Consider the following 60,948-nt stretch of genomic DNA (forward strand, 5'->3'; position numbering starts at 1 on the left):
GTTAGGCATTGCGAGCTCCAACCCACGGCACGAGGAGCAACTTGGAGAGCGCAGAGGACGGTGCAGGCGAGCGGTCTCGAAACCTAGTGCAATCTCATCAGCAATGCCTGTCAGGTCGAGTCCTTTATCAGATGATCTACAGACTTAAGGGAAGCGATAAAATTATCTGACATTATGAGTGTACTCTGCGACCATGTTTTACCGAGTCTGGTATTGCTGCTTCATAGGGCGGTTGGCCCAGGGTCTGAGCAGCCCTTTGGCTCTGTCCTTGCAAGAAAAGCACTGCAGAAACCTGCCCGCATGCTTCATCTGAGAGGAACATGCTATGTTAGCAGGGAATGCAGCAGCATGTCATATTAGGAAATGTGTGGCATGCTGATGAGTCAACTTTTATCGAGGCTTGTCACACTTCTCTGTGGGTTTTGGCACTTTCTGCACTTTAAACAAAAGAATAACTTTCTTTTGACAGGCCAAAGTTTGCTGTTCCAGAGTTAAAAGTACCTTTGTAATCTAAACTGTAATCCACCTGGAGATCCGCAGCAAACCTCACCAAAAGCTAATCAAATAAACAGTGGGTGAAGAGAACTTATACTGGAAGTTATATCAATAACAGCATTAGGAAAGCAGGCCACATGCAAGGGTGCTGAGAATTCATCAGAAATTGTTCTGATGATCCTCAAATAACAAAGACTTACTCTTCTTTGCTTTTGTAGCACGCGCAATTGTGAATTTTTCAGTGACGTCCTTGAAGCTTGCCAAGAATGGAAAAAAGAGAAAGGAAAATTAAGGAAAGAGAGGAGAATGTATCGAAAATACAGGATGACAGAGGGTAGAGAAACGTCTAATCGGCTTTGATGTGGAGCAGATGTACCCCTGCATTCCACAGGCAAAAACAATGCTGAGGCCTTGGAGAAAACAAGGAGGAGAGAAAAAATATCTCCTGTCTCCCTTTAGCTTTAATACAGAATCATTTCAGAAACTAGGGTATGTGGCAAAAACATTTCTAATAAAACCGGTAAACTTTTCCCATATTTTCTCTGTCTCCTAGAGATAAAGCTAGAGAGTTACATTTAATATATCGTATGAAAGTGTCCAATTAACATAGTATGCAAATAAGCAAATGTATCTATTTTTGATATATTGAAATAGCAGAAAAATACAAGCCAAAGGCACAAGGCAACAGCAAATGATATTATTTTTCTTTTTTTCCCCCCATAAAAACAATATAGATGATCCTTTCAAGCTGCTAACTCATAACAGTATTCAGAAAGGGATAGAGGGCACAGATTACTTAGTGTTAATACTGAATCCAAACCAACCCTGAAAAGCCTGCGATGTTAACATTTCCATTAATTCAGTCTGTGCAGAGACTTGGAGTGCAATTCTGGCCTTACAAGAAATTAATGGCAGAAGCAACACTGACTGCAACAGAACTGGCATTTAACCCTTTGTACAGTTTTGCTTTATTAGAAGCACATGTCAAAGACACGAAGAGCTGACAGGGAGATGAGTGGGTATCCCCTGTGGCTTTGCATCTAGAAACATGTTGAAATATATACACATATACACAGGCGTCTTACAACATAGGCACTTGTTGGTTATAAACCTGTGAGTATTTGTGCATATGCACATATAGTATAGGTAAAGATTTGATGCTTTCTGAGATGCATTTTTTTGTGCAAGTCAGAATGAGTGTATTAAAAACCTTTCAAAATTTATTAAAAATGGGAAAAAATCCCACTGAATTAAATGAATAGAACAACTGAGCAAGAATCTCGAACTGTGCAGCATCAGATAGATTAAAAACAAAGTGACCCTTTCAGAGAATGCCATCTATCACACATTATTCATCTTCTTCCATTTATATGGTTGAAAGTTTGAGGTGTTCATAATCTTTTAAATGAAAACATTTTTCCCTTACTTTAGCCTAGTAAGTCTGTCCAAGTTACATGTTTCAGCAGTTATCTCTTAGTTAGTAATCTTATACAGATTCCCCTCCAAGTCATTTAATCATGTCTATTAGATGTGTTAAGTGATATCTAAAATAAAATAAAAATCAAAACATAAGAAAATAGTAAGAACGAGAGTAGTTCCTGAAGGCACATGTGGACGCGGGAAACGCTGCCTGCAGCATTGGGCTCCAGGTGAATGGCATACCATGCCGTCGCCTTTCCTGGCATTGAGGAGTCATATAGGACCAGAGGTTTTGAAAGCAGAAAGAGCACATGGAGGTGCTCTGGGTTTCCACTGTCCGCGTTGGCCAACATTTCACATGCAGGAGCCCATGGGGGAGGCCGGATTAGGCCTGGAAACATCAATTAAGTTTTAAACTAAAATCACACCTACCTTGTGACAGCAAGAAGAGCCTGATGTTTTATCTCTTGCGGGCCATGGTGTGCGCAGCAATGAGTTCTTCAAGGTCCCAAGCACTTGAATGAAGCTGACTGTGAAGTACGAAAAAAAGGCCAGGTATAAAACCCCTGGAAGCAAGGTAATTGCTTCCAGATGTTTGAAAATTGCTTTCAGAAATGAATGATCCAATCCTTCACCAGGACACAACAGCAGAGGCAAGGGCAGTCACAAATATTTATGAAGAGCGCAGGGGCGGGCACCTCTTGTTTCAGCAGGGGCATAAGGGGCTTGGCAGCCAACGGCATCCAAAATCTGCGTTTTGGATCAGAGCTTACTCTAGACTTTCAGACTGGCAGCCAGTCAAGCAGAAAGGATTGACATGCTAATTACAAGTGAACACAGTCACGACAACTGCTGTTGGCTGCAAGTTTTTCAGACCTTAATTAAATGTGATAAGAGATACAAAGACGAGGTTTATCAAAGTGACTGCATGGGGCCCCGCCTGTCACTCGTCTTTGCATGTGGCCTCATAATAAACAGAAAGGTAAACGTAGAGATTTTTCTTCCTCTCCCTCTTTTGACTGATTTACATGGAATAGTTGGGGTCATTTAATTTTATTTTAAAATAAGGATTTTCTTATCAGGTCAGTCTCTGTATGTGTGTGTGTGGGTTTTTTAACTCCAGAAAGGATACATCAGCATAGTACCTTTATGCGCAAGACACACTGTACTTGAATATGGGTCAAGGTAGGAATCTGGAGCCAATAACCCCTCGTCACCCTCCTGCCCCTCCGTGGGAAGCTGAACATGGATCCCAGCCTTGGACCCAAGGCCTAACGTGGAGTTACAGCGCTCCACTAGGAATAAATCTCTGATTCAAACTAGTACCTTCCTTTCTGTCCTAGTAGTTGCCAAAAACGTCACAGTGAGCGTGTTACATTGTGCTTTGCGGTATCACACCTAGCAAAAAGGCCATGAAACTGGTTGGAGGCAGAACAGCAAATTATTCATCGCGTTTATGGCCCAAGGAGCGAGAACAGGCTATTATGATTATAGAGCTTGACTCCATAACATTTTTGGCACCTCCACTCATTTTTAACTGTTTTTAAATAGCTATAAGGAGTCACATTTCAGATAACCTTTGAGAAAACCAGGAATCTCATTCATTGAAGGTGTTTTCCTGGGTCACACAATCAGTATGAAGAACTGAAAACCCAACAGCGTGTATGCAGATATCCTAGAATCCTAAATATGATTTCTGAGGAACAGTGCCTCTCCTCATGGCGTACTAGCGCCTGCACTGAGTACAAAATACTGTCTTCATATCCCTTGTCCAAGAACAGTTTAGTGGGACGCCTTTTTGAGCGAGAGCCACCCAATGTTAATGAGCAGTTTAAAACAAAAATCATATCCATAGCAGCAAAGCTTCTGATACAGTTACATGCAGTATGTGAATAACCGCATGGAGTTGCGGAGGAAGGGAGTGAAAAGATTTGGCCACAGGAAAAATAGCAAGTGCAGGTTTTTTATTTTTATTTTTTAAAAGTCTGATTGTAAACACTACATTGCATCTATGTATTCTGCTGATTCAAATGCAGAAAATAGGAGACAACACAACTGAAAGTGGTTCTTTTACGAGGAGCGATATGGTTGAACTACAGCCAGCGTTTCCTTGCCAAAGTGGGGCTGGAAAGGTAATGTCTCTCCCTCTGGGATAGATGTTTGTAATTAAGATAACCATTCTTCAGCAGCCCCTAGTAAAAACAAGAGGTGCCTTTGTTCTGTGTGCTTTTTTCCCCCCTCCTCTTTTCAACAGGCAGCTGAAAAAAGGATTTGAGAGAATAAATTGAGCTGAAGTGCCAGAGTAATCATCTCTGAGGATGGACCCTACACTCACCTTGGAGCTAAGTAACAGGTTACTCATTGGCAGTAGAGTCCGGGCATTATTAGCAGCCAGGATGCTTAGGAGCCCTCCGAACAGGGCGTACCTGCATTTCCCACACCTGTGCGAGTAAGGGCAGAGTGGGCAACATTCACACTGTTATTGCTAAAGTGCCATGGGACTTTGTTGTGTCCAAGCAGATGCGCTTTGTGTTCGCTGAACTCTTTTCCTATAACTTCACGTTGACATTGGGGTGAGGCTCTATTTCCTGTTGTTGCATGTATGTGCTGACATGATACAGCAACACCTTTGGAAAGAAATGAAACAGCAGATATGGAGGGAAGAGCAAAATGGAAAAAGAGGGGCTGTGCCAAGCACTTATTTCCTGAACTCATAGGTCCAGTTCTCTCCCGCTCCGTCTGTTTTAGGGTCATTTCTAAGTATGCAGATTAAATGCAAGATATTCCAGTTATGGTTTTGTAGCATCTCTTTTATAATGACTTGAATAACTAACTAACTATCACAAATGACAAAGTTAAAAAGGTAGAGCCTGATTCTGTTAGACAATATTGCTACAAAAGTTAAGAAATGACTCGTTCCACCTGCTAATTCAGCCTTCAGTCTCTTTAGTAAAGAGATTTTCTGTTTCTTGGAGGAAAGAAAAAACATCACCTTACTAAACCAAGCTTGTGTCTGGGAACTAGATTTAAGTAATTTGTCTTCCTGTAAAGTCCTTTAAGCACAAAAAAGGTAATGATTTCTTCATGATTTCTTCAAAATGTCTTGTTGGCAAAGCAACTATTTTAATAAAAGCTGAGATCGCGGACTTGTTTCTCTCCTGAAAGTTACAAAAATATTAAAATAGGTTATGTTGGGGACTAAATTTTTTGATGCCTGTATCACTTTATAAAGGATACTCATGAATGTATCTGACACGTGAAGGTACGTTCAGAACATGCCCATCACACCATAAGCACAAGCGTACCGTGGGTGCACACCTAGCGTGAAGTGCATTTGTTTTGTAGAAGCAAGAAGCAACTGAGCTCTGCAGAACTGGCCCTGAGGGTGGGCAAGTGGCATACCTGGTGCTCTACCAGAGCAAAGACTTTAGTCTTCCAGGGAAGAGGTCCCGGATGGCAAAAGGGCTGCTGGGGCAGAGCAGAGGTGGCTGTGCTTGGCGTTAGCAAGTAAGGCAGCCCAGGAGGTGCACGTGCCTGGCCTGGGTGATCACCATTGCGCAAAGGGAGAGAGGAGCAGGGAATCGGCCCCCTTCTCCTGAGGGAGAAGGCTGCTGGTCCAGGGACGCTTATGCTAAACAAAGAAGTAAAACCTCGCGGTTTAGCAGAATATCCAGCATAAACAAACAAGAAGTCTCAAAAGGTGAAAGGACGCCAGCTTCCTTGAGGAACCGAGGCTGATTCCAGATTTATCCTTGAACATCACCTTCCAACAGTCAGTCATCACCTTCCGACAGGCCTGAGAATAACCAAAGCAAGGTCAGTCCTATAATGATCTGCTCTGAGGCTGGTACAGGGGTACCCTAAATGGTTGACAACCTCCGTGTGTTTCTGTTCACCCCCCAATTTGTATTAATATGCCTGTGACTGTCATGTATTTCCCTGCTGAGCTTCTGCTAAATCAAAATAAACCGTGCCAGAAGCAGCCACTTCAGTGGCCTTTGCCTCCTTGTTACGCTGCAGGCAGTAAGCCTGGAAGCCGCCTCTCCAGAGGCGGAGGCTTTCACCTTCTCCCCAAAATGGCTGGGATTAAAGCATTTGTCACTCTCCATACTGCAGCAGGCTCTACAGGAAAAGTTGCCAGGAGAAGTACGCATTTATACACTGGGAGGAAAACAGGAATGAAAACCTCCTGTAACTGAGCTTGCTAATGCTTCTTGGTCGAGTGACTTAATCTTTCTGACACAAATCCTCCTTCTCATAAAGGAAACTTTTGCTTTAGCAGCTCTAGCTACACTGTTAAAAGAAGCACAGAGCAAGCTATAACATCCATCACATTAAGGGGCATTTTAAGGCAGAGGCCCTGGATACACACATTGACTTTCCCTGACTTGTTCAGAGCTTATTTATTTCATGGATCACATATGCTTTATAGTCTCTCACCTTCACAGACACTTCGGGCAGCAAGGACCGCTAGCAAAAACACAGGCAGAACGTAACGGCACTACAACGCACATAATAAATTCTTCCCTCTCCCTGCCTGAAGAACTCCACTACATCCACGGGGTAGGGAATCAGAGCACAGTTAAAGCTCAAACGTGTGCAGGACCTGGGCCGCAGCGGAGAAGCAGGTTGTTTCACCTACAAGGCAGTATTTGCGTTAGCCTTTCAGGGAAGGCAGGCAGAACTGAGTAGTGGGTCAATACAAGACAAAGTTTTTCTGCAGTGAGACCCAAGCCATTATCAGCACAGAATTAACTGATAAAGTGATAAAGATCATAGTGATTTTCTGGACTCAGAATTGACTGTATTTCTACTCATCTGGCACTGTGCACTGTCTTTCGACAGGTTAGAGGGAAGATGTCTGAGCAAACGAATACATTGATAAAATGAAGATGGCCAAGGCATGACATTTTCCTTCCAAAAAGGAGAATTCATTCTTTCCCTTCATGGGCCATTTTCCGGTCCCTCAGGTACAGAGGACCGTCTGCTTTTATTGCAAACTGGGTTTATTCTGCCCTCCCGGCCCTCCTGTTCCAGTGCCTACTTCTTTTCCAGTTTCTGCAAAGGATAGAAAGAATTTCCATCAGCATTGTTTGATCAAAATGCTTTTGGAACATAAACAACTGACAAACAAGATTCACGGGGAAATTTGTAGAAAAGAATTGAACAGATTTGCTTCCCACAGGGATATTTCCACTGCTTGGAATCTGTCAGACTGGCCCAGCCTCTGGTGCAAACATAGTTGCTCTGCCACTAGTGCTATAAGCAAAATGGTCAACCACCGCAATGAGATATGGACAATGCAAGGTCTAATTGTACTGTTCAGTGCCTTTACCAAACTCAGAGAGTTCTGCTAAAGACCAGAAAGATTTTTCATAAAACTTTCCTCCTAAGCTTTGCCATCTAATTAGCCCTTCAAGCAAAGATAACCAGTGCTGTTTCCCAAGTTTTTCATATGATGTAGCTCAGAAAACCTGATGGCCACCAGCTACTTTAATTGGCTGTTAATTATCAGCAATTGCATCCAGACCATTCTGATAGCAAGTCTCCTAACTCGCAAGATGTCTGTTGTCCAATTAGCCCATTCCGAGCTTCATCCCTTCTAGGCCGGTAGAAACCCTACTTTTGTAGGATCAGCTCTCATTGACATCCTTCGCATTTTTCATTATTACGGTATCTAAACCCGTTCTTCTCAAATGCTTTCCTGTTGTATCCTAGTGGAGGCTGGTTTAATGACAGAAAATGTAACAAACCAAAGGTCAAATCTTTGGTTACAAAACCCACAAGGGAATGGAAGCTTCCTGGATTTATATGGTTTTAAGAGTCTAGGAATTCTTTGCCTGAACCTTGGCTGATTTACCATATGGAGAGACCAAACAGTTTCAGATCCATTTTGGCCTAAGGTAGAAATCATACTCAGAATGAAACTCAGGGCATTTGAACCTGAATGACCTAAAACAAATGGAAAGGTTTGTGCAAATCTTCACAAGAGCTTCACAGAGGCCCACAAAAACTTGTACCATTCTGGACAAATAATACTTACTTGCATATTATTTGTTTCCTGGTAGCAACTATATATATATATTTTTTTAACTGGATGAACTGTTCTTTGTGCTATGAAATGCACCGGTTTTAGCATACACAGAGTAAGAACATGAGAATCAAATAGCACAAATATAATCTTATCAGCAGCTGGGATACTGCATACAAGGCATGATTTAAGAGAAACCCCTAGGCTAAGATACCAGCTGGCAAAGGCTGAGTTCAGTCAACCTCGATCTTACATACCAAGCAGAGCTGCAGAGCCCGCGTGCCACTAGAAGCCTGATTAGGCATCTCCTTTGCGTATGTTCCAGCAGGAACCTTATCTCTAGGCTGCAGGTAAGAAATCTAAATAAAAAGTTGAGTGACTCCTAGGCTAGTCATATTCAACCGATATTCCCCCAGTGTGTTTGCCAGCCTCGTGAAAGGACTTGTTTGGCAAGCAGCGCGCTCCAGGCTGCTCTCCTTTCCATGAGCTCCTCGCGACCAGGCCGTATTTCAGAGCTGTTGTCCTGGTGGCAGCAGCAGCAATCCTATCTCCAGCTTTTGCTAAGGAACCTCTGTCTCATTACAGAATGGATGCAGGTTTGAAAATGGTGTAGAAGAGAAGTACATCTACGATGCAGTCAGGATCGATCTAGCCAAATCATTGTGGCAGAGGCAGCCTGATCTGTACTGCCACTTTTCCTGAGCTGTCTTTGAACAAGCATGGGGAAGAGGGTCCAACTATGTCTGTGTAATCAGTCTAGCAAGCCTAGATTATTACTTCCTTTAATGCTCATATCTAGTTTAAAATCTTGGTCTTATAAAGGGGTACTGGATGTTTCTTCACCCAGTGGTCATGAGTTAACTACACTTAAGTATGCCAGTTAAACATGCACATTGGCATGATGTTAACAACAGCATTAACATCCAACCGTATTTGTAGGTATGCCTCATTAAGAATAAGCAAATAACTATTTCCAGGATGGTGTGTTACCATCATTACATACTGCTTGTGTTAATGCTACCATAGAGAAAGAGATCACATGAACCAGAGACAGGAGTTGTCTAGAAACTACACTGTGAGTCTGAGTAGTGTAACTAGGTTACACAGCAAGCTTACACTTATCAGCAGGCAGCAAGCTTAAACTTATCAGTTTGCTTCTGCTTAGGTGCCAGGGCAAACAAAGGCTTTGCATGCATCTGCCTCATTTGCTGCAATAAGCTTTCCTTGTTTGCCAAGTGAATTTTGCCATATGTATGCTGCTCTTGATGGCTGCCCTGCAGAGGAGCATCGAAATAGCTCTGAAGGAAAATTGTCGTTTAAATGTCATTTTCTCACTGCTCTGCCTTGAGAGGACTCAGCTAGCTGAACTACAATAGTAAGTAAGTGACAGCGTGGTTAAGTGATGCAGGATGTTTGCCTTGAGTGCCTGGTTACTGAGGAGGAGCTCACAGTGAAAAAAAACAGTGCTGGTTTGCATAGCCTTGTCTGTGAATTCATAGGCAAGCGTGTGCACAAGGCCCAGTGGATGAGTGCCATGGATGACAAAGAAGTCTAGGTGGATCTATGTAATTAGGAGCTGAGCTATGGACCGTACCGAAACCTCCTACTACAGGTTTTCATCTTACCAGCATACTGACTTTTTGCTATTAACTCTATAGGTAGCCTCAGTCTGGTTGTGCGAGAACAGATGATTTGACTAGCTTATCACTCTCTTGACTTATGCCATAGCCAGGACATCAGAGTGAGGCATTTCTTGCAGATGACCTTGAACATAGCCCTCTGCCAAGCCATGTGATGGAACCTGAATTTCCCTATATGCCTTCACCCTTATTTTTGTGCCTCTGAAGAAGTTACCGATGGCAAGACAACTTTGCGGTGCAGCTTAACTCAGAGGTCTGAACAACTGAAATCTGAGATACTTCTGGCTTCTCAGCTAACACCACTTAGCAGCAAGAGCATCTTAGCTTCTCTAAGAAGGTCAAAAAGGCACATTTGTGAATCCCAAAACTGATTAAAAATAACACCATGGAAATGAGTAATAAATTATTTCACAGCATTACCACAACCTGCTATTTAAGATAGGGTACTACCATTATGAAATATTATAAAAGACTAGTTCACATTAGCTAAAAGTCTGCCTTAAGACCAGGACAAAAGCGAGCTCCATAAATTAGGAAAGTTCTAATTGCTATTAACATCTGACACATCTTCCTCCTCTGAGCTTTCTGCCCAGCGTGGTTCTTCTGGAGGGAAGACAGCAATTTTGTCCATTAAATTTTGGCACTGTGGGCCAGCTGCTCACCAGTCACAAAGCATCTTGGCATGGGGTGTTTTCTGGGGGCTGTTTTGAGGAAGAACATTCTTGACTACCTACCTCTCTTCTTCTACTATATAGTCTCGGCAGGAGGTGGCATTTCACGGCTACTTCTCCAGGCATCTCTCTGCAGGGATTTAATTTTGCAGCTGTGCATGATCAGCAAGGAATTACCCCTACCGTTACCCTATAAGGATTAACAACAGGCAAGTGATACTCAAAGTCAGTGGCAGATCTGTGGCCTTTGGAAACCTCTAAGCATGGGGAGGTCTCAGATAAAGTGGTACTGATTTTATCTGTCATTTTCTATATGGCTTACTGGACGTGCCCTCATATCAGAAATCATCACAGTACAAGGGGAAGGAAGTAACTCAACTGGTTTGCACCAGCCATATCACCAGATAATAGACCAGTCTGCAGATGCTGTAGAAATTATGCCTGCCTAATTCCTCAGTGAGTCTTCTCGCCAATTCAGGAATGACAGACTTCCATAATATTGTGAAAAAGGATCTTGGTGCATTAATGCATTTGTTAGTGTAAAGGAGAGCAGCAAATACATGGAGTAAACAAAGAGTAAAAAAAAAAAAAAAGACATTTACTCTGCAGAGAAAAGTGCTCTGTGGTTAATGGAACAGAGGATACTTTCACTGGCTAAGTGAATTTTCTCTTTACTTTTTATGCAGAGTAACTGCATCTTAATGAATTAAATTTCAGACAAATGTCATGACTTTGAGAAGGGAAAAAAAAATGTCAAGAAATAGAGCAGTTTCTAAAATTCATCAGAAGTCCTATAATAAAACTGATTGTCACCAAGAGCAGTTTGACGTAGTCCTCTATAACATCTGGTGTTTTGTTTTCAGAAGTACAGTTATGTAAGTCTGCTAGGCTTATTTCCAGTCGCCGTCTTTCCACCAGTTGTTTCTTCTATTATGTTGTGGCTGAAGCTGTCAAACGGCGCTGCCACAGTTTAATCGCTTATCCCTGGGACCTGTCTTTTCACTCCAGCAGACAAGAGTCTCGATAGTGCTTTAGTCACACTTTTTGTTTATGCCCTTGAAAGGTGTTTACTTGATCTACTTGGCTGTGGCTTTGGTTGGGCTGAGGAAAGTTTTAAAGCAGCAGACAATGCACAACGAGCTATATGTGGCTGAAAGGGAGTTTCTACCTTCTCATAGCTGTTCTTGATTTTTTTTTTCCCTCGTGGGCAGCTGGATACTAACAGTACCTACCACAGTCATCTTCAGTCTCCAAAAGCCATCTGAAGGTTTGAGAAGGAGGTTAACAGAAAAAGAGCCCAAGTCCTCCCAGATGAGCATTTTTCTCAGTGCACATACAGTACCTGGCATTGTAGTGACCCTGACGTGATTCGGGATCTCTAGGGCAATACCTTTTAAATTAAATTAAATTTGATAATAATGATGTTGATGTTTAATGGGCAAATGATCCTCGGCAAAATATCATAGTAGATTTTATAAACTAAGGAAAAGCTTTAAGGAAACAAACAGGACATCAGAGTGGAAAGTAAATGGATTATCTGATCAAGGAGGCCTGCAAAATGACCTCACAATGACATATTTTGAGGATTTATACTGGGACCCCATCTATAAGGCTAGCGTCAGAAGGTTTTCACCTCAAGAGGATTTGCCTTTTTATAATCTTGATCTGAAATACAGGACTCTAAAGAGGATATCCTGATCTCCGAAGGAAAGGGTCCCCTGTTTGCCCTGCAAAAGCTCAGCAGTGCAGAAGACAATGTAGCACGGAGACCACTCCAGCCTCCCCAGAATGAACGATCCCAACTGGGTGTACCCCCTCAGGCTGACTACCTGCGCCCTTACATGTCACACCCTCACCATTGTGGAAGACAGTTTAGCCCCTCTTAGCCAGTCTTCAATATCTTCAACGACTGCTGAAGAAAAAGCTAGTGCATATCCTGGTGGTGGTAGAATACTTCTTTACTTAAAAGAAAAGAAAATCTCTCCTCAGAGAAGTAAACGCAGTGTGTGAAAGCTGCCAGAGGGACAGCACTGGAGCGTAGACTCCTCTGCTTATCCAGCAAAGTGCTGCAGTTTGCATCTGTGGGTACCATTTGTATCAGCAATGAGGGAGAGTTTGGTGTCTTGGCTTTCACCACAGACATCTGAGTTATGTCAATTTTAGTGATGATTTCTGCAATGAGAAAGCCTATCCAGACAGAAATGAATTGAAATCATTTTCTTATTTTACACTGTGCACAGTAATGATTACATGAAGATAACTTTGAATCAGCAGTACTCTGGGCTAATTCTGCCATGTAATCCAAAAACAAAGTCGCTAATTGCCAGTCTCCATCATGTGTCCTTAATCGACCCAAAGACTTCACAGGAAGAATTGCAATTAGGCTGAGTACAATAAGAGGATGTTTTACTTCTCTGTATCTTAACATACTATAGCAATATTTTGCATTTAGTTAATGCTCTACACACCTTATTTCAAAGTGTTAGACATGCAAATTCCTATCTGGGGACAGTGAAGCAGGCTGGCTCAGGAATCTGGCTGGCAGGGAGCACGCAGCAGCCCAGAACTGAGCTGAAAGTTTTCACGCAAGGTTGCTTTGGGAGTCCGTGGATGCCAGCACATCGTTAGCATGGTTTCCGCAAAGAGAAACCACAAGTATCATTTCAGCTGCTCAGCAAAACATCCCTGTCCCATCTTCTCTCCGAAAATTTGTCCGTAAGGTTTTTTGCAAACTTCCCCTCTGCCAGCTCACCTGCGTGAGTCATAGTCCCCGAGGGCTGAGGGGCATGTGGGGCTTGGAAGCACTTATTACAGAATTTCCTCTAAAGTATAAATCTGAAATAGCGTTTTGTGTTTTTCTGACCACATCCTGTGAGTAGTCACCCATCAAGAGTACAAGAACTTGAGGCAGAGACATTTTTCTTCACGCGTAATTGTTCAGGACCTGGCACAACAAGGTTTTCAAGCCTAATTTAATAATTACTAGTTACTAGTAATTATCATCTGTGCACCAATAATTATGTATGATAGCTTTAACAGCTGCTTCAGTCAAAAAAGGTACTGTTAATGCCAGGCACTCTGTTTACTCAGTGACTCTACCCTTCTTCCGAAAATCAGCTGCCAACATTGCAGCGCTCCCAGGCCACGCGGACGGCAGATGCACGCTGCCTAGTCCTGCAGCTGGAGAGGAGGCATGTCAAAGCCTTTCATTCCCTGGCAACAGCTAAAACCGGCTGTTTGACTGGGCTGGACTAGACTTCGTGGCAGCCAGCATTTCCAAGCACTGCCGTGGCCCTGTGATTCCAAACCAGTGGAACTAAACGTTGGTCTGACAGAGTTGCTTACACCAGAAACGCTAAATTACAGTGTAAAACAAACCTTCAGAGGACTTGAATAGCTCAGAGAGTAATTTTACTATGCCTGCAAGCATCCTTAGTATGGTTAAATAATGGTTCTACCAATAAGACGTCCTCCTTGCTTTTTGGTTGATTGAAGAGTACACGAACCCTCAAAATTGCAAATTACAAACACGCACGCACATTTAGGCATTTAACCTGCGCCTATGCATTCATATAGTTACATATACACATCCACTCTAAGCGCAAACATGTGGCGATGTGTGACCCACGCAAGCTGCCCCCAGAATTTGGGGGCTGTCTCGCTCAAGTGGCAACCGAACTTTGGCTGCCTGCCAAAGAGTCCCTATTGCACACCCCAGGAGCTACCGGCACTGCTTTCGCAGAGCTTCAGAAGCTGTCGGCAGGCTTTGTTAGCCCAAATTGCACCCACTATGAAACGTTACCGAGCCAAGAAAAACCAGCAGACCTGCAGATTGTGGCTCGCTACTCACGCAGATGTAAGCAGAAGTATTAATTTGTTCTTAGCAAAACAGGCTAAACAAGATAGATAAGGAAGCAGGAAAAAATTTGGAACGCATGATTTATTTTGATGTCAGGGAAGAGTAAAACGTGTCTTTCATTACTCCTAAATATCAGCCTTTAAGAAAGTCTCCTGACTTTTCCACACATGCGTTTAGACTACAAATTAAGAGCTCGCTCACACTGATCCGCAAATGTTTTCTCCTGTAAAATATTTGCTCCAAGTTGGATCAGTTCTGAGAGACTGAAAGTTATTAACATGGCACTTGCAACATTAAATGAAGACTCTAGCCCTAGCCCAGAAGCACAGCTTCAGACCTGTGCCGCTGAGCTGTGATGTCTGGACAGAAGAATAAAAAGGGTTTTTACTTTTGTTCTGCCAAATGGTGGCTGAGCATCCTCAGAGCAGCCAATACTGCACGAACGCTGCCGTAGCGCCGGGTTGCTTCCCTGCCACCTGCCATGGCCACGACACCCAGCGCCAGTCCCTTCCCTGCAGGGCAAGGGCCGTTCGGGAGCCCCCCCACCCCTGGCCCTGGGAAGAACTTGTGGAGAGTAGGGAAAAGCCTCTTAAATGCCTATAGATAATCTTTGCTAATTCTGTGCAAGCTCTTCTGCCAATTAACGCCTAATTTAACATCCCTTCCCAGTATTCACAGCAAGGTGACTAAAGGAGCTAAAGCAAGGTGACTGAAGGAACTAAAGCACTGTGATTAAGAACAAAATGTCGTTATTCCTCACCCGTTATAATTACCTTAACTAGTGTCCTGGTTTTTACTCTTACTTGCTCTCCGGTTATGGAGAAAGCAGCCTGCAGTGTGCCCGTCATTATGACTGCTCAGCCTGTTTACAGCTGCCACAAATGTAAGCCTGGCTTTATATCCATCAGCATCACTTACAGGCGAAGGAACCAAACTACCTGTTCCTAGAGGAGAGAAGCACAGCACGAGACAGAGACTGACTGATCGCCTCTTGGCAAATGAGACTCAGGACAGGGAGGGCAAATTCCCTCTCGGGGGGGGGGGGGGGGGGAGACCGGCACGCTGGACCGGCACGAGGGAAGAGTTTGGGTTGGTAGAGGGTAGGTCTTGAGAGATGCAGCCCTTGCCGGCCCGGTGCCGCTAGGGGAGGTTGTACAGCCTGCCTGACGGCGGAGGCGCAAGCGGCAGCTTCTGCTTCAGTCAAAACGATATGAACACGTTGCTCCTGGCTCTGCCATCTTGCACAGAAATCTTCCTAGCCTGCTAGGAGCAAGCAAGCACATAGCTTGTGAAATTAAAGCTGACTCCAGCCTGAGCTGACACTTTAAAAGGTGTTATTGGCCGTACCCCAGCTGGAGAAAGCTGCACTCAGACTCATGTAGCTCTAGGTGGCTGAATGCTGCATGATAAAGCAGAGTTTTTGTGTTTAAACTGAAAGCCAGAAAAACCTACAAAAAGCTGCATGAGCCCCACAGGCTGGTGTAGAAGCCTGACTATAGCATGTGGTGATCTAAATATACCCCATTAACTTTAATTGCAGGTCGTAAAGGGATGACTGTGCAGCCACTACAAGCACAGCAATGTATTCTGGCCAGGAGCAAATATTCCACTCTCTGCCCTCCCTTGCTGGGGCTTTTTGGGCACCCAGCACCAAATTCAGCAGGTGACATTTTCAACACGTCTACCTAACTGTCACTCCGTACGTTCCCCTTTGCAAAATCTCATATTTGTGCATGAAATGGACATTTCCTTGAGTGCCATCAGGCGATCACATCTGATTTTCTAATTTGTAGCATGGGGTTGAACATGCAAACTGATGCTGCTAGACATCCGGAGTTTGTGATTTAAAAGGTCCTGACAAAATAATACACCTCACGAAAGAACTTTGAAAAAAATAAAGCTTGAGAAAAATAGCATGACCTTTAAGTGAGAACATTACCAATAGTTCTATATTTCTTCTAAAGGGAAGGAAATGGGGAGTCATTTAATTTAAGTTGATTCTCAAATATAATGTAGTCCATTTAAAGTTAACTTCATTTAATGTTAATTTTAATTAGTTCACATCTGTTACAGAGAGTCATAGCCAATTTAACCTGTGAACATCAACTGCTTTTTCTGGCAGTCCTTTATATCAATTACAAACTCCCACTACAGCAAAACACTAGAAATCAAATTGCTCCCATGGGAAAGGAGGAGAGAGAGGATGAACTATGCGTGACAGACCTTACTTGCCTTGCTAAATGTGCATTCAGCTACAAGGCATTCAGGTTCACCACTGACGAGAAGGGAACATTTCCTATTTGCACCCGAACAGGACCTACTCAGACCTACAGCTTGTCTAAATATTGGTCCATCCACAACTATAGGGAGAAATGGAAGTGGAAATACTTCCAGGCGTATTGGATGAGACTTAAAAGAGCTTTGGCCGCTTGCCTCAGTTGTTTCTTTTCCTATATGGCTGACTGAAGTCTGCTTTTATCACTTGCTTGTGATAAGTGGATTTTAAGATTATGAAGTAGTTCACACTGGAAAATTGCACCACGAACTTGAATAAGCCTGATGAAGTTGCGAATAGATTTTGCAAAACTAGTGTTAACTAGCATTATGATGATTTTATATGTATGTTATATTGTATTTTACAGCAGTGTTAGAGGAATGGAAATCTAGATGCCCTATGCACCCTCAACGTAACTCTAAAATGAAATGTGCAGCAGTTTTAGATAACCGATCACTATTTTTCCTCTTTCAAAGAACTCCCTTTACTGTAATAATACTTCAGAAAAATGCCTGCACACGTGATTGTTTATTTAGTAGCAAGGCCTAGAAGCCTCAAACAGGACTGTTAAACTAGAGAAGAACAAATGAATGGTGCAGTTATACCCAAGATGGGCTTCATTACCTGTGTGAATTTGACAGGAGGGAATTAAACGTAAGCTCTGCACCCAAGCACTGCATTTTATCGTGCACTCATTTTTTTGAGGGGGATGCCTACAGCAGGCTTACATGGCCCTTAAAGGAAAGGCTTTGACATTTTATAAATTTCTATTTCTTTCTAGACTGAAATCTAAGCCTAACAGACTCAAGGGCCAAATTAATTCCTTAAGCCCTCTGCCCAATTATAAGACTTATCTGGAGCAGGCAATGGAAACACAAAGTGAGCTTCACCAAGGTGATCAGAGATCACCAGGAAAGTGCTGAAGCAATCAGCGTGAATGATAGGCTCCCACACACGGAAAAAGCGGGTATCTTAATTGCCTAAATTATCTACTACCAATTACTGTAAGAGGTCTTTTATGCCCTGGAGACGGAGAGACCTATCAATGTCCATTAAGATAAGCAGACATTCCTATTATTTTTCTGTGGACATCAAGTTAGGAGCTTAGCTCTGGCAGTGATTCAGATATAGAGATGGATAAGCCTCCCAAAGCGTGGAGCTGAGTGTTGTTATGTGGGCCCTTCCTTACTAAAACTCAAAAGAAATAAACTCTGTGGTAAGAGACCACTCCTTATAGAGCTGGCTCTTCAATTACAAAAAGGAAAAAAGACAAACTCCTGAAGGAGAAGACCCTATACTGCACTTTAACATGCTAATATGCTATTATTGAGTGGAAAATAACACACACACACACACACACACACACACACACACACACACACACACACACACACACACACACACACACACACACACACACACACACACCCCCGCACGCTAACACAAGCCATTTCTTTTTGTTATTTTGCCAGTATGGTATGAAATATTTTTGTCACCAACTAATCCATCACTCTTCACATACACTTCTACCCACACATGACATGATTTTACAGTCTCCTGCTTCCCTATATTTTTGTCAAACTGTTAATCGCTGCACAGGAAAAAAATGACAACCAAAAATGACAACCTTGTACATACACTTTGGGCTCCTCAAAGCCAAGTGTTGCACCTATGTTGCTAGCTGGCCTTTAAAATGCTCAAGACAGGAGTTTCTAGTCCAAGCTACTGTATTTATGGGGCCACTTGCAGATTTGAGGCTGGATTTCTCCTCAAGTGACTTGAATGGGCTTGCATGGGTTGAAATAAGGACAGAATTCAACCTGTGAAATTTATCTGGAGCAACAGTCTGAAAGGGCGAATGTGAGCACCTGTAAATCCATCAGCTTACTTATAGTGTTGGCCATAGATGAACTTGAGATATTTCTGTGGAAAAGGCCCCTGCTTGACTGCTGCTGTTCTTGGCAGGGATCATCTGCTGCATTTCATACGAAGCAAATATGCACAGAGTGTCTCACTATGTGAAACAGTCTGTACAGAACTGGTGTTTCTAGAAATGGCACGATGTTCTGCTCCCAAATTATTTCCTGAACCAAACTACATTTTCCGGGATGCTACTGTAGGCCAGCTGTAGCTGGCAGGAGCAACAGTTAGCATGGGTAACCGATGACTGAACCCTAAATCCTTCAGAGAGAGTAGTTGTCATGGAGTGGTTTAAGGCTCCTTAAGCAGAGTAGTAAGACATAGGGAAAGCTGAGGAAAGAGTTTTTGGAAAGCTCAAGAAAGGAATCATACAGCCGAAGCAGGAAGAGCAACAGCTGAGGTAACCGGGGGTATTGCCAAGCACCGGCATAGAGCTAGTGACATGATAAAAAACCACCACAACAATGAAGCTGCTCACCTGCAAACGCTTCTGGACTCGTGAGCACTTGAATGTAAAGGAGCTGAACCCACCTAGGTGTCTGAATTACTGTGTCTCCAAGTCCCCCTCACCCCTTGGATGTCCAGCCAATGGAGTGGAGACTCCTGGGAGTGGAGGCTACAAATCACAGCCCTGCCTCACAGTTGTGTGCATTCGCTACAGCTTGTCTGTAAGATTATGGACTTGGCCTTCGCTGCTGCTTGCTTCCCAAATTTATCACTTCAGCAAGATTTCTATTATTTGTTCTATAGCCTTCTATATATTCTATGCTTAAGTGGTACGCATTTCTATGTGTTTATTATGGCATCACAGCTGAGTTTTAACTTTTTTTATTTATTAAAAGCTGATGAAATGGCAAAAATCAGTGTCAAAGAATAGGCCCATTCTGAATGAATCTTTATAATATTGTTAAGGGAAAAAAATGAATTGCAGAAGAAAGCTTAAAGTTTGAGAGTGTGAAAAATCACCTCATTTGTGCGAACAGATACCTGGAGTGTCTCACCTTCCTGGGCACCCTTTTTGATTCTGAGAACATCAGTCACGTATTGGTAGCGTTTGACTTTAAGGCGCTTGGTAACTTAAATCAAAAATAATGGAAAATGGATTAGGGAAAAGCTGTAGGGGAGACATCATGGATATTTAGACACCTTGGCTACCTACTCCCAGGGCCAGGAGCACTGTGATCAGCTGCTGGCCCCAGCTCGCAAAGTGAGCTCATGCCATGAGCCCGAGAGGTTTGCGCCGTAAGCCGGCACGTTCTTTGTTCTGGTGGGGGCGGGGGGGTCTGCGGCAGCGGAGAAAGCTCAGCAAAGAGGTTTCTCTCCACTTGAGCCCAAGCAGAGGCCACCCCTGGCTCTAGAGGGCTACACATGAGGCTTGTGAGGACTCTCTTAAAGACTAGGAAAGTAGCCAAGAAAAGCTGTGTTTAAGGTTACAAAAGAGGACAACCCCAGCAGCAGAAACCACAGGGGGGACAACAGAAAGAAGAGTTTGAGGGAAAGTCTCAGACACCTCTTGTGGCCTTGTCCTACCACAGGCCGTGCCATACTCCATTCTTCACGGCCTCAGCCCACATGCACTAAAGTGCAGTGTATATCCCTGCTTCATTGAGCTTGAGATCCAATGCAGCTTCGTTAGATTTTGACCATCACCCCAGCAGCTATAAAAAGAGACATCTCCCAACAGAGCTACACTGTTGGGAGAATGAACAGAGGTGCGAATGTGTGAATATAGGCAAGAATGCATGTTTGCTGATGGCATGGCATATACTGCTATCTTGGGTTGACTACCTTTTCTTTCTTCTTTCTATTACCTACCTGCATTTTTATTTCTTATGGAGTAGCAAGTTAAGGAAGACTTCGGCCAATATGAACAAGCTGGACTTGACTTCTGCAGCAGTTTGACAGGAGGCTGGCAAATATAGCATGTGTTGCCACTTCTTCCCATTTTCTCATCAGGCTCATGACGTGTGGACTTGCCCCTAGAGCCCTGCCACAGAAACAGAGACTGCGGGAGAAGCCCAGTTTCCTGTTCAAATTATAACAGCACTAAGCAGATCTTGTGCTTTGCATTGCAGAGCAAAGCTTGTGAATGTGGCAGAAGTACAGCCTAGGGACTTTGAACCAAGAAGGCAAGAAAAAAAAATCCTACAGGACCCTTTAAAAAGGAAAAGAAAAGGAAGGCAAAGGAAAAGAAGGAGATGGAGAGGAAAAGAGATTTTTTGGGTTTTAAAGACAGCTGCTTGATCTTGTGTGGCCTGATTCATAACTTTTGCATGCCTGGTGTTGGTGATAGCATTTCTGAATCCTACCAGCAGAAGAAGAGCGGAAATGGTGGCCAGGGAAAGTGCATGTTAAATTTCATAGTAAGCAAGCAGAGAGGAGGCAGAAAATGTGCTGTAAGTGACTGGAACCTAAAAATAACACCTACAAGGGAGTTTAAGTCAGGCAATGTTTAGCTCTTAAAAATTAAAACTGAATATCAGTAATGGCAAGTCAATAGGATCTTCTATTCTTTAGATGTAAAAATAAATCCTTACCCCTAAAATGCTATCTCTGTATTATAGGTTATCTCTGTATTATAGGTAGATAGTTAAAGAAATTCTAGAATGAGCCTCTAAATACCATCATGTCATTACATCTGTCACTTAAGGTCCTTGTCATATACCATGCTTCAGGCTTATTACCATTGTATGGCTTACGATACAAATGGAAGTGTCTATTGATTTGTTTCTAATCTTCTAAATAGCCAAAACCCAAGCAGCCTAATGACCAGGAAATGTCCAGGACTCATACCCATGCTCCTGTGCACGTTTATTCATCAACAAACAGAAAGCAGTTGCCTTTAACTAACTTATTAATTAGCTCTTAGGCCAACAATCAAGTTACTACAGCATCTGAGCAAGTGCTGCACGTCATCTGAGCCATTGTGTGCACACGCTTTGCTTGCTCGAAGATGTAAAAATGGGTTAGCCTGAACTTCCTGTGTGTATGCGTGTTTGCAAATGATCCCGCCAGCGTGTCTGAAGAAGTCACTACTCTTCCCCTAAACCACAGCGACTGGCTGCCTGCGCGCTGTCCCTCCCTTCAGCTGAAGCATGGCTTACTTTACTTAACATCCCCCGGGGCAGGCAGGGACCTCATCTTCTTGGATGCACTAACTTGTTTCCCTGTGAACGCACCCGGAGCTCGAAGCTAACTGGCCACGCTGCACTTGCTTTGCAGTAACCATCGGTCTCCGGCAATATAGTTGTGCACTGAAGCCTCACACAGAAATGCAAAAACTAAGCAAATGGTATGTGGGGCTCTTTTTTTTTTCAGTATCTGGACCCACATTTTAGTAAGAACAAAGGCAAAGCGTTTGGTTCTTGATCTGACTGCAGTCAACTCCTCCTCCTCCGCACCTCACTGCTTTCATCCAGGCGCTCTGGTCCAGCTCCCTCTTAGATCTCTTCTTATAAACAAGATTTCTGTAGCCACTGTTGGCACAGAAAACCCAGGCAGTCAGCTAGCTCCTTGTTTATATCCTCCAGAGAAATGAGCCCATTTCCTCAGGATTAACAACGGTAAATAAAAACTGTGTTTGGCCACACCATCAAAGTCAGACACATGCTAGCCAAACTGACAGATGACAACAATCTGTGCAAACAGCAGCCCCGACGGCACGTCTGAATACATCTCGCCTCCTCTAGCTTTCTCTTTACGGGGCGCTGGGAATAATGTCGTACACAAGACTTTGCAGGGAATCCAAAACCTGAGAACAAATTATCCTGCACAACTGCAAGAAGCCCTTTGACAACTTGGTTACAATCCTTCGGTCACGTAAAACAGACGTAGGCCTCCCAACAGCCTCCCTCCGTGTCAGAGGCATTCGGCTAGGGCGTCGATTTGAGTGAATCTCGATGCCGCTGTTTTTTTAGCGCCGGCGTGACCTAACTTAGAAACCCGCACGCTTTAACGTGAATCTCAGGGCAGAGCAGGCAGCTGTACCACCGGCAGTACGTGTCACTGGGGCTGCTACAATAAGCAGGAAGCGTGAAGACCGTTAGCCAAATCTGTTGCTGCCTTGAGCCGGCATAGCCCCGCTGAAGTCAGCAGAGCTTTGCCAGTTTACGCCGGTCGAGGGCAGAGTCCTGTAAGCCTTGGCAGCCGTGTGTAATTTCTCTCTCCGCAGCAGAATTAAAACCATACTGCTACCCAAATGAGTAATGCGGAGAGGTTGATTTCTTTGGACTCTGTTAGCTGTGACCCATTTCTCCCTCTGTATGCTCTGATGTTGATTATTTTACAAAGCAGAACAACGGAGAGTTGGCATAAATATTATTGTTTAGTCATGCAGGCCTCATCTGAATTTAAAAAGGAATTTAGGGGCTAAATTCCCCATATCCCCTGATAACTTCTTTAATTACTGCTGCCCACCCATAGCTGCCTCAAGTTCCTCCCTCCGGCTTTATTACTGTAGCTCTGGTGCTGAAGGAAGTCAGAAAGACAACCAGATTCACCCTAAAACGCAGCCCTGGCAGCTCCGTGCTGCCCTGATAAGCTCCTCAGTGATCGGTTCTCACGCTGGATGTCACCAGTCATGAAAAAGGCAGCTTTAGCTTTCCTCTGTTTGGAAACTTTATGTCGATTTTAAATATCCCCCTTGAAAGTACACTTCCAAACCAAGGCAGCTGATTTTCAGCGTGTGGTTCTGTGCTCTCCTCATCCACAACAGAAATCCGTTTCTGGTAAAATTCAACAGGTCGAAATCGTTGGAGCAGCACAGCCACGATGCCAGGCGGGGCAGGGCACCCAAACCAGGTCTCAGAGCTGAGGGCAGACGCATACTCTCCAGGCCGCAAGGCCTATTAATAATAGCCTTCACTGGCCAAAACTAGGTCTGTGGTGACTCCATCAAATCCAATAGAATTCATTTTTTCCTGAAACAGATCATTTAAATGAATGCCAGATTAAAGAAAAGAGCAAATCCTACTTCTGGCTTGTTTTTTCCTTTCTTCTAGCCACCGCTGGCACAGAGACCAGCTGGTGACTGGTGAGCTCGTTGGTTATATTCAGCAGGGAACAGACCCCTGCCTAAGGATTAGAGATTTGGTGATACTGCAGGTGGCACCACAGATTACTGTATCTGCCATTAGCAGAGAAACTTTCTTGTCTACAGGACATTTGACAGCATTTTGTGTGTCATGGTGCCAACCATTTTGCTGTGCAGCGACATTTCTCCCATTGCCTGTGCTAAGCTTCCAGCAAGATAGAGAAAACTTCTTTTAAAGTACAGCGAATGTGAAGGAACAAACCCAAGAAGAGGCGCGATACCTGAAAGCCATGTCAAGGCTGAGCAGAAGGGCACCGTGCATCCCTTCCGGCTCCCGAGCTGTGCACACGTCTCCAGCTCTGGCTGTGCGGGACTTGTCACCGGGGAGGGAGAGCTAGTTAATGAAAACTGGTGGAGCCTGGCTAATGGGCAATGGGGAGAAGAGGCAATTAGTTATTGCCAGAAAACAAAGAGAGGGAAATGGCGATTGTTATCTCTGCGACCCGGTGGAAGCCACCTGTAAATGTCTCCTGCCATTAGGCAAATTGTTCCCTTGATAAGGGTCATAGCTGGCAATCTTTCCCCCCTCCTTTTCCCAAGTGCAAATGTTCCTTAAAATGAGATGTAATTCCCTGTGGAATTACTGAAAATACAGGTGGCAGCTAACAGCCAGAAAATGAGAACTTGTCATTATCCGTCAGTGTAGCCCTTGTACAAAAATGACTTTTATAGTTACTTTACCCCATGTAATTACACAGCAAAGCCCCATTTAACGTTTCACTACATAACAGCAACTTTCTGTTTCAAATCAGATTAATGTAGGAGTTACCCAACCATTTTAAGAGATAATAGCTGTAATTAAGGTGTTTCTCATGATGGGTTACTATTATAAAGTGGCAGATGATTCTATGATATTCTCGTTGGCTGCATTAGTCACAATTGTTTTCATTAATAGTGACACTGTTTTCTTGCCATACAAATAGAAAAGCAGACTAATCAAAATATTGTGTTGAATTCTTATCCTCTGAGCTCTTCTTTTGGGCTCATGTTCAGTTCATAGCTTTCAGCAGGAATAAAAAGCAGTTTTCATAAGACATGCAGGCAGCTTCACCCATGTTATTTAAAGCCAGATTGTGAGAACAAAGAGAGAGAATTCTTTTGCCGAAAATCTGAAAATAAAGCACCAATGAAGCTTAAATGTTATGCCTCTGTAAACACCTCATCTGGTTCCAGGTTTGGGCAGACTATGAAAGCGTGGCTAGCGTAGGGAATGAGCTGAGCATGTACATTGGGGTTCATTATCCTGGGAAAAGTTGCATAGACCCAGGGACAGGATGGCATGTGAGCCATTTTGAGTCTTGTTCAGGAAGTTGTGCGTCTCCAATGACAGGTCTCCATGCTGATGGCTTGGGCAAGAAAGCAGCATGCTGCAGTTCAAAAATGATGGGGGAAAAGACTGTATCTCTACAACATCATTTCCAGTGAAAGCAGTGGAGTTTCAAGGGATGGAAACAAGGGATGGATTTGAATTAAAAAGCCCTATAAAGGTTCATTTTTCACTGGTATCAGTTCTACTCGAGCTGTCACAGGCAGAGTCTCCTAAACAAAGTTTTCATCGACGTCATCCAGAACGAAACTACATCAAGGGCTGAAAATGAGAAGGGTTGAGATGAGCAGAGAGCACCACAGGAGGCCAGGGCATGATCTCCAATAACTCATAGCAAAAAGGAATGCAAAGGAAAAGCATTGCATTGAGGAAATTCGTACAGTGATTTCCAGATCCAGCAATTTGTCTATTAAAGAAACAAAGAGAAAAAGCCTGTTAAAATGACACCTTTGGAGAGACTGTGCATATTGGCCACTACACTTGTGGTAGCTAAATATCTTTTGGAAATGTACCTGTTCATATGGTAATATGAGACATTTAAACTTAATTTCAGTAAAATTGCATACTATGAACAGACAGACAACTGTGAATCTCTTAATCCCAGTTTTCTAGAGAAAAATATGAGTATACCAAGGAAGATATCCTGACAAATATTTTCATTCATTTCTTTTTGCCATCAAATTCTACTTACCAAGATGTGGGCTCCTAGATATTGTGATACCAGCCGAATTTCATTAGTTCAGGATAATCAAACAGGCCAACACCTTACTTGGATATCTTCAGTATATTTACAGTAGTGAAGGCATCATGGTATGTAAATGCTTTTGTTTTCATCAGTAAGAAGTTTTCACATAACTCATATATCACAGGCGTTTTTGTATAACTATTCAAATGTGAAATAGCATCTCATATTTCTGTATGTAAGGGAATTCGCATTTCCTGTAAAAGTACCTCTTGAATTTGCAAATATCTATATATCCACAGCACCTCAAAGGGATGAAATCACCAGAGTTACTGCTAGCAAATCTGATACCAAGGGGCCTAATAGATCATTCATTATTGAAGTGAAAATAATAATTAAAAAAAAAAAATCTCTGCAAGCCAGGAACATGGCTTCTCCATAGGAAGTCTAAAAATGCCTGCCTGCTGTGCTAGCATTGACTTTTAGAGGCTAGAGGGTTATAAGCCCTGGGCTCACTAATGATTGCCTTGCTAACCTTTGTAACATGGGCTCAAATCCCGCTGCCTCTACTGACGTTTCATTTGCTTAAAGGGGAGCTGCATGTCACTAGGCCTGGAGTCCCGCAGGGACCACGGCTCTCCCTTACAGCCCCTGCGAAAGGGCAGCGTGCATGCCTGTTTTCCTGATCCCTCCTCACAACTCCAGAACATTTCCCTTTGCCATTAACCACCTTCTCGCAGCCCAACCTTTAGCTTCCCAAAACCGCGTTCCCAATGCCCGTGAGGCAACGTTATCCAGCCCTGTCTGCCTCCGTCACGTCATCCTCGCCTGCCTCCCCAGCCCAGTCTCTTCCCAGTCATCCCCTCGGCCCCAGCCCAGCCTCGTCCCCTTGGGACATTTTTAGTTTGCCAGCGCTATGCAACTCGGACTAGACATTTAAACACACAATAATAAAATAAAAGGTGAGTTCCTACCCCTACTGAAGGTAGTGGTGGAGCTCCCATAGCCAGGGGTTGCCAGCTGATCCCCTGACCTCAAGGCAAAGCTTTTCAAGAGATTTCCATTAGGCTCGTCAGATATAACCTTTTCTCCTCCCAATTTTATGAGCTGCACATGTTCTAAAAGCCAAAAATGCTTTTGCCCTTGAAAAAAGTCAATAAGAGATGGAACAATTTAAAGAGAGAGCTGATACAACATATTTGAATGGCAAATTAAGGTCTTTCAAGGCGAATAAATTTTGCAGTAGAAATTGGGCACTTGGAAAACCAGAAGCTTATATGAAATACCCTGTTTTTTTCCCCATTAATTTATGTTGGTGTTTTGTTCTCAGTTTGTTATAATGGGATGTAATTCATAAATAACCCAGAAGAGCTGTCAAACACAAAAAATAGGCTAATAAGAATACAGAACTAAATACATTCTTCATAAAGAACTCAGAAGAGTTTCTTATACAAGCTTTTCATGTATGTTGCCCAAATACTCTTTGCTAACATTTTACAAAATGCTCCTGTAAACTCACTTAGAGTTATGCAGTAAAACGAGTTGCACAAATCTACAGAAAAGAACCCAATATTAAAAAAATCCACAGATTTATACAGAAGAAACAAAATACATTCTGACAACAGCATACCAAATTCATTACCGCTTAGCACTTGCTGAAAAAATTATTGGCTAAAGAGAATGTGAAAAGCATAAGGTTTCAATAAAGAGGTGTTATATAACAACTCTTGTAATAAGAGCTGTGGTTGCATATACTCTCTAAAAGACTTACTCATTTTAGGATAAAAGCTGTCACATTTTTGGTGAGGCAGGACAGGATTTTCTTGAATGTACACTTTCATATAGCAGATATAATTCTACTGGTATCGATATGTTTAAACAAGGGCAAGACAGAATGGACCCTTTATCTTTGAAAAGTACAATAGCATAAAAAAACATCTAAAAGTGGAAATATGTTGCAGGTCAGGGTATAGACATTTCTCTCATACCCAAAGTACAGGAAACTATAGACTAAGGAAATAATAAAAATGAGAACATTATAAAGGCAGAAAGAAGAGAAAAACAGAAGGGTACACTGAAAAATGCAATTGTTTTGGCTGATAAGCCATATCCCATGAAAGGTATGATGGAAAGACAGTTGGCGTTGTCCCCTATTATATTTTGTTGCAAATTATTCAGGACAATGATGTTTCATGCACTCCTGAACACAGTTCTTCCCTCAGAGGGATGTATGTTTTCATAAGTAAAAGTGCACTTGTGATGGTTTGTGGATCTACCACTAAGGACCGATTTCTTGTTTGTGTTTTTTTCCGAACCATTGCGAATCTGTGTTATTGTGGTTGCGATTTGTGTTGCTGCCAGGGCGGGTAAAAAGTAGTTTAAGAACTTAAAGCCCTGGCTCAGTGCAGTGCATGAGCATGTGCTTAGCACTTATACTGTATATGAGTTTATCATCAATGTGAATGGAGAATGAACATATCCCTAGAGTTATGTTTTTCAGTGCTTTATTGAGCCAGCATCTCCATCTGTATTCGTGTTGCCTGAAGGTTACTTCTGATTAATATTGATAGAATAGAGTGAAAATTGAGTGTTCCATTGTACTATATTTCAGAAAGAACATTACCAGGAAAAAACTTGCAGTGTCAGATCTGGGTCTCTCATCTGTAAGAGACATAAATGCTGGAAAGGTTGAAAGTTCTGCCAACAATCCCCTCCACCCCCAAAGCTGTCTCTTTGGAAATGAAAGAAAGGATTATTTGAGGATGATATTGCAGGTGGTGCACTTTCTAAATATATGGCCGAATTATTTGGAATAGGGAAATACACGGTACAAATGATGCTGCTGCCATCAGACTCCAAGGTTACGCATATGGCCCAGAAGTGATGGGAAGTTTTCAGTTCAGTAAAGCTTGTAAACATTTACTAACTCCTATAGGTTTAGAAAAAAATAAGCATACATTTCAGAGCTTTGCCCTAATTAGACTTCTGTCCTTCTAGCCTTCAAATTTATGGAAACCTTGTATATTGCTTCAGTATGGGTCAAAAGAAGGGCTTCCTCCAGAAATGATGTTACTCTGTGACTTTGTCCTGGAGGTGATACTTTCTGTTGTGTGTGGTTTCCCCATAAAAAGAACCTACCATGTTTTATTTCCTGGCATACTTAAAACTTACACTTGATAGACCTCTCCATTTGATGAGTTTTACATAAAAGGGCTACCTTATGTGGTCTATAAGTCTGCAGCAGATGGCTTTCCATACATAACACATTAACTCCAATCTACTATATTTTTTTAACTGTCGTTTTTTATTTCTGCACAAATACACTGTCATCCATCCAATATTTTAAATGGACAAACAAAGCATAATGCTCATTTTTTTTACCAGAATAGTGGCTTGACAACCATCAAAAAACACTTAGCTGCAGTCTGAGAGCACTGATGTTACATTTTTAAGGAGATTTGTGTCCCCTATTCTAGAAGACTAGTAGGACAGTATTTCATGGAGGCAGGAGTAGAACAGCATCCCCCTGTTTTGAGAAACTGGTATGCTTGTAGATAGAGATACCGTTAAAGAAACCCAGAAGCAACAGCATCTACTGAACACCACAAATCTAATTGCTGAGTGGAGAGGCCCTCCACGTGTTTCCCATTCTGCTGCATCTTTGTACAGATGCTCTTCAGCCTTGCAGCTAGGTGCCCTTGTTCCCCACCTCCCACACGGTCACACAGCACTGAAACACTTCTACGAGGAGCGGCAGGCTCACACGAGGGAAGCACAACCACAAGCACAGTCACGTCTATGGGTTCGTTTTAAGCCCAAGACACAAGGCCAGTTCAGATTTTTGAATTTTTCCATCCTTGTTCACATCACAATGGTTGAGCAGAATTTGGCGGAATTTATCCAGGTCTACTCCGCTGATGCTGGGCTGGAGACAAAAGAGAGAGAGAGAGCTGTTGCTGAGAGAGAAAATACCTCTGGATTTTTTTAGCCTTGCGGACCAGTGGGAATTACAGAGATAGGGAAATACCCCAAAGCGACCAAATGGCCTGACCCCACATCGACTCATGTAAGGTGGGGAAGTGAACAGCGAATGAAGAAATGATGGCCCTGCAAAAACTGAATGGGTATGGTTAGGCTTAAGGGACTGTAAATAACTGGAAGGAAATCTAACATGATTTTTTGTCCTTATCCAAGACCATCATATCTGAGCCATATGACATGAAAGTCTGTGGGAGGATGCACGTGGGATATAGAGCTCTGCACTACTAGGCCTGAGAAGAACTTTTTCCAGAGGAGAAAAAAATTCACATACACAACTTGTGGTGCGTGAGGATGACGAGGATGAAGGCCCTTAGGGAAGGTATGACTCCCCCTTCTTTGCACACAGGTACACAGAGCATAAATCCAATGTCCTGTCTCTCCTCACACCTATCCCTACGTATTGCATGGCCACACATACGTACATACACAGCCAACATATGGCCAACTGGCTTTTCATTTTGGTTCAGCCACTGTCATGGTTGACAGCACAACAGAACTTTCTCTAGCAGTGTGGCAAATGTGAAAAGTATGTCAGAAAAGATTACTGTCTTGGGCAAGATGAGTTTTCAAAAGAAGTATATTATATATTTATGTGGCATTATCTGACATCATAACTTATTTTGTTGTTATTGGATGTATCTATCCAAGGTCCAAATGTGGCATATAGTCAGTTATAGTTGGAAATGAGAAATTGAAAGTGGCTGGCAGGGAGAAGGTGATAGGTTACAGGAAGCAAAGAGTAATACCCATCAAGTTTTCAGAGACTGAAACCAGATGCCATTATACCCAGCTGTGTTATTAACCCATGGACAGATACAATTCCTCTAAAGACAAGCTCTGTTAAACACGAGTCATTATATAGATTATAGGGGAAGCTGCTGGTGACCTCTATAGTTAGTTTTCTGAACACTTTTCATTATAAAAGATTCTGAAGAATCTTTTCTTGGAGAAGCCTTCATACTTCTCACTATTTGCAGAAGTCCTCGGTATTTGGCAGAGATTTCTACTGGGCTACTCAAGCACCTCTCCTTCATTCTGGGAAATTCCAATCAGAGTTCGCTGAGATCCAGAGGACTGAGAAGTACTTTGTTGTTGTTGTTTTACCTCACTTACATTCCTCGGGAAAACTGCAGCATCAGGCCAGAATATTCCCAGTAAGTGAAACAATTCCTGCTTTCAGAGCCCCCACTGGAAAGCAGGCAGCAGTGCAAACATCAAGGAGCTCCTGGGGTAGATGCAGCAGCCAAATAAGGCATAGACAAGACCTGAGCTGGGCTCCCTCTTTGCTTATCCCTGATGCAGACCATGTTCTCTGTGATTCTCAGTGCTTATATCTTTTCTCCTCTGTGGACACCATATACTACAGAGGAGCTCCCCCAGAAGAAGAAAGAGAGGCCAGCTGGACTCCTTACAGCACTCCTCCAAAACGCAGCAGAGTTTGCCAATTGCTAATCCCTTTTCAGGGGGTAATGCATGGCCCAAAAGTGCCCCATGCTTCTGAGAAGTAAGAGAGAAAAACAATCGTTTGCAGGTGGCAAAGGCAATTGGCACCATGAGCAGCAGGTTCTGTGGGAGCACTGAAGAATCAGTCTTCAAATCACATTTACTGATCCAGAATTTGGCTACCTTCTAGTCTGAGCTTGTCTCAGTCCTTTAGTGTCATGCAGGAAGTGGAGAAGTCTCTGACATGAGGCTTAAACGCATCACGGGGTGAGAGATGTCCCCACGCTGACCTGCACTTGGTGGAGGCTGCTCAGAAACTGAAGCTGGACTGCCCCACAGGGCTCACTGGCCAGGGTTGACGTGCTCAGGGAACAGGCTGGATTAAGCGACAGGCTCCACACTCAGCTAAACAGACGTGGGAGCATAGGTGGCCCTGCAGGTACCATTGCATGGAAACACAATAGCTCAGGCTCAGAGAGAGCCAAAGAGCACGCTATTTGTATCAAAAGCTATACATTGGAGCACATCTGGAAATGCAACGTAATCCAATGCAGATGGAATCTGCTGTCTGTAAGAAGCTCAAGTCACACATTGGCCGTAGTATTCCTGATTAGTGGAAAAGAGCACATAATTTTCAAGTGTAGCCCTGTGATGAGCTAACAAACCATGAAGTCAACAAGTGTGGTAAGGATCCTAACCTCAGTGAAAAGGAAGGAAAGAAGAACTTCTGGTGACTGACCCATGTTGACACAGTCACATTAGCTAGGGCACTGAAGAGGCAAAGTTTAACAATAGCAATTGTTTTTGTACATATAAGCCTCTGTACTACTGTTACCACATTCCAACTGTAAATTGCCTTGTCCCCCATGAACAGCCATGAGCCAGGAAAGATCTCCAGTTTGAAGACAGGGTTACGGGGAGAAATGACTTGCTTGAAGCCAAAGAGAGTTTCTGTAGCAGAACCAGCTCTCTAGAGACCTATGCTGGAGTTTCAGTCATCTGTCTCCTGCTTACCAAGGTATGTTATGGAATATCTATCTCCAAATCTGAGTTAGCAAAATCACAGCCATTAATGATCTCACATTTGAATTTCCTGAATTCAAAATGACCAAGTTTGGTGATGTGCTGGGAACCTTTGGTCTGTACTGCTGTCAGTGGGAGCTGAGGGCACTCAGCTCCTAGCAACGCTACCTGTTGTTGTACTCAGGAGGGAAGTAATATGAAAAAGCAGAGGCACATATTGTTTATTCTAGTTTCTCTTTAAGCTTACTCAACACCCTTCAACTATTTCAGCCTAATTTCACTAAATAAAACAATGCATGTGTATGGGTGGAGTAGGCAAAGACTAAATTTTCATTGCATGTTTGTGACACTGTAATGTCTGCCTAATTTAGAATATGAGCTAGAAGGGACCTTTCTTAAATATAGTCGCTTACTAAAGCCATATTGATTCGTGAGGCAAAATTTTTGCGACATGGGCAAACGGTCTATAGTATTTGTGACAGTATGGCATAGTATTGTGACATTAATTTCCACCTCTGATCAAAATTATATTTGACTCTAGCTTCTCATTAGCCTCTCTATTTACATAACGTTAGCAAAACAAGCACCCTCCTCTCTGAAAAATACAGTACTAATAAATACAAAGGACCATGAAGCTACCTTAACCAGTTCCATCATATCTTTGACAAAACCATCCACTTCTGGGCCTTCAAGGGCTCCTGTTTTACTCTGAAAGGCAGAAAAAAACAAAAAAAAAACTTTCAGTAAGTGAAAAGACCTACTGACCTACTAGTCAGTAGGTCTACCCGGGCTCTGTGGTGCCAAGATCCCTTCCTTCTCCCCAAACCAAAGCCTGAATCAGACTCCTTAAATAACTATAATAACGATAACTTCAGTCCTGGAAGGGATATTACTTTTCGAGGTGGTGATGTAGGTCTCAAACTGTCAGAGACTGATAGAGCTAAAGTCACCATTCCCTCTACAAGCCTTGCTTTTCGTGAAGAAGGGCACTGCTAATGCAGCAGCACTGCCCCCGGGGCAGTGGAAAAAGTAAAAATGGGTCCTTCCCAATGAGGTCCCTGACCATTTCTCACTTCTGTCCCCGCTCTTTGTGCCACAGCCTGGTGCCTGGAGCCCTCTGGCCCATGGGCTCCAGCATAGCTACAACTGCTGCGGGACAGCTACAGCACCCACAGGGATGAAGAAGTTTTAGCAGTGGACGTTTCGTCTATAAAGTCTAAAGAATGCAAGAGAATAGCCTCTGGGACTCACAACGTCGTAGTGTGCAAAGATTTTCTCAAAATCTCTCCTTCTTTCTTCTGTGCTGCAAGCCTGCACACAGAGAGGACAAGGAAATGAAATATGAAAGAAAAGATTCAAGTCTGGGCACAAGTTATGTTAACTGAGAAAAACGTGATGAATACTTTAAAAAATACTGCTACTTACATCCATTTTAAATTGAAGAAGGAAATTTTCCTGGAGTGCCAGAATCCTGAACAGGGAGATATAAATTATGATCGTTGTGATCTTTCCACTTTATCATCTACATGCAAACTATTCTGAACTATTCTGGTTCATAAAGCATAGAGATTTTCGATTGTAGGCTTTTTAAAAAGAAAATCACCAGAAGGGTTATTTATAGAGGTCTGCTGTGTGAACATATGCCCCCCTCCCTGCCTGATGGGGGAATTGCAGGCGTTCTTTGCTTCACTGAAAACATCTTTCTTAGTACTCTAGCTCCTCACAGAGTATTTCCGATGGTCCAGTGCAATGGAGGCTGTCAGCATCTGAAGCAAGAGCTACCAGACAATTATTCCTCTGTGAGTGGATTGTTGTGCTACATAAAGTAAATAGCAATTTATCACTATCCTTTGGAGGAAGAATTGCTGGTTGTAAAAGCAAAGGACAAAGTAATACTGGCCCAAGAACTGACACTGCACAAATTCCTCTCCTTTCCTCCTCCTCCCTCCAAAGCCTCTCACAACACTGATAAAAGTTTTTATCTTTCCAGCTGCTCTGCTAAACCCTGAGCTTTTTCTGAGCCTGCAGTGCAAAAACATACCAAACTGCGTCTGCAGGCCACAGGGCTTGGGAGGTGAGAAACGTGTGCAGAGCAGAGGGGAGCCTCAGCTGGAGTGGGGTAAGGGAGCAGCCGGGGGACCATATTCAAAAGGAAAATGCAACAGAGCGTTTGGTATTTTAAGAAGGCTGCACCTGTACTTTTAAAGTCCCAGCCAGCCATTTCTCATATGTTTATGCACATGTGTGTACTCTCTATCAGTGAAAATCATTAAGATGCCTCTGAGGGATCTGGGACAGAAAAGAGGCAGAGGCATATGCCTGATCCCCAGCTTCATTCAGCTATATCCTGGCCTCTTCTCCCCAAATCCTGCGCTGCTGATATTTGCAAAAACCCTTGCAGGGGCACCTTCTTTCCTCCAGCAAACAACAACATTACTTTGCAATCCCCACTGCGTGTGATGATGTGAAACAAATGCAAAGCTGATGCATGGCTGTGAGTCTGCTGAAAGGGACTGCAGTCCTTCTTTTTGAGAAACAGCACTACTGCCTGCTTCGTGACCTCCTGGGCAGCATTAGAGAGGTCACATAAATTATTCCAGAGCACGCCGATAATGGATAAACAGGTCTGGGACGCTCCTGAGTGTCACTGGCTCTAGGCACTCACAAACCATTGCTGTGGGGACCGTGCTGGAGAAGATCCATGATACCTACATCAGAGTAACCTGATTTAATTTGAAAAGAGGTAGGATTCAAATGCATATCTCCACAGAGAGATATGTTATTGCTGTAAATTATTGCCTCGCCTGGATCTGCTGCTGCAAGCTGAAAAACCGTCTCAATATTATTAAAGCCTACCTTGCCAGGTCATTCAGGTCCAGCCGTCCATCTTTGTTTCTGTCAAAGATTTTCATCTAAAAATCAAGGAGACAGAGCTGCTGTAGGAGAGTAATCGTAAGGCAAAGAATGAGGAGAATGCGCTCATAAACCAGCCGAGGTACATTTGGCTTTACCGCTGTGAGGGTACTGGGGAGGCTGGGCAGATGGCATGAAACCGCAGCCCTGACCTAGGGAAGTCAAGGTGGTCCTCAAGGGGCCCTGCGCAGCCGCCCTGGGAAGGCAACCAGTCAGCAGGAGCGTAGTGGAGAGGGACAGCCCTGGCTCCCCGCACCTCCTTCCCGCAGCCCTGGACTGCACCCTGGCCAGCCACCCAGAGCCAAAATCCTGGCCTGGCATCGCTCCTGTCTTTTGTGGGGAGAACGGCAGGTCTCCAAACAGCGCCTTTGGGAACTGAGCACTGGCCTCATCCTTGTCCCTGGAAAAAATGGGGAGGGAGAGAGGCTTAAAACTCTTCCAGCCCGACTTCATCATTATCTTTGAGCGTTGCTATGGCTACAGAGCACCTAAGGTGCAAGTGCCTTCTACCATAGACAGGCGAGTCAGGGTGTTAGGGTGCTAAAGCCGGTAAGCTGACTCAAAGCCTGGCATGGGAAAGAACTACGACTAGGTGGAAGATTCAGGCTGCCAACATCAAGAGGTTAATCTGAATAATACAAACATTATCTTTTCCTTAATATAATCTTTTGGGTGAGTCACCACCAGATTTTTTTTTCTTAGATTTTGTTTTTTATGTTGTGTGTTTGGCACTGTGTTTCTCTGCCAGGTACAAATAAGACTCATTTACATAGGAAAGGCGAGGTACACTTAATGGGTTCAAACATGAATAACTTATGGCTCAAAGTTGGAGGAAAAAATATAGTCCTCATTTTAGTGGGGAAAAAAATTAATATTCTACTTAGATTAATATTGTACTAAGATGGGTTGCCATTCCTTCTCAGATGCTCAGAAATGGGATATCCCTTAATCTTTCAGGAATCTCATTTGCTTATTTTGGTGGCTATAAAGAACTAAACTACCCCAAATTTATGGTGCAGTTACACACCTCCTGGAGAAGGCACATATCAATGCACTTCTCAGTATGCCTGAAAGGAGAGGACCGTCGCTGTGCCAAGACCAAGGCTGACCTCTCACGAGCACCAAGGAGACCAAGGGCAGGTCCTGAAACACCTCCTAGCAGCGAAACTACCTCAGAGCCTGAAACCTGCAGGGAGAGAGGTGCTTTCTGGAGAGCTGGTGTTTCGTAGGGAGCCCAGGCGTAAATATGATGCCTTTTCATTAGCCTTGCCTTCTGCCTGCCCCTTGCTTGAGGAACGGCAGTGAGGCTGTAGCCATCATTGTACTGGATTTAGATAAGATTCTGCATCAGGATGTTATTCAGTTAATTATTCCAAGTGATTTACACTACTGAGGTTTGGATGGGATTTTTAAAGAGCACTCAGTATAGGCCCACTTTTCTCCTCACTGAAAGGAAGCGCAATATTCCTATGGACGACTGAAGGCCCATATCGGGGCCTATAGGAAAATCACGTCCTGAGAGTGATGGGGGTACTCAGTGGCTCGGGGAAGCCACATTCCTGTTTCACCAGCCTCTGCTGAGCGCCTGCTCCATGCAGAGCTGGTAAATAACACAAGTAACATTTCTGAATCTGCCTTCCCCCTTTCTTACCTTAGTTACCTTTTTCTGCCCTGCCTTCTGCCTCTTCAGTTGTCCTACCGTGGCATGGGGCCATTTCCCTGGTCTTGCTCATGACGCATGGGGTATAGGCGTAGAGAAGGAGATACCCATGCTAGCCCACTTGCACAGAGAGAGTCTCCACCACAGGTTGTTTTACAACATCCAACTCTGGCTCCTACTCTGAAACACACTCCACAAAGGATGTGTGTGGAGGCCAACCTCTATCAGTCGGCAAAAGAAAGTGCCAAAAGTTGCATGATAGGAATACTATAATCCCTAGGCTCTGTAGTAACTTAGGTGCTTTTGAAAATGTTTCTCTAAATCCCTCATTTCAGATCACCAAGGAGCAAGCGTTACCCATACAGTATTCACAGATCTAAAAGAAATCGCCATAAAGCAGAGTGCCACATATGGTGGGGGAATACAGCATTTTCCGAGAAGCAGTGGACTAAGCTTTCCTGATGCAGCTGGAATGAATTCTGCCTGTCTGAGATAGGGCAGGATTTGCTGAAGGCACTTGCCTTATCTTTTCTTTGTGTAAAGATACGAAGTCCTTATCAAAGCACACTAAAAATTACTGCCTTTAGCACTTGTTTAACTTCACCCAGATTCTCCTACATATTTCTGAGTTCCTGCAGATATTTTTTATTTTCCACCATTTTCTGTGCACCTCAGAAGTGCTCTCTTGAGACTAAAAGCCTATGTTTCAACCTAGGAACTTCAGATTTAAACAGATATGTTATTCTCTCTGCAGTGCCTCAGGAGAGCAAATACATAGCTCTTCTGGGGGAAGTTCAGCTCCGTAACCTGCAGGTCCTGACTTCTGTACAAGCTTGCTAATGAACACCTATAAATGCTGACTATGATGGCAGTTCTGGGACCAGGACGGATTTAGTTCTCAGCTCAAGGAGCAGATTTGAGCATGTTTTTCATTTCACATAGGCCAGTCTGAGACAAGCCATGAGTTTCTTTTTCAGTCAAACATCTCCTCAAGTCTCACTGTCTTTTCTGTAAAATAAATAAGTGCCCTAGCACATCTATGCTTTTCTTGGGACATGCAAGCATCTTGCCTACCCTGCATCTCTGCTACGTAGTGAGTACAACATGTTCAGGTTTTGGAAGTCACAAACAACCATGAGAGGCTGAAGAGCTTTGTACACTCTTGAGGAAATACTCTGGATTAGAGGTAATGGTTTAGATGTGAAAGCCTTTCTGCTTCCTTATCAATCTTCTGAGCCAGCAGTTTTCAACTTCATCCATTTCTGGACCTTTTACAGTTTTCTGACAGAGGCGCAGACCCCATTAGAACAGGTTTAATGGCAGAGGTCGTACATTCCTTAGCAGAACACTTAATGAAAAGCAATGTCCCCGAGCGATTTGCTTCGTTTGTACTCTTTGAACTTTACATTTAACTTTCTGCAGTTTACCATGTCTACTTACATCTAACTAGCTCCCCTCTCTGACCTGTTTCACTCGGCTCTGCTTTTGCAACATGAAGAGAGAATCTTTGCATTTTCAGATTCTCTTTTGCCGCCTTCTGCAACAAGTATCCTCAACAAAATCTTCAAATGGGTTTAATATTTTGCTTGCCTGCACTAGTCAACAAAGGAAAAAGAAAGTCTTGCTGGAAGAGCTAGGCTGAGCTAATTCTGAAATAATGAATTTCACATGAAAGATGGAAAACATGCAGTAAAGACAGAATAGTGTTCACTGCATTAGTTCAGGTACCACAGCTAATAAGATAGACCTAATCCTATTATCTGAACAACTGCAACTCATACCTACCCACTATATGGCAATCTTAGGATGCATTACTCAGGAAAAGCGTGGGGTAATGTTATTAATTAAACTTTCGGATTTCAAGGATACAGGTGTTTGATCTGATCGGATTATTGTGTACACAACAAATGATGGAGGGTACTCATCCCCTATGATGAAGTATACCTCATGGGAGAAGCAAGTAGCTATTTGAAATTATTATGAGATTGTTTCTAATTTAAACTTATGCCTTCACTCACCATCTTGTTGGCATGTTAAAGTTGGCAGACTTTCCGTTTACATGCCTGAAAGGTATATTTATGCTGCCAGACTTGTATGAAGCATCTCAGTGTGGTTAAGGGTAAGGCCTGGCATGTTTAAATAGCACTCAGTTTTATTGAAAGCTTTGCCGTATCCAGCACTATGTTTTTTAAAATGATGCATTTGTTTTACTGTCAAGCTACCCGATGTTTTAAAGTGTTTGCACAAATTAATTCACTGACATTTTAATGGCAGTACACCAGGGAATTCTTAGTTCTGTTTGTTTGAATTCGGTCCATGAACTCTGAGGCAGACCGAGCATAAATGAGAGCTGGGTTGGCAAAACAAGAGTTGTTACATCTTGCTTTTTTAAATGCAAAATCAAAACTACCATTGGCTTTGAATTCAGCAGGGAAAATATCTCTGCTTTCTCAGTGAGGCATTGTAAAGAAGGCTGCTGAAATACTGAGATGTGAAAAACAAAAGTATGCTTTGAAGAGCAATCTGAGGTTACAAATCTGAATTATTTTCTGTAAGAGAGGTTAGGAGAGAAGTAAACAGCCAAAAAAACCCTGTGATCAGTGGAATTACTAGTGCCTGTCTTTGAATGTCTTTCTGTCCGGTTCTCTGATGTGTGAAAAAGTATTTTTCCCTCAGGTGGGACACAAAAAGAATTGTCTCTTCTTTATCTGACCATCTAGTTTCATAGAATTTGTATGAAATTTCAGTACCCCTAAAACAACTATCCCCCTGTCAGATATAACAAAAATCAGCTAATGAATACAAAAGCTACCAAGGGGATATAAAGACAGCCGCATGCCCGGGCCGTAGGGCTGCGTATGGCTAGTTTCCTGGGGAAAGGACAGAAACCCCCAGGCTATTGCAGAAGGACAGGAGGGCCCTGTGGCCAGCAGGTTGTCCTAGAGACAAAATCCAGTTCTTTGCCCCACCAGATCGCCTGTGTAATCTAGACAAACCATTTAGAGAAAGCTTTCTAAGTGTTTTCATTCCTGAAAGACCATGGAGTTATCTACTGGGATTTTCTGAAGCCTGCAGGCACCTAAGCTCTTTTGACTTAATCTTTAAGAAAGCTTGGGCTCAAAGGTGATTTTTCTGCTTCCACTGGCTTGTGTCAATGGCAATACTGGATGGCGACGGTGCCATTGGGATTAAGTCTAGAAGGGATACGGGAGCCAGATTTACCTCCATTTTATTCATCACCAGTATGAGGGCTCTTTCTCTATAACACGCCACAAAGCTGCCGATCAGCAGCAAAGGGAATTGCCCTGGCCCAAAGCCACAAGCGGCTCTGGGGCGCCAAGGGGGTGGCCGGGATTAGGGGCTGCGATGGTTATGGTGCCGGTGCGTGGGATCTTGGATCACTCTTGGGATCACTACAACCTGACGGAGCTGCCCAGGAGGGCAGCCAGCATGGACTGCTGCCCAGAGATGGGACATACAAAGGTGCCAGCTTTAAGCCCGCGGCCCTTTCCGCTGTCTGTACTCCGCTCCTACGGTATTTCTTAGACTTTAGGGATTTTGATCGCAGCCTCTTAAAGAACATGCTCTGTTCAGGCTCTAGTCATCTTAATAAAGATTTGCCTTTCCATTGCACATAAAAAACTTCATTAATATAGGTAAGCAAGCTTGGCCAATAAGATGTTAAGGGCCTAAACATTTTTATTGCTAAATAAATAGAAAAAAACAGGTAGATATTAGACAACTGGTTCAAAGCCACAAAGGATATCTGTAACAGAATAGGACTCACCTGGATTTTCTGTGCTCTGACTTTCTTTCCTACATAAGCATACAAACTCTGGCAAAAAAGCACAGACAGATATGCTTTCACAGCCAAAGAAGCACTGCTAGCCTTGCCTTCGCAGGGGGCACAGCCAGCCACCATGAGAGCACCAATAATCCATCCAATGCAAAATAAAGGTAGTACACAAATCATGTTTGTGGACACAGCCCACCTTCCAGGTGCCAAGGGAACCTGTTTTCCCTTGAACTGAAAAGACTAAGAGCCCTCACTTATCTGAAGGCCCCCCATGTGAGGGCAGCGAGGGCTCGATATATGTAACTCAGTCCTCAAGAGAACTTCTGTGCGCAGATACGCATGGTAAAACTGTGGCATCGTTATGGTTGGTAGGCTTTCTATCATTGACCTCTCTGGAGCTAAGAGTTCATCCTCAGTCATCGCCATCTACTAATTTTCAAATGCTGTAGTTTGTCATTAGTGTAGACTGAATTACTAGTCACTGCACTTACACTATTGCCTTCCTAGAACTTTAGGTTGTGGAAGGCAAAGACAGTATTCTGGCTTTGGGGTTGTTTTTCTTAACATTACGTTTTGTTAAAGTATTACAATGCTCAGTTAAAGCTGAGTCTGATATAATCAACATAAGACAATGCAAAAAGTGAATGTCAGGATTCCTATGTGACTACTTCAGCAGTGCATATAACTTAACTTGCTGAAGTTCGAGCTGGTAATGAGCTTTCCCTGAATGTGGCTTGCAGATGTTGGGACTACAAGCTAGAAGTGGCATTCTGCTATCTGGGAACCTATGAATTATCAGTGTTTCTATGAACAAGGTAATAATATATACCAAGGTGCAAAAAGCTGAGTGAGAATTTTGTTGGAGAAATTTCATCAGAAACTATATTTTAAATCTGGTTCATGTTCAGGCTTTTATAATATTCTCCTTAGTACATGGCTATATGTGTGCACATATGTAGCAGCTGTCACTCATGAGAAAATGTTGGCAAACTCATGAGTTTGGTATTCATGGGCTGAAGCTTCACCAGGAACCAGAAGCCCAATAACAGCTGTACTTTGGGAGCTGCAGGGAGAATAAGAGAGGTTGTTAGTACTGCTGTCATCCTGCTCCTTATGATGAAGCGGAAACTAACTGTGCAAGTTTTCATTTCTCCATGCCGTGTTACTTCCGGAAGGCAGAAATATTCCCACTCTGCTTTTGAAACCCTCCATTTTCAGTAGTACCTGCCCAGTCCCCCAGAGCAACCCTGCAGCACCCCCATGGAGTGGTCCCATTGCTTGGAGCAGCTCGGAACAAGACAGGGCTTTGGTTTGGACCCTGAGCAACGGCTCTCGATCTATGTCCGTGGGGAGAAGACAAACCCACAGATCATTTTCAGGCTTTCAGAGCTGTGAATGATTATATATCTTCTAATGCAATCGTGTTTGTGTAAATAAATATTAATACACACTTAATGACTACTAATGCAAACCTTTATATAAATGGGAACAAAAGCTAATAGGAACTCTGCCTACCAAAAGGGACTTCCTTAGCACAGAATTGCTACTTTAATTCCCTCATGAAGAAAGGGAATTCAAATATTCTTTCATGACCATCACCAGTGGCTTTAGTGCTCCTTAAGACTTGATTTAATAGACATATAGGGCACAACGCTAATAAATTCACTACCTATTTTCCTCCCAGGACTTTATCATTTGTTCATCAAGTCCCCGATCTAAATCAGTGTTCTTTGAAGAAAGAATTTCAAAGTCACAAAGAAGCAGAATATTCTGTTGGCAAATGGCTTCTAAGCAACCTGATAAAGTGATGCTCCTTTCCTGGGACAACCAATGTAAACATGTTAAAAATGGGAAAGGGTTTCAAGTAATGGTGAAGCAGAGCACTACCCCAGGGACACTGTTTCCCAGCCTGCGATACTTGAAATGGCTAAAGAGGAGGAAGTGAGGGATGTATTTTATATGTGTATATATATATACATGTATATATATTTATATGCATAAATGTACTTATATCTATTAAAATGTATAAATGTGTGCGAGACTGTATATGTGTATATATACACACACACCCCTATATGCATGTGTATTTGTACATGCATGTGATTCAGCAAAGTATGAAGAGCCCAAATCATAAATCTAGAAACACGCCTGGATCTAAAATCCTGTTAAGTCAGTGCGGAGCCTTCCCTAACATCAGCGAGCTGATAACTGGAGCCTTAATGTGTGCATTATCATCACTCCTGGCTTCTTTACTTCTGTCCCCTCTTCCCTCATATCTACTCAGGCCCATCACTTGCTGTGCTATGTGAGACCTAGATCAAAGAGAAAAGGGCGTCTGCCTTCTTTTGTGGAGGCACTGGGGGCATTTCTGGCTCCTCAAAGAAAAACAAACAAAAGTGACTCTTGTAAAAGAAATACTTTCTCCCCCTTTCCAATTTCTTTTCATGTTCTGTATGATCATTCATAAAAGCAGAAGCCATTTGCGAGTAGTTTGCACTCCCTGGTCAGTATAATATCTGCTCAGCCTCTCACCAGCTAAAGCTGCAAATACCTGCCACAGAATCAGAAGATGCTTTTTTTTTTTTTTTCACGCTTGGCCTATCTTCTTTAAAACAATACTTCCTATCTTTTCTCCTTTATCCACATCTCCAGAAAGCTCTAGGGTCCACTCAGTATATCAGCAGCTGCTTAAGATGTGTGCAGGCGGCTGCAGCGCGTGCAGAGCAGAGATGGGTAAAATTCCTATGGAGACAGACGGGTTTACAGCTCCCCGGCATGCAGCTTATTCCCACCCAAATGTTATTACAGCGGCACTTGAAAGCCTGGGCAGGAGAAGTGGGCCACTGCGAGAGACCCTGTAGCTGTGCGCAGTAGAAACGTGTCCGGTCCAGGCCTTGAGTTCCAGACAGAGAAAAGGATGGGAGCAAGGGAAGGTAGGAAAGAAATATAAGTATTTCCGCTCTGCAGTAAAGGAATTGGTACTGCAGACTGTAAAAGACAGAAGAGAAAGTCTGTGAAAGCCTCAGGAATTAAATCTAAATAAAGCGCTGCCTTTGAGCAAAGTCAAGCACTATCACCGTTTTTTTCCCCAACAGCGGTGATGGTGGCAAAGAGTAACATGGGGACTCTGCACTTCTGTGGTTCCCTGCTCTCTTAGTGTAGTTTTAATACTATATTGCAAATACCAAAATGAGTCTTTCTTCCCTACTTGTAATTTTGCATGACAACTTGGAACATGCTCCCATGCGTTCAGTTAGTAAAACTACAGAGTATCTGCTACTGTACAGATGCGGTCTGTGTGGATGCTCTTAATTTGCCATCACGTACTGTGTTCAGATCTTCCATTTTCTGCAAGATATCACAGAGTAAGATCACACATGTAGGCAACTGCTGAAGAAAAGCTGAGGTGTTGTAATGTCACATCCTACCTTAACTGTCGGAATCTGGTTGCTCTTAAGTTTATAGTGCAGTATCACAAGGGGAAAAAAAACATCTGCCAAACTCTCATTTGCTAATAGTGGTTAATGTCCCCGATTCTTTCAGCATTGGTGCTGTGCAAAATTTTGTCTTCTTAGAGCAGATTTGTGTTTCAGAATATAGATTTCCCCACATATATGAAGCATTCCTCTTCCCAAATTGAATCTTATTCTGTACCACAGAGGCTATATTGCCTTTTTAAGGACACAAAGCCAATCTGTGAAAAACATGGGAACAGAAACCAGATCTCCTGGCTGTCAGCCCTGGGTTGAATCACTAGACCACACTTCTTCCCAACTGCATTGTTATCTAGCTGTATTTGGGGTGGCAGGAACCACTGTGTGTGCAATGGCAGATCTTTTTTGGGAAATTATGGGGAAGGGAAAAAATTGGAGGAAATGAACCGCCCAATGTCTACAAGCTTCAAATAGGTTATTCCTCAGCACGTGATCAGCGATTAGCCACTGGGGAAAGAAACCTTGATGGAGCAGTATAAAAGCCATTTGCTGCCTGAAAACACTACTGAAAAGATTTTTGTTCTACCTGTGTTTTCAAGCTCTTTCAGCTGCAAAATAATTTCTGTAGCCTATTTTCCTCTCCCTTCACTGACCTATAAATATGAAAAGAGGTATACTCTACAGTAATTGTATAGTTTTTCATTTTGCTCTAAAGGGTCACATTTTTAGTCACAGATATATCATGCATGCCTAACGTGGTATTGCAGAATATGGGAGCAGTTCCTCATTTGCTTGCCTACCAAGCTGCTTTGTAGGTACAAATGTGCCAAGAATATAGAAAGTCTCACTTGAAAATCGTTTAGCAAATTGCAATGGCAGATGTCTCTGAGTGGAACTCAAATGATACCCTTGATAATGACGTCATAAATGAGGTATTTTTCTTTTTTTTTCCCCTTCTTTGTAGATGGATAGATAGAGTAAGTATAGTAGTATAATAAGAAATCCAGATGACTGATATTAAAATTACATCAAATTTTATGTTGTTAGTAGCAGGATAAAAGCTGCCCTACAGTAAAGGGGGGGAAGAGTTGAAGCCCTCAAGCTTTCATCCTTCCAGCCTTTTGGGGAAGCAGCAGGGGGGCCCCCAATGCTTTCTGGATTACCTGCATGTTTGGGGAACCACAGGGTTTGCTAGGAGGGAGGGAGGGAACTGGAGGTCTGGCTGAGACTGAACATATCCTGAAGAAGGATGCATCTCACCGAGTTCCTTAAACGGGTTTAGAGCTCCGTTTGCTTTGGTGGAAAGTCAGGCTGCGTTCTCCTAATAAACAGCTCAGCTCAAAGCAAAGAGATCTGAAACGCTGTTCATAGCTGGTGCCCAGTACAGTGCAAAGAAACAGCGGGAGCATGTGCTGCCTAAGTGATCTCTTGGAGAAGAAACATCTCTCAAGAGGTCATCTGCAGCACCAAACATCTAGGCATTGATCCTGAGAGAGATTTTTAGGCAGTACTATTAGCTTAACAGCACAGCTACTAGCTTTTCTTACCATTGTATCAGTATATTCTTCCAGCTTTACCTCAGCAACCATCTTGTTATGCTGCAAGAAGAGATCTCGCAGGAAATCCTATAGTGAGGAAAGATTCCGATTTTACTCTTTAGAGTAAATTTGAGAAATAACAGCAAGAAATCAGATCCAAACTCCGCAGGGTTGTATGGATCTAATTTCACATTCCTGGTGAGTACTATTATCTTCAATTTCATATAAAGTTCACTTTTTCTCACGTGAAACATGTTTTTTTCCAAATAAATTATGAAGTAACCAAATTTCCCCCAGAGTGGACATACTGGAATAAGCCACAATAGAATAAATCCCACAGAATGCTTAAAAGAAAAGATTAGTCCCGCAGTATTTGCTAACTGATTTTAAACCAAGATAGTCTCCATTCTGCAAAACCCTGCAGCATCTGCTCAGTCTCTGCTAGGGCCCGTGCTGAAACTACACCCTGCGACTTCAGCGCCTGGGTCTGCAGCCTAGGAGTGGCCTGGCTGCCTTGAGGCATTGGAGCTGCCTTCTCTGAGCAGGGCTCTGCCTCAGTGGCCCTCGTTTGCAAATAAAACAAGTTTTGAGGAAGCTCTGAAAATTCACAGGCTCGGGAAGAGGTTGTGAAGAAATACAGTTAATGAAACAGGACTGCTTTGGCTCTGCTCAGCAGGGATGGGAGAAGCGCGTGTGCATCGCCCAGGAGCGAGAGGGACAGCAGGCAAGACTGCAGGGCCCCCAGGCATTGCATCCTCCACTGAGCAACATAGAAATGCCATTTATCAGCCACACAAAAAAGCAGCAGGTTGCTAAAACCAGTGGAAAGGCTCCCATTGGCATCAGCATGCAGCAGACCAAGCCCAAAGAGACTTGTTCGGATAACTTACTTTGAGCTCACCAGCTGAAATAAATCCACTGCTATCAGCGTCATAACTGCGCCAGATCTGAACAGGATAAATTGATATGACCACATAAATATTGTAGGCAATCATCTAACACATTGATAGATCATATTAAAGCTCTAAAGCAGAACTTCCATAATGAGCATGCTGTTGTAGCACCCAATACTTAATTAATTACAGACACAATAAACTTTCCACACAACAGCTTTTTACTCTCATTTAGATGTTGTACATATGTCATGCTGCAATCACTTATTTAACGCAGACACCCTTTCTGTAAAAGGAAGAAAGTAATGAGAAACTGCCCCACATATCTTACCTAATTTGTACGTGCAGCTACTCAACATAGGAATTTTCCAGAGTAAAAGTCAAGTCAGCACACAACTTGCCATTCATCTTCACAGCCCCCGACAATGGATGTGAAATAAAAGTAATTGCAAGCAGTCTTTGAAAAATCAAAATTGTGAATTTAAAGAATTTACAGGGAAAAAAGGAGCTTGTATTTAACAGCAGTTCTTGTGCCTGTTCTGCCAAAGACAAGTCTCTCAGCAAGTCTCTCAGTCTCTCAAATCTGCTCAGAAGCAGATTTACCTGATAGACCGGGGCGGGCATTTCTGTGCCCTCACTACAACCATTATGGTAGTAAAGACTGAACAAGCAGATATTTGGTGTCTGGGCAGGCAAACTTTGGCGACAGCGCTGAGCTGGAGTTTGCATACCTCCAAGCAATGATAGCAACAGAGGGAGCAGATTGCTGAAACTGCTGGCAAATCAGTGTGTTGGGGCAACAGGGGAGTCTCTAGATCGAAGGGAAACCCCTGGCTGGCAGCATCTCCCCCACTGCATTTGTGCAGGGAAACTGGGGGACAGTGAGCAGCAGGGGATGGGGCATGACCAAGGAAACCCTATTTCCCCTTTGGTCTCTGCTGGAGTGTGGGTGAGGACCTGCAGCTTTGGCTGTAGCTGATGACAGGGCTGGATTAATCAGAGGGTACTGCAGTAACCTTTCATCTCTGGAGGCAGGGCTAACCGGGGGTTGAGGGTGTTTGCAAAATTTAGTGAACTCACCGTGTGTCCCTAGTCTAGTCCTCGCTACCACCTCTTTGCTTTGCTAGTGAAAATAGAGTTAAACATTCTCTATCTCCACAGCTCAGAAAATGTTTTTCTTCCACAATAACCATATATTTTCCATGCTACAGTCTGCAAATACTTGAAGTGTCTATATGGAAACAGTAGCTGGTGTGCAAGGGGAAGCAGCAATGCAGAGATACACACCCGCATAAATTCCACGCTGTTGTCCAAGGGAGTTTCCCGTCGGAAGAGCAGCAGAAAGTTCTCATCGTCTGGCAAGATCATATTGGCAAGCTAAAAAAGACCAACCAGGGAAAGTAAAGATAAGAAAAAAATGTGAAGACTGGTGAGCTGATACAGGAAATAAAAGCTGGGCATGTTGTTGTCATGGAAACAAAAGCCAAACCAAGAGACCTGGCTAATGTAGTGCTCCACAGCTACCTCCTCCCCACCCAGGCTCTGTCTCCCCTGTCTCCCAAGTCTGCTCCAGCTCCCGATTCTCCCACCTCCCATAAAAGAAATACTGGGGTGGGGGCTGAGGGAGATATACCTCTTGGATTTGTAGGCGTCCGTCTGCAGTGACATCGTAGGTGGACATGAATTGCTCCTTCATCCTTTGAACCTTTTCTTCTGTGATGGCGGTCTGCCACGGGGGAAATGACACGCACGTGAAAATGCTGAGGGCGCTGAACAGTCTCCTGGAGGAAATCTCCCCTCACTTACAGATAACCCTCAGAAACATTGCATACGTTATAGTCGGTGGCTAATGCTTCTGAAAGCCCATAAACATGACAACTGGGGTAAGTTTTTGGAAATAAGTGCCATATGTAGCTTTGTAGCAACTAAACTTTCAAATGGAAAACCAGGGTTTGGAGACCCGAAACTCTTTCAGAGACACCTGCTTCTTGAGCCAACTGTTTCCCCTGTACCACTGGGATTTGGTTTCCATTATGGTGTATTACAACAGTTCTCACAATGCTCATTTTCATCTTATCTTATTCAGGAAGATGTCCTTATCCTTGAACTACATCTCTGTAACCCATTAGCTCACGTGCCTTGAAGGCAGCAGCAGAGCTAGATTGTTGCTTGTTATTACCAGTTGACCAGTTCCAGACCTAGTAAGGCTTTGGCACCAAGCCCTGTGCGGGTTTCTGGGTCAATGACATGGAATTTCAAACAATTCACACTCCCTTTGCATCTGTTCAACCCCATTATCAAATTTTATATAGAGAGGAGTTTTCAGGGTTTATCAGTTTAAAGGTTTTGGCAGGCATTACTGTGACAAGTGAAGTACTATGTTTAGTTTAGTCAGGCATGATTTCTGTTTAGCAGTAACCTCTGGTTTGCCTGCGCTGTACATGTGATTTCCCCAACTTGAGGAAAGTCTTCTGGTCAGAGAAGCTTCACAGATGAGCTGGGAAGCTCACCTAGATAATCTCTGTAAAGTTCTGTGAAGATGAGAACAGCCTGGGATTACTATTAAATTAATTCCAGAGCTCTTTGTTCATCATTTTCAGGTTGGGTCAGAGTGTTGAAGAAGTTTATTTGGCCATGGTATGAAATTAATTCCTGTGCATTATCATTTTATAGAAATTCTTTTTGGCTATTATTGAGTTTCAGACTATCTTTCCTTGCTACTAATGTGCTTCTGCTTGCGATCTGTGTTCTGGTTTGTTTTTTCCTTTCAAGAAGCTGTAATGACATCTGAAGATACCCTCTGTACCTACAATGGCCAGGACCTGGCTCCATCTCACAGTCTCGTGAAAGGTAGTCCTCTGTGAACAGAGGGAGGGTAGAAGGTAACTCAGAACTGTTCTCTATGTGCTTTTTGTAGTACTTCTACAAGAGAAAAAGTTAAGCCCTCCAAAGATTTTATCATCTCCACCTGAGATGGGTTTAGGAATACTGGTCCAGCAGTGCCTTCCCGGGTCTTCTAACCCAGTTTTTCCTCCCTTCATCTACTATTGCAGGCCATGAGGTTGTGCAGTCCTTTTCTTAATACTGTGACACAAAGCAATAAGTGACTTTCTTGAATTCACATAATGCACAGATCAACGCAGCCTCCTTGGCTGTTCAGAGGATAAATAAATATAAATCTTGTACCAGGAAAAAGACACTCTCTATTGCCCTGCATATCTACAGTGAGCGATGGGTATGTGTGTTCTGCTGCCCAGATCTAGCATGAACAGGCCTCAGATTTTTCACTGCCTTTGTGTGCTCCTTTAGGCCCTGATTCTGCAAAGCATGAACTGGAGCAGCAATTATGTAGATTTGCAAAAAGTTGCACAGGATAGGAGAAAAATCTTTCTGTACAGAGACAAACTTTCTTATCTTACTGTGCTAAGAGGTTTGTCACCTCTTCGCACAGTAAGAAGGCTGGGCTGCACGCACACAGCAACTGCAACAAATGTTCTCGCCTCACTTGAGATGGGAATTTTAAATCATCACACAGAAAACTGAACATGACTCCCACCTTAAAGCTTTTCTGGTCCTAGGCATACTCAATAGTAGCCAAATGACGAAACTAATTTCCAGCTGCTATTAAACGGGGCTGTTGCAGAGCTTTTGCTCTGGAAGGGCTGCCATGGCCAGCGATGGAGTTGCAGAGAAACACTAGGATGTCACAGATGAGGTAATCAAAAACAACAACAACAACGAGCTGTAAAATAAAGCTTCTGGTTTAAAAATGGGCTACGCTCATTAAACTAAGGCCCATCTCTGCTCCCCCTTTGTCACCAACCTTAGATGTGACTGATATTCTCCAAAAAGGCCTTAATTTTCTGCTGATGATAATAGAAGATATCTATAGGTGGATGGATAGACAGATAGTATGGCTGATCATTTCTGATATGACCCCACTGGGCTGCACAGTGGCACTCACCTGCAACTGTGGGGCCCCTGAGGATGAGAGACAGCCGTGGGAGGGAGCCTGCTCCTGGCTTGCAGGCATGACCCTCACAGCGAGCAGCACAGCCCTGGGCACCTCATGGTAATTCATTAAATTCGGGCGAGTGGGGCGGAGGGAGGGTGGGATGGAGGAGGAGCGCCGCCGTTAAACAAGCACGTACGGTTTTCTTTCACCTCCGCTTTATAACTCTTCCCTGTGCTATTTTAATTGCCTTCTGCCTTCACCTTGAAGCTGTGAGACACTTCCCAGGCATTAGGCAAGCCCACCGGTTGCTCACTTCAATAGGCTTGCGGAGTACTCTGGAATTATCCTCCTCCATGCCCAGTAGGGTAAGTTATTTCCGAAACTATAATCATAGCTGATATCTGAAAAATGCACTGTGGAATTCAGACGAGTCATTTGTTAAGAAAGCTTATTGCTCAACTTTGTGTCAGCTTTTAACAACTCCTTCATTGAATTTTGGGTGGCAGGAACATTGTTATCTACATAAAAATAGGACTATCCTTTTTGTTTTCAACTGGCTCAGACTATGAGATGCATCAAGTAAATACCCAAAGTGTGGAACCTCCAAGAGGTTTTAGTCCAAGAGATTGCACGCTAGTGGATTTTTCAGACTGGCCAGTCTATCACTGTGCGTAAATAGTCTGTTTATGGAATACAAAAGGTAACTGCATCTGCTAAAAACAGACTTCTACTTCCAAAGACTAAAAGCAAAGTAAAAGATACTGCACAAACAGGCTTTTCCACGATAAGCACTCAGGGTAGATTGTTTTTATATTACGAATTTTTACATTACCTATGATACAGCTTCTCATTTTAGGGCTGCTTGGTTTCAAAGGTGAACTGTACATTTACAAAAAAACAAACCGGCGAATGAAGAAAAGAAAACCCCAGCCCCCAGGTAAGCCATGCTTCGTGTGGCAAAAGGCTGGAGCTGCCTTCCCTCCCTTGAAGGAACGGAGGCCGATTCTCCAGCTTGTTTAGATTTTGTCTGCTTACGGTTCTCTCTCCGCATCGGGGCCGCGCTGCGGCCGCAGGGAGGCAGCGATCCCGGGAGCCTCGTGAATGGCTCCCCGGGGGCTTCACGCCTGGAGAAGGGCATGTTTCAGAAACATGGAGAGAAAAGCATTTACAAGACACTGTCCGCTTATTATTCTCGGACTTACAGAACTGACATCAGATTTTACTAGTGAAAATGGTGGCACTGTCATTATCTGTACCAATGTAGTGTCTTAGGGACCCTGACCAGGAGCCGAGACCCCAACTGGGACTCAGAGCCCCTCAGGGACAGAGACAGACAGCAGGTAAAGCCAGTCAGAAGGAAAATAGAGAGGCAACGTGGGGACTAATATCAATAATTTCACGCTTTAAAAACCTTGTAGGTATAGCAACTAATTACTGTCACGTAAGTGTCTTAAGCAGATTGTTTTTCCAACAGTGTCGGCGGTTTGTACAGACAAGTTGCAGATATTCCTAAAAGGGAGAAAATAACTTACACTAAGGGAAGAAAGCAGGGACGTAGGAGAGCAGGAAGGAGAGCCCGCCAGACAGGCGTGCACAGGAATATATGACATTTACACAGAAAAGCACGTGCTGCTCGGAGCGTTGTGGCCACCGGCCTCCCTGGAAAGTTGTTTTTTTCCTTCCTTATGCTGTAATTAACTCACTTTTCAACTAAAGGTTGAGGCAAGCGGGAAAGACTAAGCCAAACACGCTCTACTTTCAAACGCCTCAGGCTTACGCACCATTTGTTCAAGTCCTGTGATTTCTAGGGGGAGCAGTAAAAAATACAGTAGTGAGGATACTCTGCAAAGCAACCACATCAACAGCATGATACAAATTCGTGCCGATTGTCTCTGCAAGCTGGGAAAGGGGCAAATGGTACAGCAGAGAGTGAAGAGCTGCAGCTAAATACAGCCAGTTTCGTAAGAGCTGGTGCTGCTTCACTGCACGTTGTCTGGAGTAAAACCACGAGCCAGGGCTGCGCGAGCGTGTCCATTTTAAACCACAACCCCCTGTTTCAAAAGTTTGCAAAACTTTCTGAAGTGCTCACTGTTTAGGCTAAAATTTAGCACACCTGATACCTGCTCAGTGAAAATTTTCCTCTCGTGCAAGTTTAAGCTCGTGCTGTTGCCTCCTTTCTCGCAGTTGTCTGTACGGGGAGCCCTTTCACAGCAAGCAGGCCGTCAGTTCTCATTTTCCCTGCTGCCTGCATGTCTGTGAGTTTCTGAGGGAGAATTGTATCAAGTGGTAATAGCCGTAATTGACAGAGGAGCACAATTTCCCCTTAATTACTTAATTACTCCTTAAGGCAGACACAACTATAGAGATGCTGATGTTCAGCATCAACCAACACGGTGTAATGAAGAGGACTTTCCCATAACAGGCAGGAAAACGTACTTGAACTAAGACCTGCTTCCAGTTTTACTAAGATTTGGGCTGAGGAAGAGCATGGCTGTTGGGAAAGCAATGCCATTTTAGGTTTCTTCATGTGAATTATGAAACTTAGCTGCCCTGGTCCTCATAGGCTGGATGGCACATGGTTGTTGCCCATTCTCACTGTCCAGCCAAGGAAGAAATCCTTGCTACACGCAGTGAGGAGGAGGCCACATCATTTTTATTTTTCCACATAAATATAGCACAAACAGCATGTAAAATATTGCTGTGACTTTGCTTCTATACATTACAGGGTTAAGAAGAAATTTTCTTACTGTGGATGTTCTTCCGCACAGTTTTGAGGAGAAAAGCTTCTATAATGCAAGTTGCCCTAACAAATTAATTTTCCGCTTTCTCCTTTGTGTCCAGTCTTCATCCTTCCTTTTGTGAAAACCCTTTAGAAGTATTTAGCATCACAAAGGTAATCTGGATTTTAATACTGTTTGTAATAATGCAAAGGGCATGTTTACATTTTTTAATCTGCACAGCATTTAATTTCTTTGTCATGGCTGGTTATGACTCTTTGAAAAGTGGCTGTAATCTGTCTTCTTTGTTAACCCATTCATTTTGTATTTCTGCACTCTTTCCTCACTCTTTCTTATTAATTTTTTCCTCCTTAAGGGATCTATGTGCCTGGCAGCAGTTTGCCTTGATGAAAACACAACCATGATTTGTTTTGGTAAAAAAGAACCCAAATGTGTGAAGCACTGCAGGGATCTTACTACTTCATGACAGGGGAAGTACCAATTAAGTCTTGCTGATCAAGACAGTCTCGTCATAAAATGATCTTTTTTTCCTTCTTGATCTAATTTTTGGAATCAATTGTCTCTCTATGTATTTTAAAATGTCTAAAGAGCAAGAAGAAAACTAAATTCAAGTCACTGTTATAGCCTGTTTCCTGAAAAAAAAATGAAGCCGATCTGAAAATGCTGGCTCGAACACACGTTTCTACAAACAACATTTCAGCCAAATTTGATAGAAGGGCAAAGGGTCTCAGAGATATCAAGTTCCTACAAGATCAGGGAAAATAAATGGTGTCTGCCAAAAACGCTAGTTGGAAAACAAACTTGACAATTACTACCATGCCAAAAGCCACATAGTACAGAAAGGACGCCAGCAAAGATCAGACGAGGGATCAGTAACATACACTTTGACCTTAGAAGAAGAACTTTTTTTTCCTTCAAAAACTGTAGTGTTGAAAAGAAATCACACTAGGGGTTTCATTTCGCCTATGGAACTGCACAGCAGACCACTCTGCCTGCATTAACACGTGATTTCACCCTGCAGCTACTGGGCCAGCTTCTCCTTTGGGCCAATGTTGATTATTTAACTGCAGTGCTATCGCTTGAGAATTTGGCTCTGTATTTCAATAAAGACTGCATGCTATTAAAGATGAGCACTTCCTCTGTCATGCCTTTTAGCTCTCCTCAACACTTATGTGGGAAACATCTTTTCATGTAGAAGACATCAGCCTCAAACAAAGCTTATTACAGCCTTCCATGTGCTTTCATGTTTTTGTGCTTAGGCTTTGGACAGATTCTTCATTCTGTCCTTTCCTCTAGGCTGAAAGTTTTTTTGCATGCCTTTGGGTATGGAAAATACATAATTGTTTTCTGTTTTTCCCACAGCTGTGCTGCAACTGCCTTTATAGATGCCTCCAGGTGCTTACAGACAGAGTCTTGCCGTAACATGCAGGAACAGGAAAAGGAATAGGTCAAAATCATCAAAGTTGACAAAACCAGGTCTAAGAAATAAATATATTTGGGCAATAATCACAATCAACTCGGGGTTTAGATTTCTGGTTTAGTCTAGAGGAGGATGCAAACTGAATGCTTTCTGCTAAGGGTCTTCTCAGTCTTACCTGCTGGGGACCTGCTGGTCACCAGAGGCCTGGTCTGTGATCCTGGGTCTCTCCGGATAGTTATATGGAGGGGTTGTGCTAGACAGGCGTGGGAAGTCTGCGTTGGATGGCTCTGTGCCTGGGTGGTATTTTGGACATTAAATGTAGCTGGCTATTGCATTGCTGACCATACTGTCTGACCACTAAGTTAAAAACATGATTTAGACAGACAAGGCATTGTACAAGGCAAGAATGAAATTCTTGGCTGCAGCAAGAGTAGCTGGGGGCTGCTCATCTTCTTAGAAAGTGAAAAGCAAGGACAAAACCTTTATAGCTATTCTGAGTGAGTCCTGAAGATCAACATGAGCCCCTTCCAGTCATACCTATCAGGGGCGTTTGGGGGCCAGGGGGGGGGTTATAACAAGACTAGTAATCCATTTTGCCTGAATACACTTTCAAAGATTATCACACAGGGCCTCTTACGCACCTGCATTTAGGTAAGAGCAGCAAACTTTAATCTGAAAGGTCTTCTGTTCCTAAATCTCTGCCTAATTTTAGTTTAATTTAGTATAATTTAACTGAAGTGAAATACCTTTCTGTAAAAGAACCCTGCAAACATAATGGTAATGTGCATTTCCTCTTGTATCTCTCCAGATTTCATTGATTTCACAGAAGTTGTCAGCAAAAGACAAATCTGAAATTTATAGCCATTCATATATAAATCTCTTCTTGCCTAATTATTACAAGAATGTACATAAAGCTTCATTAAAACTAAAGCAAAGAGCAAGGAATCGCTATATGATCTCTACACAGAAAGAAAGATATACATTGATATAAGAGAGAAATTTAGGGGTTATGTTTTCCTGATCCTGTAAAATTACTGCATTAGTGTTGAAGTTAAAGTCTTTTTCACTAAGTTTTCACCCAAAAGCCCCGGTATAACAGCTTTTAGAAATGATATATACACAGATAGATGTCTGCGATGTAAAAGAGAAAGGGTTGTGAGGAAGCGGGAGAACAGAGCACAGGCAGCATGCAGTGCCCATGCGGCAGCTGGCAGCTAAAGCGGTTGGAGAGAAGCCGTGGGAGTAATGAGGGCAGATGTATAATGAGAGACAGCAATTCACAAATTGATGCTCGTACTGGGCTGAATTATCCCCGATTCTCTGTCTTCACGCCAGACAAAAACAAACCACTTTACATTAGCTCGTCCAGCTGATGGAAAATTGATATGAACTTCAAGTCCATCAGTGTCATAAATCCAAAATATTTCACTAAAGCCTTGTGTGTGCGTAACACACATCTGGAAATCGTAGGCCTTTTGTTAAAACTGCCCACCGCTAGGGGAGGAGAGAAAGATTGCACAATCTGGGATTTGGCTCAGCTTATTATAAAGTTGAAAGGCATAGGCACGCTCCAGGTGTTCCTCTGTTTCAGAGTTTCCCCTTCACCCTCAAATTCCTGATGGCTCAGTAGAAGAGGCTGAATTCGCCTCCCTTGGTGGATGACATTCCAAGTTTCCTCCCTTGCCCAGACCCATCACTGAGAAACCTGGTTCTCAGATCGCCGGGGTGCGCCGTTTTGCATTGTTTTCCCAGCTGCTCTGATCCCCTGGCATTTAGTGTCAGCTGAGGATGCGACAGAGTAGCTGGGAAGAAAAACAGAGCTGAAGACTACAGTGGTCATTAAGGGAAAATAACAGCTTAGAGAGCACAGGCTGAAAAAATATAATTATGAAACTATTCACTAGTCAAGCAGAGACAACTTTCAGAGCGGATAACATTATTTATCACTTGTATAGCACTTTAGACATAGTTACTAATTAATCCTTGCAATACATCTGGAAGCTATGTCAGTATATATTACTGTCTCTCCCTTTCACTGGGCAAGGAAACAGAGAGTTGAAGAGCGTAAAGAAAGAATGAATGTCAAAGCTACCGTTAAAACCCAGAGATGCTCATTCCCAGCTCTGTGCTCCTATCACTAATGCCGTTACCTTTCCACAGAAGAGTGAAAAACAGCGCAGTTTATCCCTCACGCAACAGCCACAAATACGACACAAAATAAGGCACATGACAAAGAGAAAAATGGCTGTTGCTACACCTGCTCATTGTACAAAGGTAACAGAGACCTTTGCTTTATCTAATGCCACAGGTGAGCCTCATACCTAGGAGACAGATAAGAACAAGCCCAGGTGCTGAGCTGATCACACCCAAGGGATGGGGTCTACTCTCAGTCTCACAGGACACTGCTCACCCTCGTTTTTGTGCCTCTGTGGGAAAATACACTTGAGGGAGAGCAGGCCGTCGAGACTGGCTGCTCGGACTCCTGCCTGCTGGCTGCGAGACCATTTCGCCCCTAAACCGCAGTGAGGACTGAAAACACACTACCGAGCAAGACAACACAGGATCCTATTACTCGAGAGCCTATTTCAGCACCTGTAGCGATTAGTGAACGCGTTACTCCTGAATTAGTCTAGTTCTTCCATAGAAGAGAGTGAGAAAGTTGGCTCTTTCTTAATTCCGCTTGTGTTAAGCTTCTCCTTTTAATGATGAAACTTAGATGGCAGTGGAAACGAATGAGAGGAAAGCTAGTTGCACGTGCTGGTTTAAACTGTGTTAATGTGAGCAGTGACTTTTGGCAACCACTTAAGCTGTTTGTTGTTGATTTCGCAAAGTGAAATAGTTCAGTATTAGAGCACCCTAATTTTGCATGTGTCTATGTGTTGATACTCGACACTGCATAATAGAGTTTATGTTGACCTCAACAGGACTACAAAAAATTGCTGTAAAACACCAGGTTTGCAACTCAGCTGGTGTAGTACGCTGTCTCCAAAATGCTCGTTTGCGAGAAGAGCAAGAAAGGGGCAGCTACAGACTAGCATGGGGCTGCAGAAGGCTCCTCCTGAGCGCTGACTGTGAGGAGGCTGCGTGCAGTTTGAGATCTGTTTGATATTTAACACGCTAAACTTCAGCATTATCACTAACTATGGTAACTCTAGACATCCCCGCTTGGAGGCCCTTGGCTTCAGCGAGCTGCTGCCGCGCTGAGCTCTGCCGCTTGGTTGCACATAGTGTGAAATAACCTCTCCTCAAATATTTTGCATTTGCAGTCATTCAGCTCATTCAAGTGTACTTTGCACTGGTGTTTCAAGACCAAGAGACTAGCAGCTCCCAATTTCATCTTTTTTCCAAGGCAAATGATTACAGGCTTTTCAGTTTCTCCTCAGATCAGTTTTTCCATGTCTCTAATGAGTCTTAGTGCTTACCTTTGAATCTCTTTTTTTTTTACTTTAAATTTTTTTATCTGCCTAGCCGTTCATCTGTCTATCCATGCTCCAGAAACTGCCAACATTGCAGACAAAAATTACTTGTGCATTAAACAAAAACTTGCTTGACAAATGATTCATAACATCTTTTCTAGTATAGCCCCAAGGATCCAAAGTAATTGGCTTCTAAGTATAATTCTTAATTTTCCCTTAATATTTATGAATTTGCTTGTGATTTTTATTGGCTATCTTTTTCCTTTTTGTTAATTACTTTTTGCTTAATGGAATTTTTTCCTGGTTTTTGGCACGCGTATCCAACCGCTCAGAAGAAGCTTACTCCTTTTCTCTCAATAATCGACCATACGCTGCACAGTGAAAACAAAGACTGTTATCAAAACATATTCATCATACTTTTGAACAGACCACCTGAGTGGCTCTGCTTAACTTGGAGTGACAGTCAAAGGCAAGGTACAAGTTGGAGAGGAGGAAACCAGCCCCTGCAAATGGTTGTGCGACTCCTACTAGAGCTGAGACCTAGTGAGTAAAAGAGGAGAAATACTGCCAAAATGACGAAAGAGAACAGGAAGAGAAACCAAAAGCCACACTTGGCACCCAGAGCTTGACCTTACGACCAACGGAAGTGATTTCTGTTTGGCTTCTAGCCACTTTCAGGGACACAGGCATGCTTCATCTTCATTAGCACTATTTAAAATTAATGGCAGACTATCTGGTAAAAACCGACCTCAGAAATAAACCTATCGTGGTAACAAAACTAACCAGCGCTTGCTTGAATAAAACATAACTGCTCTGCGCTGCCTTGCCCTGCCAGACTGTGTATCGGGGCTTTTCTTCTTGTTTATGTTCACTGGCACTGAATGACTTTCTCTATTTGCTTCCAGCCAGCATCTTAAACTTGGGTCAACTACAGTCTCATGGCAAAAACAGATATTGGACTGAAAATAAATGATTAAACTTCTAATGTTATCCCACCTTTTATCAAACCTTAAAAGCCACCTTGTTGCTAAGAGGAAAGCTCTTTACCTCAGGCATTGCTAAGGAAGCCAGCAATCAGAGTGCAATAAATACAAAAATCTCTAAACATAATGACCTTTTTATTGGGAGTTGATGTACAGCTGCAGCACGGTACTTACTTCTGGTTCCAGTTTCTCCAGGAGATGATGAAAAAAATTGTCAAGTTCCTTCCCTTCTATGTAACCATTATCTAAATGGAAATTAAAAAAAAAAATTAAAGACCAGGTGTTACTGGCTGAGCTCTGCTAACCACAGGGCGCACAGGGCATAGGGTGGCCCGGGCCTCGGTGGGACACGTGGCAGGGGTCACGACTGGCAGTCCAGCCTGCCCGCAGGGCTGCTGCTTAGGAGACTGCACACCTAATTGAATCAGTTCACGTCTATTTAAGCAGCACACACAGCGCTGTGGGCTCCCTTAGAAGTTTTCCTTATGGAAAACTTTTCGTCGGAAAAAAAAAAAGAAAAAGAAACAGAGACCATAAGAGGTAGCAGCAGGCAGAATGTGGAGGTGATGACAGGGGCAAAAACTCTAGAGGAAAAAGGGAGATTTTCAGCCCTACTTTTTGGGCATGGGGGAGGGAGGAAGGGAGGAGACTCCGTGAAACTTGCTGGGACCCCACAGCCCCACAGGGAGTGAAGCATGAACACGCAGGTGGGCACCCACCCATGTGGATGACCCACACAGGCACCCCCCCTCCATGTGAGCATGCCCCCCAACCTGGCACCCACCCATATGGGCACCTCCCCCAATGCAGCACCCACATAAATGGGCACCCCCACACTGCACCCACATTGGCTCCCACCCACCCAGGCACCCACCCACGTGGTTGCCCCAATGGGTATCCACGCCCTTGGGCACCCCCATGGCCACCCTTCCACAAGGGTGCCCACTGGGGCACTCACATGGGTACCCCAGTGGGTACACACCCCCTGGGACACCCCCACAGGCACCTCCCCCACACATGCACCCACACAAGTAACCCCCCACATGTTTACCCCAATGTACCCACCTCCATGAGCATCCCAAAAGGTACCAACCCACAGGGGCACCCCCATGGGTACCCAGCCCCATGGGCAACCCTATGGGCACCCTCCCACATGGGCATCCACCAGGGCACCCATGCATGTACCCCAATGTGTACATACCCCCATGGGGACCCACCCCACACGCAGATAGCTCGATGATTACCCACCCAAATGGCTACCCCAATGGGTACCCACCCCCATAGGCACTCCCATGGGTACCCTCCAACATAGGCATCCACGGGGGGCACCCACGCATGTACCCCAATGGGTACCCACCTCCATGGGCTCCCCAGCAGGTACCCACTCACACAAATACCTCAATGATTACCCCATAGGCACCCCCCACAGGGGAACCCCAAAAGGTCCCTACCCCCACGGGCACCCACATAGATACCCCAATAGGTTTCTACCCGCAGGGGCACCCCCCCCCCCATGGATACCCACCCCCATAGGCACTCCTTTGGGCACCCTCCAATACAGACACCCACGGGGGGCACCCACGCGAGGACTCCAATGGGGTTTCCCCTCCCCTTACCCAGAGCACCCCAGTGGGTACCGCCCCCATAGGCACCCTGCCCCATGGGCACCCCCACTCGGTGGCCCCACTTGCCGTCGGCGTCGCAGCGCCGCCAGGCGTCGAGGAAGGCGGCGGCGTCGAGGCGCCCCGCCGCGCCGCTGTCCATGGTGCTGCCGCCCGGCCCCGCGCAGCCCCGGCGGCGGCTCCTCCGCCCGCCGCCCCGGCCCCGGCCCCGGCTTTGAGCGCGGCGGCCCCGCCCCGGGGGCGGCCCCGGCCCCGGCCCCGGCCCCGGCTGCCTCGGGGCCGCCCGTCACCCGCCCTGGGAGCGGGGCGCCCCGCGCGGAGGGAGGGGACCACGCAAGCGCCCGCCGACTGCCAGATCCTCGTAGACAGCCGTGAAAAGTTGCGGAGCTCCCGCCCCCCGCCCAGTGAAGGCTGAAATACTTGCTGCAAATTCCTCGGAGGATTTAAAAAAAAAAAAAAAGCGGCTTTTAGGGGGGAGAAAAAAAAAAACTGGAGGTGAAAAGGATGGCTAAAATTTGTAGCTCTCCTCCTCGATTTATGAAACGGAAGGAACAGCACGAAGCAGGCAGTTCCCACCTTCTCCTTGCCCAGTAGCGGTCGAGATGGTTTCTCACCCAGGAATGATGGTCCGCAAGATGAAAACGCCTGGAAATCTTAATGCC

At 43.8% G+C, this 60,948-nt stretch overlaps 1 protein-coding gene across 1 annotated transcript; it reads right to left on the reverse strand.

The window, feature by feature from the left end:
• Nucleotides 1-26,859: 26,859 nt before the first annotated feature.
• Nucleotides 26,860-60,476, reverse strand: SCGN (secretagogin, EF-hand calcium binding protein). Its single transcript, XM_068931642.1, has 11 exons — nt 60,356-60,476; nt 58,839-58,909; nt 47,786-47,878; nt 47,440-47,529; nt 46,150-46,206; nt 45,269-45,346; nt 34,775-34,830; nt 33,344-33,389; nt 33,170-33,229; nt 32,558-32,626; nt 26,860-29,336 (listed from the first exon to the last, which is right to left on the reverse strand). Exons 1-11 carry the CDS (start codon nt 60,426-60,428, stop codon nt 29,208-29,210), a joined length of 822 nt encoding a protein of 273 aa, XP_068787743.1. The 5' UTR covers nt 60,429-60,476; the 3' UTR covers nt 26,860-29,207.
• Between the last annotated feature and the right edge of the window lie 472 nt (nt 60,477-60,948).

This window comes from Struthio camelus, chromosome 2 (genome assembly GCF_040807025.1).
Source record: "Struthio camelus isolate bStrCam1 chromosome 2, bStrCam1.hap1, whole genome shotgun sequence".
In the NCBI taxonomy this organism is placed as follows: Eukaryota; Metazoa; Chordata; class Aves; order Struthioniformes; family Struthionidae; genus Struthio; species Struthio camelus.

What these genes read in the sequence shown, in the direction of transcription:
- SCGN (XM_068931642.1), bottom strand. Translation starts at nt 60,428, where the DNA reads ATGGACAGCGGCGCGGCGGGGCGCCTCGACGCCGCCGCCTTCCTCGAC. An exon ending in TTTCAGCTGGTGAGCTCAAA is followed by an intron (nt 45,347 to 46,149) that starts GTAAGTTATCCG and finishes TCCTCACTATAG; the next exon opens with GATTTCCTGCGAGATCTCTT. An exon ending in ATATGATGGAACTGGTTAAG is followed by an intron (nt 29,337 to 32,557) that starts GTAGCTTCATGG and finishes TTTTGTCTCCAG; the next exon opens with CCCAGCATCAGCGGAGTAGA.